The 65611-nt window shown below is 33.7% G+C and overlaps 3 protein-coding genes across 3 annotated transcripts; 1 reads left to right on the top strand and 2 right to left on the bottom strand.

The window, feature by feature from the left end:
• Positions 1–37967: 37967 nt before the first annotated feature.
• LOC139869402 (uncharacterized) lies at positions 37968–40983 on the top strand. Its single transcript, XM_071857719.1, has 6 exons — positions 37968–38053; positions 38153–38267; positions 39596–39962; positions 40046–40472; positions 40563–40621; positions 40728–40983. Exons 1-6 carry the CDS (start codon positions 38017–38019, stop codon positions 40764–40766), a joined length of 1044 nt encoding a protein of 347 aa, XP_071713820.1. The 5' UTR covers positions 37968–38016; the 3' UTR covers positions 40767–40983.
• Positions 40984–42667: 1684 nt separating this feature from the next.
• Positions 42668–47909, bottom strand: LOC139868083 (probable aldehyde dehydrogenase). Its single transcript, XM_071856421.1, has 16 exons — positions 47836–47909; positions 46783–46865; positions 46582–46685; positions 46419–46486; positions 46115–46172; positions 45880–45993; positions 45694–45777; positions 45489–45593; positions 45071–45184; positions 44822–44953; positions 44642–44731; positions 44085–44174; positions 43800–44009; positions 43456–43566; positions 43289–43368; positions 42668–42806 (listed from the first exon to the last, which is right to left on the bottom strand). The coding sequence occupies exons 1-16, from the start codon at positions 47907–47909 to the stop codon at positions 42668–42670; spliced, it is 1656 nt and encodes a 551-aa protein (XP_071712522.1).
• Positions 47910–48818: 909 nt separating this feature from the next.
• LOC139869397 (tRNase Z TRZ1-like) lies at positions 48819–64881 on the bottom strand. The gene is made up of 8 exons (XM_071857715.1): positions 64855–64881; positions 64453–64603; positions 64303–64373; positions 64102–64197; positions 49968–50081; positions 49170–49238; positions 48994–49068; positions 48819–48893 (listed from the first exon to the last, which is right to left on the bottom strand). The coding sequence occupies exons 1-8, from the start codon at positions 64879–64881 to the stop codon at positions 48819–48821; spliced, it is 678 nt and encodes a 225-aa protein (XP_071713816.1).
• Between the last annotated feature and the right edge of the window lie 730 nt (positions 64882–65611).

The following is a 65611-nucleotide window of genomic DNA, read 5'->3' as shown; positions in this document are numbered from 1 at the left end:
CACCGGTAGAAACCAGTGATTACAGTTACCAGACTAGGGAATATTTTTGTTCAACTCACAATGAATAATTTAAACCAACTTCCACATGTGTCCAAAATATAAAATAAATTGCATGTATTCTCATCCCAAAAGATTTAAAATAGAAAGATGGGACTATAACTCACCTTAAATAGCAAACAAAGTAACCACACAAATATGCGAACAGCAAATGAAGTAAAGTGATCAGGAATGATCACAACGCCGACCTATAAATAAAGCAGGTCGATATAAATAACTAACTTAGGTCAAGTCTTAATATGATAGCTATTGTACATGTTGCAAGTAGACATAGAACAACACTCAACATGCATCGATTTGATCGGAACAGCGTACGGACACACAATTTCTATTTTTAGAAAGTTTCTATTTTTAGCAGGTTTCCATTTTTGAAAAGTTTCTATTTTAGGAAAGTTTCTATTTTTGGAAAGTTTCTATTTTTGGAAAGTTTCCAAATTTAGAAAGTTGATATTTTAGGAAAGTTTATAAGTTAGGAAAGTTTCCTTAATTAGAAAGTCAATAAAAGTCAATTGAAAGTCAAAGTCAACCGAAAGTCAACTCAAAAGTCAACCTTGGTCAAACATAGTCAACGTTAATTTTAAAAGTGTAAGTTATAATAATAATGTAAGTTATAATGTTTATTAAAGTTAAATATGTCTAATTATGTCATAACATAAGTTTAATGAAATTAAAATGAATTATTAAAGTTAATATAAGTTTAAATGATATAATTAATATAACATAAGTATTTAATTAATTAATTAAATATTAGTCATAATATAAATATTATTAATTAATAATAAATTTTAAATCATATCATAAGTATTATTAATTAATAATGAATTATTAATCATATCATAAGTTTCTAATTATAATTATTAAATCATAAGTATTTAATAATTAAATTATAATTAAATAATAACCAAGTCTTATAATAATTAAATAATTATTTAATCCTTATTATAAGTCTTATTATAATAATCTCATAATATAAGTTTAATACTTATCATAAGTATTTCTCATTAATAATAAAAGTATTATTAATCATATGTTTAATTAAAAGGTTAATTAAATCATAGGTAATAATTAATTGATATAATAAATATATATCATAAGTCTTAAATAATAATAATTACTTTTTATATCATAAGTAATTAGATGATAATGAATTTCATTATTTATATCATAAGTTTAATAATTAATCATAAGTTTAAAATCAAAAGTTCATCGGGTCGTATCTTGAGCCCCGGGTGTCGGTTTTCGGCGAGCCTTACATATATCTCCGCCTAATCAAACCACCCGACACTTTGGTACACTCAAGAACACACCAATAACAGGCCACAAGTTGTGGTGATCAGCCATGACACCACTTGAAACTTTAATTCAATTAAAATCGTGTTTTAGACGTAACGGGTGATTCGTGGCTCGGATTTAGATGACCCGAACATGAGAGTTCGTCCCATAATTGATCCTAACACACTAACATACCCTAAAGTCACCAAACATGGTCACAAAGTCGGACCAAATATGGTTCATACCAATATCACACTTCAATCTTAACAAAATATCATTTTGATCATATATAGGGCTCCGGAAATCGAAACGACATGAATTCGGAGTCTAAAATTAATGTCTTGATGAGAGGAACTCATATAACTACTTTATTTTAACTTTTATATCAGTCACAATATCATAAGTACACGAAATAGCTGCTGTCCCAATTTTATCAAACCGAAAACATGTGTTTACGAGTAATTCTATGCATACAAACACCATCACAACAACAAGTAATCATCATCATACTATTAAAATAGACATCAAATACAGAAAAATAAAGAAAAATTAAAAGTTTTAGGGTTAGGGTTTATACCCTAATCAAGAATTGATTTATATGAAAGCGTAGAGAAGAACGGGAGCAATCCGATTATGTAAAAAGCCCTGTGATCCAAGCTTGATTTGATGATGAATGATGGTGATGTTGGTGCTGTAGGTGACGGCCAAAGAAGCAAGGAGGAGGAGAAAAAAATAAAATGGTTGTTAGGTTAGAATGAGATGGATTTTGTGGTTTTGATCAAAATAATCACAAGTTACAAGGAATGGAAAAACCAACCCCTCCCTTAGGAGGTCTGGACGAAAATGGTATGGGGCGGGCCCCATATGGCCCAAATTTGATAAATGAAGGAACTCTTGTGGCCCAAATGCCTGAACGAAACCCGAAACGCGAAAACACCGCTACGCGATTAAATAATCGGAGAGATAACGCACACGCGACAAATAAAATATATATAAATGCTATATATAATCATATGACATTAAAATATCATATTTAAAATAATTAGGATTTAAAAATCCCAAAAGCTCGACCGTTGGTTTGAAAACCGAAAAGATTCGCCGAATAGAAATCCGCGACACGTAGAAACGTACGATTTAGAATATGAATACAAATATTCATTTAACACATAATAATTAATATATTATTACAAAAATAATAATATAGGTCATAGAAATGACGTGGCACGAATAACAGTTAACAGTCGTTAAATAATTAACGATAAAAGATAACGGAAAAAGTAGGGTCGTTACAGTACCTTCCCGTTACGGAAATTTCGTCCCGAAATTTAAGCAGGTGCAGGGGTTTCCTCATCATTTGGAAACAAATGCGGGTACTTCTGCCTCATCTGACCTTCACGCTCCCAAGTGAACTAGGGATCGCGTCTGACGTTCCATCTAACTCGAACAATAGGAATTCTACTCTGCTTAAGAGTCTTAACCTCTCGATCCATAATCTCGACAGGTTCCTCAATAAAATGGAGTTGTTTATCAACATGAAGTTCCTCCAGAGGAATAGTCTTATAGGCCTCGACCAAACACTTCTTTAAATTCAATACATGAAAAACGTCATGAACAGCACTGAGTTCTTGTGGCAATTTCAAACGATAAGCCACGGGTCTAACTCTCTCAATAATCTCAAACGGTCCAACAAAATGAGGACTCAACTTTCCCCTTTTACCAAAACGTATTACGCCCTTTCAAGGTGATACTTTCAACATGATAAGATCACCAACTTGAAATTCTAAATCTTTTCTTCTAACATCGGCATAACTCTTTTGCCGACTCCTGGCGATTCTTAACCTTTCTTTGATCTGTACGATATTCTTGGTAGTCTCATGAATAATCTCTGGGCCTGTGAGTTGAGCATTCCCAACTTCATTCCAGCAGACATGAGACCTACACTTTCTACCATACAGAGCTTCAAACAGTGCGGCTTTAATACTTGCATGATAACTGTTGTTATAAGAAAATTCAGCTAGCGGCAAATATCTATCCCACCCATTACCAAAATCAATAACACACGCTCGTAACATATCTTCTAACGTTTGAATGGTCCTTTCATTCTGACCATCCGTCTGAGGATGATAAGCGGTGCTCATATCTAACTTAGTTCCCAAGGCTTCCTGTAAGGACTGCCAAAACCTCTATGTAAATCAACTGTCTTGGTCCAAAATAATCGATACGGGAACACCATGTCTCGAAACAATCTCCTTCAAATACAAACGAGTAAGCCTCTTCATTGAATCTGTTTCCTTAATTAGCAAGAAATGAGTTGACTTAGTGAGTCGGTCAACAATCACCCAAATGGTATCATAACCACCCACAACTCTCGGTAACTTCGTAATAAAATCCATCGTAATACCTTCCCACTTCCACTCGGGAATCTCAGGTTGCACCAAAAGTCCAGACGGTTTCTGATGTTCAGCTTTAACCTTAGCACAGGTCAAACACTTAGCCACATACGTAGCCACATCAGCCTTCAAATGAGGCCGCCAATACAACTCCTTAAGATCATGATACATCTTTCCTGAACCAGGAATGAATAGAGTACGTAGACTTATGAGCCTCATCTAAAACAAGTTGTCGCAGATCACCAAACTTCGGAACCCAAAGGCGTCCCGTAAAATATCGAGTACCATCGGTCCGTACCTCTAACTGTTTACTCAAGCCTCGTACCTTCCCGTTACAAAATTCTCCTCCTTCAAAGCTTCTTGTTGTGCCTCAAGAATCTGCCTTGAGAGGTTTGTTCGAATTGTCATATTCAAGGCTCTAAACCTGCCAGGTTCAGCCATTTCTTTACGACTTAACGCATCGGCCACAACGTTGGCCTTTCTCGGATGATATAAAAGTTCACAATCATAATCATTCAACGTCTCAATCCATCTTTGTTGCCTCATATTCAACTGTTTCTGATCAAGGATATGTTGAAGACTTTTGTGATCAGTGTACACAGTACTTTTGACCCCATATAAGTAATGTCTCCAATTCTTGAGTGCAAACACAATAGCTCCCAATTCTACATCATGGATTGTATAATTCTGTTCATGAATCTTCAACTGACGTGACGCGTAAGCAATGACTTTCTTTCGTTGCATCAAAACACAACCAAAGTCTTGACACGAAGCATCACAATAGATAACAAAATCATCATTACCCTCAGGTAGTGATAATATCGGTGCAGAAGTTAACTTCTTCTTTAGAGTTTGGAAAGCAGACTCTTGTTCACTCTTCCACTCGTACTTCTTCCCCTTATGCGTTAAAGCAGTTAGAGGTTTCGCTACTCATGAAAAATCTTGAATGAACCTTCTATAATAGCCTGCTAATCCTAGAAACTTGCGAATTTGAGTAGGAGTTTTTGGAATTCCCCACTTTTCAATTGCCCCAATCTTGGCAGGATCAACTTGTATTTCCTGTTTACTAACAATATGTCCAAGGAATTGAACTTCTCTTAACCAGAAAGCACACTTAGAGAACTTAGCGTACAACTCTTCTTTTCTCAATAAATCAAGCACTAACTTCAAATTTTCCTCGTGCTCTTCATCACTCTTGAAATAAATAAGGATGTCGTTGATGAAAACAATAACGAATTTGTCCAGATAGGGTATACACACATGGTTCATGAGGTCCATGAACACAGCAGGTGCATTGGTTAATCCGAACGACATAACAAGAAATTCATAGTGACCATAACGGGTACGGAAAGCGGCTTTCGAAATATCAGTTTCTTTAGCCCGCAGTTAGTGATAACCGGAACGAAGATCAATCTTAGAATAAACGGACAAACCTTGAAGTTGATCGAACAGATCATCAATTCTCAGAAGAGGGTAACGATTCTTAACCGTAAGCTTGTTCAATTCACGATAATCAATACACCATCGGAACGAACCACCTTTCTTCTTAAACAACAAAACAGGAGCTCCCCAAGGGGATGAACTGGGACGAATGAAATGTAGTTGCAACATTGAAGGAAGAAATATATGGAGTAGTCACATCGGTGGCATAGATATATAAGGCAATTCTCTCAAAGGAAATAACGAAGATCATGGACTTCAAGGTAAATTTTCATTACATTTCCGAAAGGAAGACGTACGAAAGGTGTGATAATTCAACGACAGTGAACTTCATTGTACAATGTGTGAGGAAATCTAGGATTCATCCATATTTTTAAATTTATGTGCGGATGAAAAGAACGCGAATCATGGGTTATAAAGAATGGCCGACTCCAGGTGAGATGAATCTCCAAAAATAATTTCGTGCACCTCAAAGTATTGAATCCTAAAATTGATGTTTACGAGGGTGTTGCGGTTGACAGCGAATATTGAGAGTAGAAACTCTTTAAACGGTCTAGTGTAATATATCCATGATACCCACTATAACAATAGTTGGGGTAGAAACCCACCTAGCACCTTTTCTACAATAGGGTGAGCACCGAGTGTATCCTAGAAAATTGATTTATCGGTCCGCGTTTCGGCCATGTCCAACCATAAGAGGGAAAATTTTATGAACGCGAAGACTCTCGCACAAATTTTATAAAACCGGCATCCAAAGTGGTGTAAGAGTTTTTATCAATGAACTTAATGGTAAGTTTCATCCTTAAACGGAGGATGAGAAGAACTGTGATCCAAACACTCTGTAGAGTAATGCGAAAATTTGATAAAATAAATCAAAGGAGTTTTGAAAAAGCTTTAAATGTTTGATGTGAAAACATAAACGGAACGAAGTTCTTAGTAAATTTAGAAGTATGTACATCGTGTACCATTTTATATAAAACAAATTGACTTAGTCAAACAGCTCAATAAATGAGTGGTTTTAAAATGATTTTGAAGGTATGATTTAGTGTATACTAGCCAAAATAGGTAAGGGTAAATTTATTCATTTGAATCCATACGTACATATTTCCTTACAATTTTTAATTGTTTTTTTTCATATTATTTAATTCCTTTTTAACTAATTAACTAATTAATATAAAATTAATATTATGTTTTTTTTATCTTTTATTGAATAAAATTAATAATTAACTAAATATTAATAAAATATTACATTAATTTAATCAAACATTAAATTAGTAATTAAAATTATAATTATAGTATAGTAATTAAAATTAAAACGTCATAATAAATCAAAATTTAAAATGATTTAAAGCCCTTGATGTTTTAGCAGAGGTATACGAAATAGTTTATATTTTACTAGGAAAAACTATTAAATACGATACAATTTTATACAAGATATTTATTTATTTATAGAATGGATATACTTAAACCTTGCTACAACACTTATAGGCAGTGTACCTAATCGTACAGTAGTGTAGTTTTTAGTAAGTCCGGTTCGTTCCACAGGGAAATCTTTAAACAAAGCTCAACGCTATATTAGTTTACTTTTATAAAAATACAAATATATATATAAGTAATATTATTATTATAAAGGGGGTTTTTACCGTTTAATGACCGGTTTGTCGATTTTAAAACTTTAGTCGCAGTTAAAACCTAATGTAAAATATTAAATAAATAAAAGACTTAATTTAAAACTTAAAGTAAATAACGATAATGAAATTGCGAATAATAAAAGTGCGATAAAATAAACTTGCGATAATTAAAAAGTACGATAATTAAAAGTGCGATTAAATAACAATAAATAAAAATGCGATAATTAGAAGTGCAATTAAATATAAAATAAAGGAAATTAAATATGAAATAAAAGAATTATGCTTATTTAAACTTCCGTAATCATGATGTTTGACGTGTTGATTTTAGTTTTATGCCCATGGGTTAATTGTCCTTTGTCCTGGATTATTTAATATGTCCGTCTGGTTTTTGTCCATAACAGTCCATCAGTCATAAATATAAAGTGCGAGTGTCCTCATCGAATTATTCTTATACCTGAAGTTAAATATTCCAACTAATTGGGGATTCGAATTGTAACAAGGTTTTAATACTTTGTTTAATGAATACACCAGGTTATCGACTGCGTGTAAACCAAGGTTTTACTACTTTGTTAACAATTACACCAATTACCCTTGAATGTAATTTCACCCCTGTTTTAATTATTCTAGTGGCTATTAATCCATTCCTGTGTCCGGTTAAATGAACGATTATTCGTACATATAAATACCCCGCCCATCGTGTCCGATCGAGTGTATATGGTAATTTATAAGGACGCCCAATTGTAAATCTTTATATTAACATTAACAAACTTTCATTTAGTTAAACAAATATAAAGCCCATTAATAGCCCATAGTCTAATTTCTACAAGTGTCGTTCTTTTGTCCAAACCCCAATTATGGTACAAAGCCCAATTACCCAATTTTAGTAATTAGCCCAACATCATGATTACTTCGTTTTAAATAAGCATAATAATAACTTAGCTACGAGACATTAATGTAAAAAGGTTGAACATAACTTACAATGATTAAAAATAGCGTAGCGTTACACGGACAGAATTTCGACTTACACCTTTACAACATTCGCTAACATACCCTTATTATTAGAATTATAATTAAAATTAAAATTAAAATATAAATTATATATATATATTTTACGTATATATGAGAGAAGAGAGAAAAAGATTATGAAAAATGATCAGAATTCGGTTTGCTTTATAGGCAGAGTCGATTTTTGGGGCTCCGCGACTCGCGGTGAAATCCTCTTCAAACTCCGCGAGTCGCGGAGAATGAATTTACAGCTCAGTCCTTGGAGTCTTTCTCTGCCGACGGTTTTTTTTATTTATAAATATAATATATATATAATTAATATAATTAATTATATATTATATTATATTTATATACATAGTTAACTTGTAATTTTTAGTCCGTTGCGTCGAGCGTTAAGAGTTGACTCTGGTCCCGGTTCCGGATTTTCGAACGTCCTTGCGTACAATTTAATATCTTGTACTTTGCGTTTTGAATCTTGTACTCTTGTAATTTCGAGACGTTTCTTATCAATAATTGGAACCTTTTAGATTGTCTTTTGTACTTTTGAGCTTTTTGGTCGTTTGCGTCTTCAATTCGTCGAATCTGTCTTTTGTCTTCACCTTTTATTATTTAAACGAATATCACTTGTAAATAGAATAATTGCAACTAAAAGCTTGTCTTTCTTGAGGAATAATGCTATGAAATATATGTTCGTTTTTAGCATTATCAAATATTCCCACACTTGAGCGTTGCTTGTCCTCAAACAATATTGTCTTGAAATACTAGAATCACTTCTTTATTCTTCACACTTTGTACATCAGTGATTTCTCTACGGCGGTATAAACAATGGTAGTAACGATATGGTTTACAGTCCCACGTGACTATAAAAATTTAGATCCATTAAGGAAATTGGATCTTTATGAAAACATTTGATCTTTTGAAATCTAGTTTTTACCCTAGATAAGTTTTCCGGAATAACCCTTTACCGGTGTTTGCAAAATATTTTTGTGGGTTTGGTGGGTTTCAGATTTGAAAATTTTAGCTCAAAACTTGCGGTTTTGTGTCACCCACTTGCTAACCTTGTATTTGGAAAGCAACACGTCCAGTTTACTTGTCCCGTATATTACCTTTCGGTAAACTACCGTCCGGTTGTAAAGGAAAGCGTTGAACAAGCAACTGTTAAGGCAATGTCCCGTGACATGCTTTTGATTATGGTCTATAACGTGTCGGATGCAATTACTATCCTTGGTAGGAGCAATAGTAAAGCTCACCCTTATAATTTTTCGGTCTGGCACAAGGTCCTGTCTTTGACCACTATGCAACCACCGTTCTTACGATTGACACCCGAATTAGTTCAGGTGACCTAATGAATTCCAGGTGAATTCCTAGGATTTTACGTTCAATGGTAATGAACGCATTGAAAATAGGGTTTTCAGAAAACAAATCGGTTTGTAATTTTGATCAAAATATTTTCTCGTTCAAGCTCGAGTTTAGATATCATTGAATTCCATGAGTTTGTAATTCTCAATCTTTAAGGTCAATCTCTAGGATTGAGTAATATCAGTCTTAAAAGCTGATTTTTAATCTTTAAGGAGATTATCCTTTCTGGGGATCTGATTCATTAGTCTTATCCAGCTAATTTGCATGGTGCCCCCCCATTGTACGAGATAAATCCTTCTCATGGTTAGGATAAATCTGACCACTTGGCGACCCTGTTTAATGCTGAGGTCCGTGGATTTCCTGCTGATTTTAGTGATGACTTTTCTAGATTTTTCGTCAACCTACAGCTGGTCTGGACGACAACTTCATGACCTAAATCAAGAAGCGCGTGTCTTTTTCGGAAGACTTTACTTCCTTTTAATGATGGAATTGATTCATCTTGTAGATCCATCTCTTCTTTTCTTTCATCGGGTAAAAACAGTTTAGTTTAGTCCAAAGCAAAAGTATTTTCAGTTATTTGTTACAGATATATGTGACATATGTTTAAGATAACTTGGTAAATTTTCCCACACTTGGCTTTTATTTTCCTTTTTATCGTCCTCTATTCCATCTTAAATGAATTTTAACATTTTGGTTTGTTTCTCAATTTATGTCCTTTCCGAGGTTACAATAATTTCGGTGTTAAAACCTAGTTTTATCGTTCATAAATATGTATAAACATGATTTTGAGTTCATTTAATTGAAAATTTTGAAAAATTTTACTAGAATTGGGTAGTCAGTATATAAGACTAGGGCTGTTCTTTTTTATCAGAGAGCACTAGATTCTAATACAACTACTGCTTTACTAGTATTTTTAATGGTAACCAAGTGTTTAAGATAAAAATTTTAAAATCCAAAAGAATTTAACCCCTTCCCACACTTAAGATCTTGCAATGCCCTCATTTGCAAGAAATCAGTAACAATTTAAATTATTGAGGGTGATTTGTGTGAAAATGATTAAATTTTTACCAAAGTTTCCAAATATATTGGCGTTTGTTTGCTGAATGATAAATGGTGCACATCATTTGTTCATTCCGTCTTGTTGTTATTTCACATATATTTTGCATCTTGTCGTCAAAATTAGTTGCTTTTGCTGAACTTAATGCCAGTCTTTGAAAATGCGTTGTTTTACCCTGTTGTGTACATAAGATAAACTGCAAACATATATACATATTTTTGAAGTTTGGTATATTACCCCACATTCAAAAATTATTAAAATCTAAGGATAAAAGTTAGATAATTATAAAAATGATTACAATATTAACAAAAGTATTAAACGTATCAATAATTACAAATTACAAAATAAAAAAAAATAATAAGTAAACTAAGGATGATATTGGTACCAATAGGGGTTCCAGGCATAACCATAAGTGCTATAGAATGCTTCGGCAGGGTCATACGTAGGATATGGTGGCTGCATCTCTATAGACCAAGGAGGGAAGATGGGTTTCGGTGTAGGAATATAGTTTCTACCTATATGTTGGCAATGAGCTATGATTTGGTTCTGATGAACTTGCCAATCTTCAAATGCTCTCTGTCTAGCATTTTCGTATTCCTGAGAAGCTATAAACCTATGCATTTCTTGCATCTCATTCCCCCCTCCTACATTACCTTGCTGCTGGTTTCTCTCCACCTGTGGATGTCTACCATGGTATCGTACTGCGGCGTTATTTCGCCTCTTCAAAACTTTCGCACCATGGTATACATTTAAACCTATAGTATCGCGGGGTTCCGGTTCTTCTACTAATAATCCCCCCCGACTTATATCCACACCGAGATATTCACCAATCAAAGTAATAAAAATACCACCTCCTATTATGCTATGTGGTCGCATCCCCCGAACCATAGCTGATAAATAATAACCCACACAATATGGTATACTTACAGCGCTTTGTGGGTCTCGAATACACATATGGTAAAACAAATCCTGTTCATTTACTTTTTCTTTGTTCTTACCCCTTTGTGTAATCGAATTAGCTAAAAACCTATGTATCACTCTTAATTCGGCTCTATCTATATCCAAATAAGAGTAATTTCCCCCTTTGAAACGGTGATGGCTTGTCATTTGACTCCACACACCGTGTGTATCAAAATTCTCATCTATCTTTCTACCGTTTAGTATCAATCCTCTACAATCGGCAGACGCTAACTCCTCAGGCGTATATATACGTAAATCCTGAGCCATGTCCAGTAAAGACATGTGGCGCATCGAACCGCCTAACAAAAATCTAATAAAAGAACGATCGGTTAAACTAGCTACCCGATCATTCAACTCTATACTACATAACAATTCTTCACACCATACTTTATATACAGGTCTACGTATGGTGAATAAACATACCCAGTCATTAAAAGAAGAATTACCATACCTCTGTACAAGTAATTCCCTAATTGGCCCGGCCAATTCTACAGCTTCTAAGGGTCCCCATTCTATGACCCTCGGTACCTCAACAACTTTAGAATGAAGAGTATGCAAACCCCTTTGATATTTTGGATAATCTATCCAAAGTCTGTCAAATCTCAGGTTCGGGTGCAACTCTTCCAAGTGCATATTGGAAAAGGTCATGACTGGATGAGGTATATCCTGCTTGTAGTAGTTATCCACCTCCTGTTGTTCCAAATTCTCAGCAGGAGCATTGCGGGCTTGGGATGAAGATTCACCCCTTTCATTCTGCAAAACACATCAAACACAATTTTTGTGCATCCAAATATGCATTAGTGTCAGCAAAATCATCAATCAAAATAATTACAATGACATTATCAATTTATATCAAACTTAAGCTTATTTTCACATTTTTATCAAATCTACACTTTTTCAAATAAGCATATACGAAAATTTTCGCCAAGTTCATAAGCATTCAACTCAAATAACATGTCAAAATAATCATTACTAGCAATTAAACAAGTCTCAAATGGCATTATCTTTCAAAAATCAAGTTCATGAATTTTAGACTTGAAAAAGTCCACTTTAATTCTCAAAATCATGTTTAGGCTCAAAGTTTGGATCATTTAACTACCTAGACATGTTACACTACTCAATTTAGCAACAATTCATGACAAAAATCGGCCATAACCTGTTTATATCAAAAAGCCCCAAATTTGCTCAAGAACACAAACCCTAGATTACTCAAAATTTGAAGTTTAAGGCTTCTAATCATGTTAAACAGCATCAATCTAGGTTATACAAGCATAATACATAAACAATTTAAGTCTAATTACACTAAAAAGCATCAAAATCAATTTGGGGAAAAAATAGCTCAAGAACACCAAATTTCGGATTAAATGGTGTTTAGGTGTAGAAATTTACCGTTTTTCTTGAGTAATTCTTAGATAGCATCCTTCTCAACATGATTTTAGCAAAAGATTTGGTGATTAACGGTTAAAAATTGTGATTTTGGGGTGTATTTTGCGGGGTTTTTCGTGGGTTTTCGCAGTTTGTTTTTGAGTTTTTGGGTTGGGGACTGAAACTGATCGTTCAGCTCTTTTTATTTTTTTCTGTAATCCGGCCCCTCCGCGAGTCGCGGCGAAATGCACTTCAAACTCCGCAACTCGCGGAGTTTGTTTTTTTTTTTTTTTTTTTTTATAATCATTAACTTTTGGAAACAATTAAGAAATTAATTTTAAAATTTTGTTTCCCTTATTATTTAGGACGAGGTCGTTTCGGATCGATGTCCTAGTCCGTCTCTCGACAAAATTTTAAAATTTGTCTTTTTGTAGCGATTGTTTTAAAAGCTAAGATTTTTGGGTTTTTTAATGTTTTTGACATACTTTAAATCAATAAGATTAAAAATAATGATAATAAAAGTTCTCGTCCCTCCCTTGGGTAAAGTAATTTCGGTTCAAAGACCTAGTCTTCAACTTACGACGAATTTTAAAAATCATATTCTTAACTTAATGAGATAAAGTAAATTTTTGTTTTTAAATTCACACAACTTAAATATGAAATTCAAAATTAATATTAAAAATTCACACCAAACTTAAAATTTGAAATGCATAAAATTAAAAATTTATATTTTAAAAATTAAAAATTCACACCAAACTTAATTTAAAAATTTATAAATTCATATCAAACTTATATTAATTTTTCAAATATTTACAATTTTAAATATATTGTTTTTACAAAGTTTACAATATTAATTTAAGATTTAAATATTAATTTTAAAAATATGGTAAAAATAAAATTAAAAATCTTTTTGTCTTTTTATCCCCACTTTAATCAATCAAATATTATCAAAAATATGCGCCCCTCTTTTCGGTAAAGTAATTTCGGTTCCAAGACCTAATTTAACTCATGACGAATTTTTGAAATATTTTGGGTTGATTGATTAAAGATATTTATACCTTAAGAATAAACGTTAAATTTCGCAGTGATGTAATAAATTTTTGAATGATATCAATAATTTCGGTCGCCAAACCTAATTTTATTCAATACCAATTTAATACTTTTTAGCGAACAAATTAGCGTTTATTATCAAAAGGTTAAAAATAAAAATAAAAATAAAAACTGTACAGACATACCTGTGAAATAGATTTCTTAGTTATATGATCTATCCCATTCATAAGATAGTCGGTTTAATTGATTTTCCATGGCTACATAGGCGTAACCTCGAGCATTCAGTGTCTTTTCTTCTAAACATATGAACGGTCCGTCTCTGCATAAAGTAACAAATTCGGTATTTGAATAGGTTTGATTATTTGAACATTTACCTCCATGTGACCATTTTCCGCATTTGTGACATCGTTCTAGGTGTCGTGCTCTTCTTTTCGCTGCAGATTTTGATTTTCCTTTACCAAATTGTAACTTATTATCTTCGCATCTGGATTCTTTTCTAACTCCGTCCATTCTTTCTCTGATTACTGATACTATTTCACTCGGGAGTATGTCATTATTACGTTTAGTGATCAAAGCGTGTAGCATTAGACCATGGTTTAGTTCACAGGCAGTCTTCATTTCGTAAAAACCTAAAAAAAAATAAAAATTCAGAATGGGGGGAGAAGACTAGTTCTTTAGGGTCTGCTAGGGAAAGACCATTCGGGTTCCATTTTCGAGAACTATACGAAAACAGACAATCTAACTCTAACAGAAATACATATTATCCTTTAAAGACTTGATTCTCCCCACACTTAGTTAGCTGTGGTGTCGAAATTGTGATTAACTTCGTTGTCGACTTCCATCGGACCATGTATGTATTGTTTAACTCTGTGACCATTAACTTTAAATTCAATCCCATTTGAATTTATTAATTCTATCGTTCCGTATGGGAAAACTCTTTTGACTATGAATGGTCCAGACCATCTTGATTTCAATTTTCCAGGAAATAGCTTGAATCGTGAATTGAAAAGAAGAACTCTGTCTCCTTCTTTAAATTCTTTTGAACTTCTGATTCCTTTATCATGCCATTTCTTCGTTCTTTCCTTATAGATTAACGAATTTTCGTATGCTTTATGTCTTAATTCTTCTAATTCATTTAGTTGACTTAATCGTAGACGTCCGGCTTCATGTAAATCAAGATTACATGTCTTCAAAGCCCAAAATGCTTTGTGTTCAATTTCTACTGGAAGATGACATGCTTTTCCATAAACAAGTCTAAAAGGTGTGGTTCCAATTGGAGTTTTGTAGGCTGTTCTAAAAGCCCAGAGTGCATCCTCCAATTTAATGGACCATTCCTTCGGATTTGATCCTACGGTTTTCTCTAGAATACGTTTTAAAGCTCGGTTTGTATTTTCAACTTGTCCACTTGTTTGTGGATGATATGCGGTGGAGATTTTATGAGTTACTCCATATCTTTTAAGAACTTTCTCAAGTTGATTATTACAGAAATGAGTACCCCGATCACTTATTAAAGCTTTCGGTGTTCCAAACCTTGCAAAAAGACGTTTTAAAAAGTTGACTACAACTCGTGCATCGTTAGTTGGGAGAGCTTGTGCTTCCGCCCATTTAGATACATAATCAATGGCTATGAGTATATATAGATTATTATGAGACTTTGGAAATGGACCCATAAAGTCAATACCTCAAATGTCAAATACTTCACATACTTGGATGACATTTTGTGGCATTTCATCACGTTGACTTATTTTTCCGGCCCTTTGACATGCATTACAGGATTTGCAAAGAAGGTGTGCGTCTTTGTAAATTGTAGGCCAATAGAATCCAGCTTCATAAACTTTTCTTGCTGTTAGTTGAGGCCCATAATGCCCTCCTGTTGGTCCTGTGTGACAATGGTTTAAAATTTTACTAGCTTCATCTCCAAATACACATCGGCGTATTATTCCATCGGGACAACTTTTAAACAGGTGTGGATCTTCCCAAAAATAGTGTTTTATATCACTGAAGAATTTCTTTCGTCTTTGGTACGATAATCCTTTTTCAAGGAATCTACAAACTAAGTAGTTTGCATAGTCTGCAAACCATGGGATTTCTTTATAATCTATCTTCAATAGATATTCATCAGGAAAGTTGTCTTGTATGGCTGATTCATTTATAACTTCTAATTCGGGATTTTCAAGACGAGAAAGATGATCAGCGGCGAGATTTTCTGCTCCTCTTTTATCTCGGATTTCAATATCAAACTCTTGTAAGAGTAAGATCCAACGGATTAATCTTGGTTTAGCATCTTGTTTTGAAAATAGGTATCTAAGAGCAGAATGGTCGGTATAGACCACCGTTTTTGCTAGAACGAGATATGATCGAAATTTGTCAAAAGCAAAGACAATAGCAAGGAGTTCTTTTTCAGTAGTTGTATAGTTTGTTTGTGCTCCTTGTAACGTCTTACTAGCATAATATATAGGTTGAAATTGTTTTTCAATCCTTTGTCCTAAAACGGCTCCCATTGCAAAATCACTTGCATCGCACATTAGTTCAAATGGTAGATTCCAATTTGGTGTTATCATGATCGGTGCATTAGTGAGTTTTTCTTTAAGAATATTAAAAGATTTGATACATTCATCTGAAAAGATGAATGGCGCATCCTTTTCTAGGAGTTTATTCATAGGAGTGACAATTTTAGAAAAATCTTTTATGAAACGTCGGTAAAAACCGGCATGCCCTAGAAAACTCCTAACTCCTCTAACATTGGTGGGATGTGGAAGTTTAGCAATTACATCTACTTTAGCTCTATCCACTTCAATTCCTTCTTTTGAAATTTTATGTCCAAGAACGATGCCTTCTTTAACCATGAAATGGCATTTCTCCCAATTAAGTACTAGATTTGATTTTTCGCATCTAATTAGCATTCGTTCCAGATTAACTAGACATGATTTAAATGTATCACCGAAGACTGAAAAGTCATCCATGAATACTTCCATGCATTCTTCTATCATGTCGTGAAAAATCGCCATCATACACCTTTGAAAGGTTGCAGGGGCGTTGCAAAGTCCAAATGGCATGCGTTTGTAAGCAAAAGTACCATAAGGGCACGTGAATGTGGTTTTCTCTTGATCTTCGGGTGCTATTGGAATTTGAAAATATCCGGAAAATCCATCTAGAAAACAATAGTAACTATTTCCAGCTAATCTTTCCAACATTTGATCTATGAAAGGTAAGGGAAAGTGATCTTTTCTGGTGGCGTCATTTAATTTTCTATAATCAATACATACACGCCATCCTGTTACAGTCCTAGTAGGAATAAGCTCATTTTTCTCATTTGTAATGACAGTCATGCCACCCTTCTTAGGTACGCATTGAACTGGGCTTACCCATGGACTATCAGAAATTGGATATATCAAACCTGCATCTAGCAGTTTAATAATCTCTTTCTTAACTACATCTTGCATATTAGGATTTAGTCTTCGTTGGCGTTGCACATACGTTTTATGACCTTCTTCCATAAGGATTTTATGTGTGCAATACGAAGGACTTATTCCTTTATTATCATGAATCTTCCATGCAATGGCTGGTTTATGAGCTTTTAACACAGAAATGAGTTGTGATTTTTCATTTTCAGTAAGAGAAGACGATATTATTACAGGTAATTCAGATTCACCATGTAAATAAGCGTATTCCAAATGGTTTGGAAGTGGCTTTAACTCTAATTTCGGAGGTTCTTCTATCGATGATTTATATCGATATCTGTCTTCTTCTTTTAGCATTTGAATTTCTTCTGTTGTTGGTTCATATCCATTAGCTATAAGTGTAGCTAACATTTCAGCTTCATCAATTGGTTCATTACCTTCTCCTAAAGAACATTCTCCTGTTCCTTGTAATTCTGGAAATTCTTCTAATAATTCTGCATGTGCATCTATAGTTTGAATATAATAACATGTATCATCTGCAGATTGTGGTTGTTGCATTGCTCTATCAACTGAAAAGGTAACACTCTCATCCTCTATACTTAGGGTCAGTTTCTTACCGAACACGTCTATCATTGCTTTAGCCGTGTTTAAGAATGGTCTTCCTAATATGAGAGGAACTTGAGAATCTTCTTCCATGTCCAAAACAACAAAATCTACTGGAAATACTAAATTACCAACTTTAACTAGCATGTTCTCCATTATCCCTCTAGGATATTTTATTGATCTATCGGCTAGTTGTATGCTTATTCTGGTTGGTTTTAATTCTCCAAGGTCTAGTTTAGTGTATAGTGAATACGGCATTAGATTTATACTAGCACCTAAGTCTGCCAATGCTTCTATTGAACTAAGACTACCCAGAAAACATGGAATTGTGAAACTTCCTGGATCAGATAATTTTTCTGGTATCTTATTCAACAGCACTGCTGAACAATTAGCATTCATAGTAACAGCCGAGAGTTCTTCCATTTTCTTTCTATTTGAGATTAGATCTTTCAAGAATTTAGCATATCTTGGCATTCCTGAAATCACATCAATGAAAGGAAGATTTACATTTATCTGTTTAAACATATCCAAGAATTTGGATTGCTCGGCTTCAAGTTTCTCTTTCTTCATTTTACTCGGGTAAGGAAGTGGTGGTTGGTATGGTTTAACATAAGGTTTATCCTTAACTGTGTTATTTTCATTAACCTTTTCAACTACCGGTTCTTTTTCCTTATCTTGATCAGGTTGTGTTTCTTGTGGAGTAGGAATGGCTTCATCAGAAGTTACAGGTATTTCAGGTGATTTAAGTGTTGTACCACTTCTTGTGGTAATAGCTTTAGCTGTTTCATTTCGGGGGTTAGCGTTTGTATCGCTTGGTAAACTTCCCGGTTTTCTTTCACCTATTAACCTTGCTAGGTTACTTACTTCTTGTTCTAGATTTTGAATAGAAGCTTGTTGATTTCTAAATGCTTGAGCATTTTGTTCATTAGTTTGTTTTTGAGATGTGAAAAACTGCGTTTGAGTTTCAACTAGCTTCGTCATCATATCTTCTAAATTCGGCTTTTTATCATCGGTTTGTTGTGGTGGTTTGTTTTGAAAATTAGGTCTTTGCTGATTGTAAGTATTATTAGATACTTGTTGATTGCTAGGACCTTGTTGGTTGTTGTATGGAATATTTCGGTTATAATTCTGGTTTTGATTGTAAATCGGTCTTGGCGGTTGATAATTATTCTGATAATTATTTCCAGGCCTTTAGTTTATGTATGAAATATTCTCTCTTTGTTCCATTGTTAATTCAATACTGAGACAATCTTTTGTCAAATGTGGTCCTCCACACTGCTCACAACTAATTCGTATTGAGTGAATATCCTTAGTCATCTTTTCCATTCGTCTCTCCACAGCATCTATCTTTGCGGAAATGGAATCTAAGTCATGGCTAGAATCGGCTCTAGCTGCTTTAGATGATCTAATGATATCTTTTTCTTGGTGCCACTCATGTTAGTGGGAAGCAGTGTTATCAATAATTTTGTAAGCATCAGTTTCGGTTTTCTTCATAATAGAACCACCAACTGCTATATCTATGTCTTTCCTTGTAGTGATGTCGCATCCTTGGTAGAATATTTGTACTATTTGACAGGTGTCTAAACCATGTTGCGGACATCCTCTTAACAACTTTCCATATCTTGTCCACGCCTCATATAGAGTTTCATTTGGTTTATGTGTAAACGTAACAATTTCTGCTTGAAGTCTTACGGCTTTAGATGCAAGAAAGAATTGTTTAAGAAATTTGTCAACTAAAACGTCCCATGTATCAATCGCCCCTTCAGGTAACGATTCCAACCAATCTTTGGCTTCTCCCTTTAAAGTCCAGGGAAATAACATGAGATATATGAAATGTCCCGTTCTTATTGATTAAAAACGTTCCATATTAATTGATTTCGTTGCGAGGTTTTGACCTCTATATGAGACATTTTTCAAAGACTGCATTCATTTTTAAAACAAACCATAACCTTTATTTCATAAATAAAGGTTTAAAAAACTTTACGTAGATTATCAAATAATGATAATCTAAAATATCCTGTTTACACACGACCTTTACATAATGGTTTACAATACAAATATGTTACATCAAAATCAGTTTCTTGAATGCAGTTTTTACACAATATCATACAAACATGGACTCCAAATCTTGTCCTTATTTTAGTATGCAACAGCGGAAGCTCTTAGTATTCACCTGAGAATAAACATGCTTTAAACGTCAACAAAAATGTTGGTGAGTTATAGGTTTAACCTATATATATCAAATCGTAACAATAGACCACAAGATTTCATATTTCAATACACATCCCATACATAGAGATAAAAATCATTCATATGGTGAACACCTGGTAACCGACATTAACAAGATGCATATATAAGAATATCCCCATCATTCCGGGACACCCTTCGGATATGATATAAATTTCGAAGTACTAAAGCATCCGGTACTTTGGATGGGGTTTGTTAGGCCCAATAGATCTATCTTTAGGATTCGCGTCAATTAGGGTGTCTGTTCCCTAATTCATAGATTACCAGACTTAATAAAAAGGGGCATATTCGATTTCGATAATTCAACCATAGAATGTAGTTTCACGTACTTGTGTCTATTTTGTAAATCATTTATAAAACCTGCATGTATTCTCATCCCAAAAATATTAGATTTTAAAAGTGGGACTATAACTCACTTTCACAGATTTTTACTTCGTCGGGAAGTAAGACTTGGCCACTGGTTGATTCACGAACCTATAACAATATATACATATATATCAAAGTATGTTCAAAATATATTTACAACACTTTTAATATATTTTGATGTTTTAAGTTTATTAAGTCAGCTGTCCTCGTTAGTAACCTACAACTAGTTGTCCACAGTTAGATGTACAGAAATAAATCGATAAATATTATCTTGAATCAATCCACGACCCAGTGTATACGTATCTCAGTATTGATCACAACTCAAACTATATATATTTTGGAATCAACCTCAACCCTGTATAGCTAACTCCAACATTCACATATAGAGTGTCTATGGTTGTTCCGAAATATATATAGATGTGTCGACATGATAGGTCGAAACATTGTATACGTGTCTATGGTATCTCAAGATTACATAATATACAATAAAAGTTGATTAAGTTATGGTTGGAATAGATTTGTTACAAATTTTCACGTAGCTAAAATGAGAAAAATTATCCAATCTTGTTTTACCCATAACTTCTTCATTTTAAATCCGTTTTGAGTGAATCGAATTGCTATGGTTTCATATTGAACTCTATTTTATGAATCTAAACAGAAAAAGTATAGGTTTATAGTCGGAAAAATAAGTTACAAGTCGTTTTTGTAAAGGTAGTCATTTCAGTCGAAAGAACGACGTCTAGATGACCATTTTAGAAAACATACTTCCACTTTGAGTTTAACCATAATTTTTGGATATAGTTTCATGTTCATAATAAAAATCATTTTCTCAGAATAACAACTTTTAAATCAAAGTTTATCATAGTTTTTAATTAACTAACCCAAAACAGCCCGCGGTGTTACTACGACGGCGTAAATCCGGTTTTACGGTGTTTTTCGTGTTTCCAGGTTTTAAATCATTAAGTTAGTATATCATATAGATATAGAACATGTGTTTAGTTGATTTTAAAAGTCAAGTTAGAAGGATTAACTTTTGTTTGCGAACAAGTTTAGAATTAACTAAACTATGTTCTAGTGATTACAAGTTTAAACCTTCGAATAAGATAGCTTTATATGTATGAATCGAATGATGTTATGAACATCATTACTACCTTAAGTTCCTTGGATAAACCTACTGGAAAAGAGAAAAATGGATCTAGCTTCAATGGATCCTTGGATGGCTCGAAGTTCTTGAAGCAGAATCATGACACGAAAACAAGTTCAAGTAAGATCATCACTTGAAATAAGATTGTTATAGTTATAGAAATTGAACCAAAGTTTGAATATGATTATTACCTTGTATTAGAATGATAACCTACTGTAAGAAACAAAGATTTCTTGAGGTTGGATGATCACCTTACAAGATTGGAATTGAGCTAGCAAACTTGAAAGTATTCTTGATTTTATGAAGCTAGAACTTTTGGAATTTATGAAGAACACTTAGAACTTGAAGATAGAACTTGAGAGAGATCAATTAGATGAAGAAAATTGAAGAATTAAAGTGTTTGTAGGTGTTTTTGGTCGTTGGTGTATGGATTAGATATAAAGGATATGTAATTTTGTTTTCATGTAAATAAGTCATGAATGATTACTCATATTTTTGTAATTTTATGAGATATTTCATGCTAGTTGCCAAATGATGGTTCCCACATGTGTTAGGTGACTCACATGGGCTGCTAAGAGCTGATCATTGGAGTGTATATACCAATAGTACATACATCTAAAAGCTGTGTATTGTACGAGTACGAATACGGGTGCATACGAGTAGAATTGTTGATGAAACTGAACGAGGATGTAATTGTAAGCATTTTTGTTAAGTAGAAGTATTTTGATAAGTGTATTGAAGTCTTTCAAAAGTGTATAAATACATATTAAAACACTACATGTATATACATTTTAACTGAGTCGTTAAGTCATCGTTAGTCGTTACATGTAAGTGTTGTTTTGAAACCTTTAGGTTAACGATCTTGTTAAATGTTGTTAACCCAATGTTTATAATATCAAATGAGATTTTAAATTATTATATTATCATGATATTATCATGTATGAATATCTCTTAATATGATATATATACATTAAATGTCTTTACAACGATAATCGTTACATATATGTCTCGTTTAAAAATCATTAAGTTAGTAGTCTTGTTTTTACATATGTAGTTCATTGTTAATATACTTAATGATATGTTTACTTATCATAGTATCATGTTAACTATATATATATCCATATATATGTCATCATATAGTTTTTACAAGTTTTAACGTTCGTGAATCACCGGTCAACTTGGGTGGTCAATTGTCTATATGAAACATATTTCAATTAATCAAGTCTTAACAAGTTTGATTGCTTAACATGTTGGAAACATTTAATCATGTAAATATCAATCTCAATTAATATATATAAACATGGAAAAGTTCGGGTCACTACAGTACCTACCCGTTAAATAAATTTCGTCCCGAAATTTTAAGCTGTTGAAGGTGTTGACGAATCTTCTGGAAATAGATGCGGGTATTTCTTCTTCATCTGATCTTCACGCTCCCAGGTGAACTCGGGTCCTCTACGAGCATTCCATCGAACCTTAACAATTGGTATCTTGTTTTGTTTAAGTCTTTTAACCTCACGATCCATTATTTCGACGGGTTCTTCGATGAATTGAAGTTTTTCGTTGATTTGGATTTCATCTAACGGAATAGTGAGATCTTCTTTAGCAAAACATTTCTTCAAATTCGAGACGTGGAAAGTTTTATGTACAGCCGCGAGTTGTTGAGGTAACTCAAGTCTGTAAGCTACTGGTCCGACACGATCAATAATCTTGAATGGTCCAATATACCTTGGATTTAATTTCCCTCGTTTACCAAATCGAACAACGCCTTTCCAAGGTGCAACTTTAAGCATGACCATCTCTCCAATTTCAAATTCTATATCTTTTCTTTTAATGTCAGCGTAGCTCTTTTGTCGACTTTGGGCGGTTTTCAACCGTTGTTGAATTTGGATGATCTTCTCGGTAGTTTCTTGTATAATCTCCGGACCCGTAATCTGTCTATCCCCCACTTCACTCCAACAAATCGGAGACCTGCACTTTCTACCATAAAGTGCTTCAAACGGCGTCATCTCAATGCTTGAATGGTAGCTGTTGTTGTAGGAAAATTCTGCTAACGGTAGATGTCGATCCCAACTGTTTCCGAAATCAATAACACATGCTCGTAGCATGTCTTCAAGCGTTTGTATCGTCCTTTCGCTCTGCCCATCAGTTTGTGGATGATAGGCAGTACTCATGTCTAGACGAGTTCCTAATGCTTGCTGTAATGTCTGCCAGAATCTTGAAATAAATCTGCCATCCCTATCAGAGATAATAGAGATTGGTATTCCATGTCTGGAGACGACTTCCTTCAAATACAGTCGTGCTAACTTCTCCATCTTATCATCTTCTCTTATTGGCAGGAAGTGTGCTGATTTGGTGAGACGATCAACTATTACCCAAATAGTATCAAAACCACTTGCAGTCCTTGGCAATTTAGTGATGAAATCCATGGTAATGTTTTCCCATTTCCATTCTGGGATTTCGGGTTGTTGAAGTAGACCTGATGGTTTCTGATGCTCAGCTTTGACCTTAGAACACGTCAAACATTCTCCTACGTATTTAGCAACATCGGCTTTCATACCCGGCCACCAAAAATGTTTCTTGAGATCCTTGTACATCTTCCCCGTTCCAGGATGTATTGAGTATCTGGTTTTATGAGCTTCTCTAAGTACCATTTCTCTCATATCTCCAAATTTTGGTACCCAAATCCTTTCAGCCCTATACCGGGTTCCGTCTTCCCGAATATTAAGATGCTTCTCCGATCCTTTGGGTATTTCATCCTTTAAATTTCCCTCTTTTAAAACTCCTTGTTGCGCCTCCTTTATTTGAGTAGTAAGGTTATTATGAATCATTATATTCATAGATTTTACTCGAATGGGTTCTCTGTCCTTCCTGCTCAAGGCATCGGCTACCACATTTGCCTTCCCCGGGTGGTAACGAATCTCAAAGTCGTAATCATTCAATAATTCAATCCACCTACGCTGCCTCATATTCAGTTGTTTCTGATTAAATATGTGTTGAAGACTTTTGTGGTCGGTATATATAATACTTTTGACCCCATATAAGTAGTGCCTCCAAGTCTTTAATGCAAAAACAACCGCGCCTAATTCCAAATCATGCGTCGTATAATTTTGTTCGTGAATCTTCAATTGTCTAGACGCATAAGCAATCACCTTCGTTCGTTGCATTAATACACAACCGAGACCTTGCTTTGATGCGTCACAATAAATCACAAAATCATCATTCCCTTCAGGCAATGACAATATAGGTGCCGTAGTTAGCTTTTTCTTCAATAACTGAAACGCTTTCTCTTGTTCATCATTCCATTCAAATTTCTTCCCTTTATGCGTTAATGCAGTCAAGGGTTTTGCTATTCTGGAAAAGTCTTGGATGAACCTTCTGTAGTAACCAGCTAGTCCTAAAAACTGGCGTATGTGTTTCGGAGTTTTCGGGGTTTCCCACTTTTCAACAGTTTCTATCTTTGCCGGATCCACCTTAATACCTTCTTTGTTCACTATGTGACCGAGGAATTGAACTTCTTCCAACCAAAATGCACACTTTGAAAACTTAGCGTACAATTCTTCCTTCCTCAATACTTCTAACACCTTTCTCAAATGTTCACCGTGTTCTTGGTCATTCTTTGAGTAAATAAGTATGTCATCAATGAAAACAATGACAAACTTGTCAAGGTATGGTCCACACACTCGGTTCATAAGGTCCATGAACACAGCTGGTGCATTAGTTAAACCAAACGGCATGACCATAAACTCGTAATGACCGTAACGTGTTCTGAAAGCAGTCTTTGGAATATCATCTTCTTTCACCCGCATTTGATGATACCCGGAACGTAAGTCAATCTTTGAATAAACAGACGAGCCTTGTAGTTGATCAAATAAGTCATCGATTCTCGGTAGTGGGTAGCGGTTCTTGATGGTAAGTTTGTTCAACTCTCGGTAGTCGATACACAACCTGAATGTACCATCTTTCTTCTTGACAAACAAAACAGGAGCTCCCCACGGTGATGTGCTTGGTCGAATGAAACCACGCTCTAAAAGTTCTTGTAATTGGCTTTGTAGTTCTTTCATCTCGCTGGGTGCGAGTCTGTAAGGAGCACGAGCTATTGGTGCAGCTCCTGGTACAAGATCTATTTGAAATTCAACGGATCGATGTGGGGGTAATCCCGGTAATTCTTTCAGAAATACATCAGGAAATTCTTTTGCGACGGGAACATCATTGATGCTCTTTTCTTCAGTTTGTACTTTCTCGACGTGTGCTAGAACAGCATAGCAACCTTTTCTTATTAGTTTTTGTGCCTTCAAATTACTAATAAGATGTAGCTTCGTGTTGCCCTTTTCTCCGTACACCATTAAGGGTTTTCCTTTTTCTCGTATAATGCGAATTGCATTTTTGTAACAAACGATCTCCGCTTTCACTTCTTTCAACCAGTCCATACCGATTATCACATCAAAACTCCCTAACTCTACTGGTATCAAATCAATCTTAAATGTTTCGCTAACCAGTTTAATTTCTCGATTCCGACATATATTATCTGCTGAAATTAATTTACCATTTGCTAATTCGAGTAAAAATTTACTATCCAAAGGCGTCAATGGACAACTTAATTTAGCACAAAAATCTCTACTCATATAGCTTCTATCCGCACCCGAATCAAATAAAACGTAAGCAGATTTATTGTCAATAAGAAACGTACCCGTAACAAGCTCCGGGTCTTCCTGTGCCTCTGCCGCATTAATATTGAAAACTCTTCCACGGCCTTGTCCATTCGTGTTCTCCTGGTTCGGGCAATTTCTAATAATGTGGCCTGGTTTTCCACATTTATAACAAACTACATTGGCATAACTTGCTCCGACACTACTTGCTCCGCCATTACTCGTTCCGACACCATTTGTTCCTTTCATTCTATTAACCCCTGGTCCGTAGACCTCACACTTCGCCGCGCTATGACCATTTCTTTTACACTTGTTGCAAAATTTGGTGCAGAACCCCGAGTGATTCTTTTCACACCTTTGGCATAGCTGCTTCTGATTGTTGTTGTTGTTGCGGTTATTATTGTTGTTGGGATGATTGTTGTAGTTGCTGTTGTTGTTGTTGTTGTTGTTGTTGTTGGACCGTTTGTTGTAGTTGCGATTGATGTTGCGATTGTTGGGATAATTGTTGCGATTATTGTTGTAATTGCTGTTGTTGTTGTATTGGTGATTCTTATCACCGTTTTCCTCCCACTTTCTTTTGACTTGCTTCACATTGGCCTCTTCAGCAGTCTGTTCTTTAATTCTTTCTTCAATTTGGTTCACGAGTTTGTGAGCCATTCTACATGCCTGTTGTATGGAGGCGGGCTCGTGTGAACTTATATCTTCTTGGATTCTTTCCGGTAATCCTTTCACAAACGCGTCGATCTTCTCTTCCTCATCTTCGAATGCTCCCGGACACAATAGGCACAATTCTGTGAATCGTCTTTCGTACGTGGTAATATCAAATCCTTGGGTTCGTAACCCTCTAAGTTCTGTCTTGAGCTTATTGACCTCGGTTCTGGGACGGTACTTCTCGTTCATCAAGTGCTTGAATGCTGACCACGGTAGTGCGTACGCATCGTCTTGTCCCACTTGCTCTAGATAGGTATTCCACCATGTTAACGCAGAACCTGTGAAGGTATGCGTAGCGTACTTCACTTTGTCCTCTTCAGTACACTTACTTATGGCAAACACCGATTCAACCTTCTCGGTCCACCGTTTCAATCCGATCGGTCCTTCGGTTCCATCAAATTTCAAAGGTTTGCAGGCAGTGAATTCTTTGTAGGTGCATCCTACACGATTTCCTGTACTGCTAGATCCAAGGTTATTGTTGGTATGTAGCGCAGCCTGTACTGCGGCTATGTTTGAAGCTAGAAAAGTACGGAATTCCTCTTCATTCATATTCACGGTGTGTCGAGTAGTCGGTGCCATTTCCTTCAAAATAGTTAAATGGAACAAGTTAATCATACAGAATATTAAGAGTAGTTAATAGTATTTCGTAGCATAATATGAACTCATTTATAAAAGCTTTTTCTTCATATTAGCGTTTTATAAGTTTAAATTCGGGTAGTACCTACCCGTTAAGTTCATACTTATTAGCTAATATACAATTCAACTACTACAATTCTATATGAAAAACTGATTATAATAATATTTCGCGTTCAAACTTTTATACAATATTTTACAAACTTACAATACCGCTTATTTTACATAAAGCATGAAATATAGCACACAATAACTTTGATACAAGATAGTTGTGAAGACAATTCTAGCTAGTACACAAGTCGTTCAGCAAAGGCAATAAAGACACGTAATTCATACGTCCAGAAACAAGTCATGCATTCTGGTTTTACTAGGACTACTTCCCATCCTTGGTCTTGTGCAACATAACCGTTATGGCCGTTGATAAGACAGCGTGTTGTAACGTCGTCAAAGGGACGAGGGTTACGTAATGTCCAACAGTCCCGTAATAATCTAAAAACCTCATTTCTTACCCCAATTACCGACTCCGTCACTTGTGGAAACGTTTTGTTTAATAGTTGTAGCCCGATGTTCTTGTTCTCACTTTGGTGAGAAGCGAACATTACTAATCCGTAAGCATAACATGCTTCTTTATGTTGTATGTTAGCCGCTTTTTCTAAATCACGAAGTCCAATATTCGGATATATTGAGTCAAAATAATTTCTTAACCCGTTGCGTAAAATAGCATTTGGGTTCCCCGCAATATATGCGTCAAAGTAAACACATCGTAACTTATGGGTTTCCCAATGTGATATCCCCCATCTTTCAAACGAAAGTCTCTTATAAACCAAGACATTCTTGGAACGTTCTTCGAATGTCTTACAAACTGATCTCGCCTTAAATAGTTGTGCCGAGGAATTCTGGCCGACTCTAGACAAGATTTCATCAATCATGTCTCCGGGTAGGTCTCTTAAAATATTGGGTTGTCTATCCATTTTGTGTTTTTAAACTGTAAAATAGACAAGAGTTAGATTCATAAAAAAAAATACTTATTAATACAAGCAATTTTTACATATATCATAAAGCATAAGAACACTATATTACATATATTACACCACACAAATACAACTATCTTATTCCAACTCGCTCGTTTCTTCTTCTTCGGTTTTGGTTCGTTTTGCCAAGTTTCTAGGGATATATGATGTTCCCCTAATACGAGCCGTCGTTGTCCACATTGGTTTAGAAAAACCCGGTGGTTTAGAGGTTCCCGGGTCATTGTTACAACTTAAGGACTTCGGGCGTTGACGATACATATAAAGTTCATCGGGGTTGGAATTAGATTTCTCTATTTTTATGCCCTTTCCCTTATTATTTTCTTTTGCCTTTTTAAATTCAGTTGGGGTAATTTCTATTACATCATCGGAATTCTCGTCGGAATCCGATTCATCGGAGAATTGGTAATCCTCCCAATATTTTGCTTCCTTGGCGGAAACACCATTGACCATAATTAACCTTGGTCGGTTGGTTGAGGATTTTCTTTTACTTAACCGTTTTATTATTTCTCCCACCGGTTCTATTTCTTCATCCGGTTCCGATTCTTCTTCCGGTTCCGATTCTTCTTCCGGTTCCGATTCTTCTTCCGGTTCCGACTCTTCTTCCGGTTCCTCTTCGGGAACTTGTGAATCAGTCCACGAATCATTCCAATTTACATTTGACTCTTCATTATTATTAGGTGAGTCAGTGGGACTTGTTCTAGAGGTAGACATCTATCACATAATATCAAACGCGTTAAGAGATTAATATATCACATAATATTCACATGTTAAAAATATATAGTTTCCAACAAAATTTGTTAAGCAATCATTTTTCAAGTAAACACGGTCGAAGTCCAGACTCACTAATGCATCCTAACAAACTCGATAAAACACACTAATGCAAAATTCTGGTTCTCTAAGACCAACGCTCTGATACCAACTGAAATGTCCCGTTCTTATTGATTAAAAACGTTCCATATTAATTGATTTCGTTGCGAGGTTTTGACCTCTATATGAGACATTTTTCAAAGACTGCATTCATTTTTAAAACAAACCATAACCTTTATTTCATAAATAAAGGTTTAAAAAACTTTACGTAGATTATCAAATAATGATAATCTAAAATATCCTGTTTACACACGACCTTTACATAATGGTTTACAATACAAATATGTTACATCAAAATCAGTTTCTTGAATGCAGTTTTTACACAATATCATACAAACATGGACTCCAAATCTTGTCCTTATTTTAGTATGCAACAGCGGAAGCTCTTAGTATTCACCTGAGAATAAACATGCTTTAAACGTCAACAAAAATGTTGGTGAGTTATAGGTTTAACCTATATATATCAAATCGTAACAATAGACCACAAGATTTCATATTTCAATACACATCCCATACATAGAGATAAAAATCATTCATATGGTGAACACCTGGTAACCGACATTAACAAGATGCATATATAAGAATATCCCCATCATTCCGGGACACCCTTCGGATATGATATAAATTTCGAAGTACTAAAGCATCCGGTACTTTGGATGGGGTTTGTTAGGCCCAATAGATCTATCTTTAGGATTCGCGTCAATTAGGGTGTCTGTTCCCTAATTCATAGATTACCAGACTTAATAAAAAGGGGCATATTCGATTTCGATAATTCAACCATAGAATGTAGTTTCACGTACTTGTGTCTATTTTGTAAATCATTTATAAAACCTGCATGTATTCTCATCCCAAAAATATTAGATTTTAAAAGTGGGACTATAACTCACTTTCACAGATTTTTACTTCGTCGGGAAGTAAGACTTGGCCACTGGTTGATTCACGAACCTATAACAATATATACATATATATCAAAGTATGTTCAAAATATATTTACAACACTTTTAATATATTTTGATGTTTTAAGTTTATTAAGTCAGCTGTCCTCGTTAGTAACCTACAACTAGTTGTCCACAGTTAGATGTACAGAAATAAATCGATAAATATTATCTTGAATCAATCCACGACCCAGTGTATACGTATCTCAGTATTGATCACAACTCAAACTATATATATTTTGGAATCAACCTCAACCCTGTATAGCTAACTCCAACATTCACATATAGAGTGTCTATGGTTGTTCCGAAATATATATAGATGTGTCGACATGATAGGTCGAAACATTGTATACGTGTCTATGGTATCTCAAGATTACATAATATACAATAAAAGTTGATTAAGTTATGGTTGGAATAGATTTGTTACAAATTTTCACGTAGCTAAAATGAGAAAAATTATCCAATCTTGTTTTACCCATAACTTCTTCATTTTAAATCCGTTTTGAGTGAATCGAATTGCTATGGTTTCATATTGAACTCTATTTTATGAATCTAAACAGAAAAAGTATAGGTTTATAGTCGGAAAAATAAGTTACAAGTCGTTTTTGTAAAGGTAGTCATTTCAGTCGAAAGAACGACGTCTAGATGACCATTTTAGAAAACATACTTCCACTTTGAGTTTAACCATAATTTTTGGATATAGTTTCATGTTCATAATAAAAATCATTTTCTCAGAATAACAACTTTTAAATCAAAGTTTATCATAGTTTTTAATTAACTAACCCAAAACAGCCCGCGGTGTTACTACGACGGCGTAAATCCGGTTTTACGGTGTTTTTCGTGTTTCCAGGTTTTAAATCATTAAGTTAGTATATCATATAGATATAGAACATGTGTTTAGTTGATTTTAAAAGTCAAGTTAGAAGGATTAACTTTTGTTTGCGAACAAGTTTAGAATTAACTAAACTATGTTCTAGTGATTACAAGTTTAAACCTTCGAATAAGATAGCTTTATATGTATGAATCGAATGATGTTATGAACATCATTACTACCTTAAGTTCCTTGGATAAACCTACTGGAAAAGAGAAAAATGGATCTAGCTTCAATGGATCCTTGGATGGCTCGAAGTTCTTGAAGCAGAATCATGACACGAAAACAAGTTCAAGTAAGATCATCACTTGAAATAAGATTGTTATAGTTATAGAAATTGAACCAAAGTTTGAATATGATTATTACCTTGTATTAGAATGATAACCTACTGTAAGAAACAAAGATTTCTTGAGGTTGGATGATCACCTTACAAGATTGGAATTGAGCTAGCAAACTTGAAAGTATTCTTGATTTTATGAAGCTAGAACTTTTGGAATTTATGAAGAACACTTAGAACTTGAAGATAGAACATGAGAGAGATCAATTAGATGAAGAAAATTGAAGAATTAAAGTGTTTGTAGGTGTTTTTGGTCGTTGGTGTATGGATTAGATATAAAGGATATGTAATTTTGTTTTCATGTAAATAAGTCATGAATGATTACTCATATTTTTGTAATTTTATGAGATATTTCATGCTAGTTGCCAAATGATGGTTCCCACATGTGTTAGGTGACTCACATGGGCTGCTAAGAGCTGATCATTGGAGTGTATATACCAATAGTACATACATCTAAAAGCTGTGTATTGTACGAGTACGAATACGGGTGCATACGAGTAGAATTGTTGATGAAACTGAACGAGGATGTAATTGTAAGCATTTTTGTTAAGTAGAAGTATTTTGATAAGTGTATTGAAGTCTTTCAAAAGTGTATAAATACATATTAAAACACTACATGTATATACATTTTAACTGAGTCGTTAAGTCATCGTTAGTCGTTACATGTAAGTGTTGTTTTGAAACCTTTAGGTTAACGATCTTGTTAAATGTTGTTAACCCAATGTTTATAATATCAAATGAGATTTTAAATTATTATATTATCATGATATTATCATGTATGAATATCTCTTAATATGATATATATACATTAAATGTCTTTACAACGATAATCGTTACATATATGTCTCGTTTAAAAATCATTAAGTTAGTAGTCTTGTTTTTACATATGTAGTTCATTGTTAATATACTTAATGATATGTTTACTTATCATAGTATCATGTTAACTATATATATATCCATATATATGTCATCATATAGTTTTTACAAGTTTTAACGTTCGTGAATCACCGGTCAACTTGGGTGGTCAATTGTCTATATGAAACATATTTCAATTAATCAAGTCTTAACAAGTTTGATTGCTTAACATGTTGGAAACATTTAATCATGTAAATATCAATCTCAATTAATATATATAAACATGGAAAAGTTCGGGTCACTACAATATATCTGTTCATCCTCCACTTCTCGGATTTTAAATAGTGTGCAGATCCTATTAAAGGTACGTAGATGTTCATTTGGATCTTCCTTCGGCGCACCACTAAATTGGCATTGATTAGTCACCATGTGTAGAATTTGTCCTTTGATTTCATAATCTGGCGCATTAATGTCAGGATGAGTAATTGCGTGACCTTGGCCAGTGCGTTTAGCTCTCATTCGGTCTTCCATACTTAAAGGTTCCAGATTCTTCATAATTGAATTTGTTGAATCGGTATCACTAGATGATTCTGATTTAATAGTTCGTTCCTCAACAATCTCTGTTTGAATGATTGGTGGCTCCGGAGGAAAGTTTAATGGTTCAGGATCTACGAACCGTTCCTGAATATTCTCCGGATTCTCAATTGTGAGGTCGGGTTCAAAAAATGGATTATCGGAAATTTGAACTGAAGTACTTGGTCGACTGGATGACGATTCTAAAGAAAAATCAACTGCGGTAATATTTGCTAAATGTCTTGATCTAGTTACAGGTGGTGAACGTACAAAAGGTGATGAACGTCTTGCTCGGTGCATTCACTGAATATCCTATTAGTTTTAAAAAGGAAAGAAAAATTATAATAAGTTATCCAATCAATAGACTTTTCTGATTTTGCCCACGTTTCGAATAGCCAAAAGATGCAGCAGAGGGGCAGGATTCGTTTGGTCTCAATATAATTGAGGACTGTTTGGCTCCAATAACCCGGTCCACGTACAAATCCAACTATTACTACGAACCAGAAAATTTTGATGTCTATCAATTTAACCACTCAAAATAAATTTTCGTAATTTTAAGAAATTTAGATAAGAAGTAGAATAAAAATCTATGTCCTAAAAACTAGAATAGCGAGAAATAAGAGAGAAAAAGAGTTCGTCGAAAAAGGTCGAAAAACGAAAAATGGTTGAAAAATAAAAGGTGACGGAAAAATAAAAGAAACTTATAAAAACTTAAAAATACTTGACTAACCTAACCTTATTACTACAACTAACTTAAAATTATAATCGCAAATTGAGATTACTAATTGGAATGATAATTGATACATAGTAAAAGGTCTAAAAATATTAAAGCTTACAGGAAAAACTAAATACCAAATGGAAATAACTTAAAAAGAAACTAAAACTTAAAAAGGCGTCGCAAAATTCTAAAGCACATAAATCTTAGTCTAAAGAAAAAGCACTTAAGGAATTCTACGGCAAAGCCTAAAAATCTAGGAGTAAAAATGACTATGGCAAAAACTAAGTTTAAAATTAAATATGAGCTAAAAATACAAATATTACGCTACAATGATTAAAAAGGGACAAAATATAAAAATATATAAAAAGTTGTAAAAAGTACAATTTTTATAAAAATATTATTTTTATATTATTTTTTTAATAAAACTACTAATTTTACAATTTAATAAAACTAATTTAAACAAAATAAAACAAATTAAATAAAAAGAAATTTTAAAATAAAACTTAATTATAATAATAATACATAATTAGGGTTTATATTAATAATAATTAATAATAATCCGTAATAAATGCTGAATTAGGGCTTCTGTCGGCGTGTCAGAAAGTCTCCGCGAGTCGCGGTAATTAATGAAGAAAACCCCGCGAGTCACGGGGTTCAGAAATTCAATTCTGGCACAGTTTGAATCGACGCGTTTTTTCTTTATTTATTTTTTTTTATTTTCTGTTTTCTGTTTTTTCTATATATAAAAGATATTTAATAAAACTTATATTTTTATAAATTAAAATAAGAATAAAGAAACTTATAAAACTTAAATATTTAAAAAAAATACTTATATTTTTGTTTTTCTTTTTATATTTTTGAATAATTAACACGTATTTTTACAAAAACGAATTTTTAATAGAATTAAGCTAAAAATCTTTTTTTTTTTTTTTATTATTAGCGTTGCGCTTCCGGCGTTTAGAAATTTCCCCGGCAGCGGCGCCAAAAATACTTGATGTTTTAGCAGAGGTATACGAAATAGTTTATATTTTACTAGGAAAAACTATTAAATACGATACAATTTTATACAAGATATTTATTTATTTATAGAATGGATATACTTAAACCTTGCTACAACACTTATAGGCAGTGTACCTAATCGTACAGTAGTGTAGTTTTTAGTAAGTCCGGTTCGTTCCACAGGGAAATCTTTAAACAAAGCTCAACGCTATATTAGTTTACTTTTATAAAAATACAAATATATATATAAGTAATATTATTATTATAAAGGGGGTTTTTACCGTTTAATGACCGGTTTGTCGATTTTAAAACTTTAGTCGCAGTTAAAACCTAATGTAAAATATTAAATAAATACAAGACTTAATTTAAAACTTAAAGTAAATAACGATAATGAAATTGCGAATAATAAAAGTGTGATAAAATAAACTTGCGATAATTAAAAAGTACGATAATTAAAAGTGCGATTAAATAACAATAAATAAAAATGCGATAATTAGAAGTGCAATTAAATATAAAATAAAGGAAATTAAATATGAAATAAAAGAATTATGCTTATTTAAACTTCCGTAATCATGATGTTTGACGTGTTGATTTTAGTTTTATGCCCATGGGTTAATTGTCCTTTGTCCTGGATTATTTAATATGTCCGTCTGGTTTTTGTCCATAACAGTCCATCAGTCATAAATATAAAGTGCGAGTGTCCTCTTCGAATTATTCTTATACCCGAAGTTAAATATTCCAACTAATTGGGGATTCGAATTGTAACAAGGTTTTAATACTTTGTTTAATGAATACACCAGGTTATCGACTGCGTGTAAACCAAGGTTTTACTACTTTGTTAACAATTACACCAATTACCCTTGAATGTAATTTCACCCCTGTTTTAATTATTCTAGTGGCTATTAATCCATTCCTGTGTCCGGTTAAATGAACGATTATTCGTACATATAAATACCCCGCCCATCGTGTCCGATCGAGTGTATATGGTAATTTATAAGGACGCCCAATTGTAAATCTTTATATTAACATTAACAAACTTTCATTTAGTTAAACAAATATAAAGCCCATTAATAGCCCATAGTCTAATTTCTACAAGTGTCGTTCTTTTGTCCAAACCCCAATTATGGTACAAAGCCCAATTACCCAATTTTAGTAATTAGCCCAACATCATGATTACTTCGTTTTAAATAAGCATAATAATAACTTAGCTACGAGACATTAATGTAAAAAGGTTGAACATAACTTACAATGATTAAAAATAGCGTAGCGTTACACGGACAGAATTTCGACTTACACCTTTACAACATTCGCTAACATACCCTTATTATTAGAATTATAATTAAAATTAAAATTAAAATATAAATTATATATATATATTTTACGTATATATGAGAGAAGAGAGAAAAAGATTATGAAAAATGATCAGAATTCGGTTTGCTTTATAGGCAGAGTCGATTTTTGGGGCTCCGCGACTCGCGGTGAAATCCTCTTCAAACTCCGCGAGTCGCGGAGAATGAATTTACAGCTCAGTCCTTGGAGTCTTTCTCTGCCGACGGTTTTTTTATTTATAAATATAATATATATATAATTAATATAATTAATTATATATTATATTATATTTATATACATAGTTAACTTGTAATTTTTAGTCCGTTGCGTCGAGCGTTAAGAGTTGACTCTGGTCCCGGTTCCGGATTTTCGAACGTCCTTGCGTACAATTTAATATCTTGTACTTTGCGTTTTGAATCTTGTACTCTTGTAATTTCGAGACGTTTCTTATCAATAATTGGAACCTTTTAGATTGTCTTTTGTACTTTTGAGCTTTTTGGTCGTTTGCGTCTTCAATTCGTCGAATCTGTCTTTTGTCTTCACCTTTTATTATTTAAACGAATATCACTTGTAAATAAAACAATTGCAACTAAAAGCTTGTCTTTCTTGAGGAATAATGCTATGAAATATATGTTCGTTTTTAGCATTATCAGCCCTTAAAAAAATTCAATAATTTTAAACGTCCTAAAAGTTAATAATACGTTTATATAAACAATTAATATTCCGAGTCTTGACTCACGTATCATGACTCATTAATACTCTCGTAATTGAATTTAGGTTGGGTAAATATTGTATAGATACATCTCAATTCGTTCCAAGCGTATCTTTGCTTTCCGGACTATTTCATACCATCTTTTGGTTCATAATAGACTTGAGTTTTTCCGAGTCTTCATCATAACATGCAAAATTCGAGCTATAGATATCAACATTTTCGCTTAAAACACGAGCAAGCGCGTTAAATCAAAGCCGATTACATAAATATCTTCCAACGTTTGTTTCAAACAACCGTAGTATGTTTTATGGTCATCACTAAAATCCTAACCATAAAAAACGTTGAATTAAACGATTCACGGAGCCACGAAAATAATTGATAATTTGTTGTATAAAATTTAATTAAATGGGAATGAGAGATTTTTTAGAATTTGTGTGAAAATAGGATGAATGTGGTTATATTTATGGTAGGAAATAGGTTTAATTTAATTAAAAAAGTATCCGGTGAATGGCATAAAAACTGCTCGTTACATTTCAAATCTCTCGTGCTCAAACGTTTTAAAATGAGACAGATTGCAGGGTGGTGGTGGGGAGGGCAACGAGGTCGGTGCCAAACATATCGATGCCCTTATGAGCGATGGCCTAGGCGGTGAGGGTAGACTGTCCGTTGAGAGTGGTCTTAGCAAATGAGTGTAATATTTAATTAATTTGCAAATATCACCAAAGAGTCAATGGCTTGGCGTTATCGACGTCACCCTTACAACTTTGAGGTTGAGGGTTCGAGTCCTGCTTAGGACAATTCGTGGTGTATATATTGGACTTAGATTTAGGTGGGTGTGTGAGTTTGCCTTTAAAAAAAAAAAATTTGCAAATATCTTATAATTTTAAAATCATAATCACATTAGTATATTCAAAGTTTTCTAAGAGGGTAAAACGATTATTTATTCTTACTAATATTAAATTAAATACATAAATAAAACAACATTTAACATACAATATTAAATTACAATTTACAATTTTCAATATAAAATATACAAAATTCATTTCAAATAAACATCATATAATATTATAATATTATTATTATTATTATCAAACATTAAAAATGAACATAAACATAAACATCACTTAACAAATAAAATTGCAAATAATCCTTAATCCTTAAAAGTAATATAACTGAATAATGAAAATATATGTAACTTTTTCTAAAGTGTAGGGACTATTTGTGTAAAAAGAATTCACACTGACTTACGAGCGTACGACACAACGTTAATTTTTTTGAGTTTTGAACAAAAGAGATCTCAAATTCCATTTCCCGCCCATCACAACCCCGCCCCCCACCTGCTTTATCCCCAAATAAAAACCCTAAATTAATTTTACTTCATACATCATCAATTCATTGTCTCCTTTCTCAATTCATCTCCCAATTCTTAATTTTCCCTGCAATCAAACATCAATGGAAGACTCTGTAAAGGAACAATCATCCGTCTCCGGTATTCAATTTTACTCAATTTCGTTTTCTATCATCATTTTATCACACTGATTTTAATACTAATACACACACGTCACTTTTATTATATATGTTGTTGCAGGAAACAAAGGGGGGAAATCGGCGAAGCTTCTTCGATATCCTCTGCGATCATCATCCAAACCGAAAGACGATAAGCTTCCGGCTTCTTCTCCTTCAATTGTGTCCGCTTCTCGAAGGTTTCATTTTCAATTACTTTCTATTTTTGTCCTTATACAATTGTAATATGTATATGTATGTATCGATGTTTAATTTCTACTATTTATGTGTGTGTTGAAACCTATTTGTAGAGGTTACATGACAACAACAACAACAACAACGAAACCCAATACCACATAAGTGGTGTATGGGAAGGTGAAATGTAGACAATCTTTCCCCTATCCGATAATAAAGACAATTCATTTCCCTAACCAGAGTGAAAACACTCTCAAAAGTAGAGAAAGAGATTGATTCCGAGTGTACCTCCCAATAAGTATGAAAAAGTTTTTAAAAAAATTAAATTAAATTAAAATTAAAATTGAGACGCCATGAAAATGGTAAAATCAAATTTCCATGAGTTTTAATACTGCATGAAATTTAATTTTGGCTTTAAGAGTCAGTCAAGTCGCCAATAAATCGACGCTTGATGTCGACTCAATAACTAGAGCCGGGTAGAGGTTACATGAATTGAGTAAATAAAAAGAGAATTATAACTATTTGATTTTTTAAAATTTAGGCAATATCGACGGATCAGTATTGTATTCAGTTAATTTTTTTGTTGATTTTAGTAGACTACTACTTTGAATTGGCCTTTCTAAACGCGTCGGACTTGCAATATAAGCTGATTTTGACTATTAGGATGTTTGGATTTGTGTGTTTAAAGTGCTTATAAATTGTTATGTTTGTTTAAAGTAAAGGACACTCAAAGTTTTTGATTCTTTATTATGCAAACTTGCCTAACACATTCACAATAGTGGAACAATGATATAACAATTTGAGACAAATGATGTTCTATGTGTTTCGGAACAAGTGAACAACCTTACTTACGTCCACCCCAAGAGTTTGCTTTAATCTTATAAACGATCCTACCTTTTTTTCGTGATATGTTTTCAAGGTTACACAACCACATGTTTTTCTTGACTACACACTTGCATAAGTCCATTTTCTTCATTGGTTGGCAAGTCCCGTTGATGAATAGTCTTCTATAAACCATGAGCCTATAAACTTGTAAATGTGAGTTCAATTTTAGACTATTGTCCAACAAATGATGCTGCCCTTTTTTTTTTTTTTTTTATTTTAATCTTATGTTATGGGAATTTTTTTTTTTTTTTTAGCTGATGCAGTGGTGCCTTATCTGAATTATACTTAATTAAGCCACAAGCTTTAAAAGTTAAGCATTTCAAAATACACTGTTCACATGTACAATATAGTAATAGTAATCATATTTTCTATAATCAACTTATCAACTTATATTACAATACTAGAATGTAACCTAATGGTGGTGTTTCATGTTTTATTATACATTCAGGGGAAAAGCTACATCTAGTGTGAGTCAAAGTGTTAGTGTTCTTAATATATCTGCTGCTAAGGAGAAATTATCTGCTAAGCCACCTAGGAGGATGTCTATCCCAAACAAGCTAACTGCCAGCCCTGCAGCTAATTCCACCGGCTACAACACTCCTATATCTGAAGCAAGAGTTGCAAATCGAGCTGCAAATGTTAAGGGTAAAACTGACATACCAAATTCTGAGGTTTCAAGATCATTGACTCGAAAGAAGTTCACTGTTCTATCTTCAGCTTCATACTGGCTTTCTCATATTAAGCTAGCTGAAGCTTCTGGAAAACATCAACTGTCACTTGGGTTTTTTAAACTTGCTCTGGAGGCCGGGTGCGAGGTAATCATACAATATTTAATGATAAAAAGTTGTAACCTTTTAACATTTTGGCTATGTTTTATGGTGTAATTCTTGTAATGTAGAATGTTCAGCTATTGAAAGAAGAGCTAAAGTTGTATGCTTGTCGCCACAACCTTGTTGATCTTGGAGAATATGCGAAAGAAGTGTTTCAGGGATATGAGATAACTGAAACCATTGAGCAGCTGCAAGTTTCTGAAACGTGTTCGCATGTGCCTGAAGATGGTGATGATACAAACAGCTTGTCTTCTGCTACTGGAGGTTCAAAGCTAAAGCCAAGATCCTTGAACAGCAGTGGTGCCACCTCAACTGCAAAAGAATCAGTTAAAGAAACTACCCATAAGTCTAATTTTGTATCCAGAATCAAAGCTCCAGTAAACAAGAAAACCAATAACCAGAACACTGCTTCTGACACTAAGAGGATAAATAAACAAGATTTTAAGAAAGAGAAACTGAAGGTTGAGACTGAAGGAATGAAACCTGCTAATGACGGTATAGTAAATTATTCATGTAGTTGGAGTTGCTGAATAATATTAGTATCATAAAGGCATTTTGATTTTTAATGGGGTCTTTTGTTTGCAGCTCAAGTGGTGGATACCGATGCCAAGGACACAGTGGTAGAAGAAAACAAAGAGAACATGGTATGTGTTTGTGTTGTAATGTGTTGCGTCAATTGAATTACTCCGTAAAAATTAAATATTTTTTATATATACTGATATAGTGATATGTATATGTATCATGTGGTAGGATGCTCCTTTGGTGGAAGAGATTAGCTTGGAAGCTTAAGGAACGATGTAGGTATCAAGCTTGCTGGAACATATATTATACTACTACATATTTGCATTTTTCTCCTTGTTTGGTCATGTCTTCAATGTTTTACTGGAGGCTTTTCCTTAGAATGATACTAATTGTTTGTGGTGTGCAAATTCGTAAATTTGGATCTATGTTTTTTCTTATTTTTGTTGTGGTTTGATAAAAAATTTATTACTGGTTGGCTGCATTTGTTGGAATCATGGAATTTATACTTATATCTAGTTATATTTCTCTTTATTTAGTAGTTACCAACTTGATTTTCTCTATGAATGGATTGTTTGCTTGAAACTCCATAAGTATGCTTAGTTTGTGTTTTTTTTTTTTTTTTTTTTTTTTCTATTCCTTGTTTGCTGTTATGATCAGAGCTTTCATGTTGGTTTTGTGTCGAAGAAGCTGTATGTATAGTTTGGCTTTAAAGAAGAGATACCAATACCAACAACTTTATATAAAGCACTAATTATAATTTGCCTGGTTGTGAATGTGATTAACCCCTTCACCACCATTTGATGTTGATATAAAAACGATAATAAAGTATTTATGAGCTCCAGAAGTAGTCAAAGTTTCCTTCTTCTACCACTCCGGTCCGGCGCTTCGTCTTGGTGTTCCCTCTCAAAGTTTCAAAATGTATTTTGTGTTTTCAAAGTTTCAGTCTATTTGTTTAAGAAAAATATTCCATTTTTTTCCTTCTTTTTGGTCCATAGATACTTTTTACACTTAACTTGAATATTGAATCACTTCTCCACTTTTAACCTTCAAAGCTCCCAAAAAAACATTAAATTCAACACAGAATTTAATGTGTCACCACTCCTACCGCTCAAGCAATGAAGCAATTGCAGTACTGTGTTAACTATAAAATTATAACCCTTAAAAACATTAATTTTGAATGGGTCTACCCACATTGTTTCCACTTTGCCAGTACATGTAAATTGATTAATACTTGAGTTATTGAAAGGATAAAAAGCTATAACGAAGAAAATCTAACGTTCGTGGTAGGATTGGTGTGATTGAAGGAGGAGAAGAGAAAGAAAGAATAATTGTTGGCTACACGAAAGAAGGAATCAAATGAGGATAGGCCATTACTTGTGTGTGTTGGTCGTAGTGGTAGAAAATATTGCGATTGTGAAGGTTCTTGTTAATCGTGGTACATCTTTGAATATAGATGTTTCAAGAAGTCTAATTGTGAAGTTGTTTCGAGATCAAGAAAGAAGGTGAACGAGGCGTCCACTTCAGGTTCTTATAAGCTCAAATATAACATTGAAGATTTGGATTATAGGGAAGCTATTCAAAATTTATTTTTGGGAGTTATAGACGTCAAGAAGGGCGATTCAACGGATGCGGTTACCAAAGGCGGTTCTTTGGCAAGTGGGAATGTGTCTATCGTTTTTGAGTTTGGTGTCTTTGTTAGTTTATTAGTTGGTTTATAGCGTTGATTTCAATTCGGTTTGTAGTTATCCCAATTTGTTTCGGATTTTGGTTAGGTTCGGTCAAGATGAGGCTTGGTATAGATAGTTAGTAAGGTTGTCGCTTTCTCTGGATGCGAGCTTCTCGTTGTATCCTTTGTTGAAGACATTTTTCATTCGAAACGTTTTCATTTTTATATAAGTTTTCGTTATTTTGCCAAAAGAAAGAAAGAAAAAGAAAGCTATAACTAGCAAATAGTGCAGGTAAATTGAAACCCAAGTAAAACATTCAAAGTATTAAAATCTGTCATCTTCGCAAGATGGCCGGAGCCAAACCACTATTTGGTTCTACAATTGGCTCAAACTACATACATCGAAATAAGAAAAACACCGATGGCCAAACATTCTTGTAAAAGTAAATTAAAGATCAAAACTTTGTCGAACAGATGGTCATATTCGATCAGCACAGGTCACTTAAGTAGGAGGAGGAATTTGCCATTTGTTTGGTACCGGACCAAAATCGTATATAACTTCTCTATGACAAGACCACACAAGTTTTATTGCTTCAGGAGTCCCTATTCCTGCCCCTCTTGGATCTCCAGCAGGTCCAAACCTAAAAGACATTCATTTTCGTAACATGTTCATAATTTTAGGCACGTGACTTCAAATTTCAGGAAGAAATTTAGAAATAGACAAAATTATGTGGATAGTTCCTGTGGTTTACTTAAGTTTTCACACGTAGTCCCAGAACTTTTTTTTTTTTGCATTAGTAATTCTTTGAATTGTAATTTTTTGCGTAAATCGTCTATCTGTCAATTGACCGTTAAATTTATCATAAAGTCCATTCACGTGCAACTCACATGAATGGACTTAATGAAGAAAATTAACATTCAATTGACAGAATGGACTTAATGAAGAAAATTAACATTCAATTGACAGAAGGATGATCCAAGCTAAAAATTACTACAACTCAAACAACTATCAATGCATAACCAAATAGTTTATGGACTACACGTGACGATTTAGGCAAACCACAGGGACTTATCACGTAATTTTGTCTATGGAAAAATTAAAATGTAACTTGTTTGTACCCACCAATGATTCTGTGGTGCACCAGTAGTTCTTGCTCTGAGTCCAGCATATGTCGTTCCATTAACCGTTTTCCCCACAATATCCTGAAAATGGTGGTTCGTATTATAAGCCAAGTTGATATATTACATAAAAAGGGTCCAGCGTTATACAATGAGAAACCGGTTTAATACCTGAACAAACAACGGATCGTTAGAGACAACGGCAGCAGTTAAATGTGCATGCATCTTTTCAAGGACCTCTAATACCATAGGGATTTGGTTGTCTTTGTACTCGGTAATAATCTAAACAACAAAGATAATGCATATAATTATAAATAAATATTTTCTTTCAAATGACAACCCAAGGGTTGTAGTTAAGGTGCATAAAAGTCGTGTACGTAGCGGTTATTTATTTTATTTAAAGTGACGATTATAGAATTGTATAAGACTTCAATGCACCTCTGTCGTTCTAAAAATCATAAATATATTTAAATCAAAATAAAATTCTTCAAAAATAGGACTTGCAGTCGAGTTACCTGGAATGGGCCAAATATTTCTCTTGTAACAAGATCATAATATTCAGGTTTCAGTATTTGTTCAATTGGAACAAAAACGGCTGTCGGTTTTATAGCCCCGTATATTTTAGGAATAGAATGATTTTCCAACTCTTCACCGCCCCAAAGTAGCTTTGATCCTGGAATTTTAAGTAACTGGTTCTTGTGGTCTAGCATATCTTTTGTTGTCAACTGCAAAGTTGAAACTATCAGAACAGAAATCTAAAAATAGAATCTTAATGTCGAAAATCGTTGGTAAGTACTTACTGTAAGAACCGGACCAATAGTTAAATTATCAAGCGTCCTTCTACCGGCAAGGTCGCGCAATTTACTCACGAGTGAGGCTTTACTCCAGTTCTGCAAATAACATTGGGAAGAAAAAGGTTGTAAAAGTCACGAGTCGGGGATGAGTCGGTCGGGATCTTGGAGGGATGAGTTGGTCGGGACCTTGTAGGGTCGAGTCGGAGACAAGAAGGAACGAGTCGGGTGCTGACCAACATTGACTGTTAGTATTAAATATATCAAACATAAATATTTCAAATATAGATATAGGGCACAAAATATAGTTTTATAAAATATTAAAATTTTGCATAACTTTGACTTTGATCGACTCAGACCCGACAACCCGACTTTGATCTGTCTTTTTAGCATTGACCGACTTTTTATGAGTTTTCGAGTGAAACGGGACGGGTTAGTCCCCAAACCGGCGCATCGGCCGACTTATACAACAGTGAAAAGGTGAAATACTAGTAAAAAATATGTTACTCCGTATGATAAAATATTAATGACAAACGCTAGAATGTACGATAACAAAAGTAGCGAACCTCATGCATGAATAACAATGATTGTGCTGAGCACTTTTGGCCACTACACGCATATGCATCTTGATCGCAGACCCATGAAACGTAATCCACCTGTCAGTAATAATATATCTCTACAAATGAATTCAAATCAAACATGCAAAATATTCCCGATTTTATATTTCAAATCATAAACAAGTGAACCTCATGAACGTCAGGACCAAGAATCTTCCAGTCAAATCCTGCATCTTCCAATTTAACTCGACCGTTTAAGTCATAAGCCAACTTATCTGCTACCCGTGAGCTCCCCGTAAATAATGTCATTCGTGGATTAGCCTGATAAATTGAGTCTCAAACTCACAATAGTTAAAAAGTACGCAAACAGATACTTCATTACATGTAATGCTCTGAAGCACATTTTACGTAAATAATAAAAAACGTGAAAAATTCAACCTCTAACAGTAGCTTGTTCATCGTTTTGCCATCAGAATTGATAAAGTCAACATCTTCTGCTGGCATCCCACAAACATGGAGCAACCGAAGCATTTGCTCCATAACAATGCAAACCTGTAAAGATATTATATTTTATTTATAGACACTAAACCGATTGCAATGACACATTAAATTCTTGTTTTGAAAAAATAAATGACTATCTAAAAACAAGAAGGATGTAAGAAAGAAATACCAACAAGGATGGAAAAAAAGTCGACTTTTGACCGGCTTTGACCTGACTTTTTAGCGTTGACTGACTAATTAGACGTTTTTGGGCAATACGGGACGGGCTAGTCGTCCAACTGCCGCAACGACTGCCGCAACCCCCGTTTGCAACCATGAGTTACTTCAACAAATTTTATAATAAAAGAAGACTCACCTTGCTATCAACTTTAAGGACAGGTTTGTTGCCCATGTAAAGCGCTCCCATCAGTTGGAGTACCGGAATCTCAAGAGGAAAATTGAATGGTGTAATTAACGCTACCTATAATAATAATAAATAAATATGATTCGCAAACGTAAATATAAAGATAATGATTACTAAATTAAAACGTATAAAAATAATATCAAAAGGATTGTCTTACAGGGCCGTACGGCCAGCGGAAACCATGACTTTGCTGGCCAAGATGATTCCCAGGTACTCCGAACGACCTTGCCAGGAACCGTACCTATTTGACATGCAACAAAAACATATATAACTTATATCTTATATCTTTTAGTGACTAAAAAATAATTGTAATTATCGATGAAACTAATTAATTGTAGAGTACCTGATCACCAGAAAAGTTTTCTAGAAACTTTGCGGTAACAAACACTTCAGCAAAAGCCTGCTGATAACTCTTTGGTGAAACCCTTTGTATTAACTTAGCAAAAAAATCAGAAACCTGAAACAGTAAAAAAAAAAAAAAAAAAAAAAAAAAAAAAAAGAGTTACAGTTACAACCGTCATAAGTTTAAAGTAATGTAGATTTCAGATTATATAAGCAACAACACGAACAAAAGGTACCTCGGGCAGGTTAAGCATATGCCCTGCTTTTGCAGATACATCTCCATATAAAAGGTACCTATAATAAACAACATTAAAACGTTAGCGGTTAGTAGTTAATAACAGTTTAGCATCACTAAATAATCATTCATAATCATAATTATTGTATTACTATTATTATTATTATTATTATTATTATTATTATTATTATTATTATTATTATTATTATTATTATTATTATTATTATTATTATTATTATTATTATTATTATTATTATTATTATTATTATTATTATTGAGAATAGATAGATGCACAGTACACGCACCTCTCTGGGGATTTGAATGGATTGTGCAGGCCATGTTTGGGACACTTAGATAAGCTATCTACAAAAGGCTGCATATATAAAATGTGAAAAAAGATATAAGGATTATACATAAACGTTGTGTTCTATTTGTGATTTGATCAATGATAAGTATGAAAGTAAGTACCTTGATTCCGTTTTCTGGTATTTCAGAAACTTTAATGAATGGTTCACCATTGATAGGATCAACAATCGTGTTCCAATCGCCAGATTTGATCCAATTTCCCTGGACTGGAAAACATTATGAACCATGATTATAAATAAAAGTTAACTAAATATTTGTTACTCTGTTAGTTAATTGACAGGTTTATTATGTATCAGGACTTACCCAAGTTTTGAACTTCAGCAGGATTAGAGCCTGATATATTTTCAGCTTTAACAGTCGCAAATTGGAGTGAATGAATGAGCCTCCTGCATACCAATACCAATACCAACATAATAAGGCATGTTTAACCTTTTTTTTTGTCAGAGTGATTTTTAAGGATAGTAAAGATCAGTAGTGTTGTAAACGACGTCCGTCGCGTCCGTTGTGACGCCCGTTGCAGCGTTTTGGTTACTAGCTCTTCTTGACCCTGTTCCGTCTTCTAATAAGTCGGCCAACGATCAACAGTCGGGTCAAATGAGGGAAAGGTCGGGTCAACGCCGGTCAAAAATTAAAAATTCGGTTAAAATCGGTCAAAAGTCGGTCAAATCGACCAAAATTGACGTAATTTAGTGTTACTTTTCTTTATTATATTAACGATAATAACATAGGTACAAACTGGTCAACGAAGATTTTTTGGCTTTAAAATATGTGTATATATATTTATATATATAAAAGTCAACGTTAGTCAACGTCAATCAACATCCGTCTCGCCCCCCGTCTCGACGTTTTAAGGACCGACCATCTCGACCCTGTCTCGCGTCGATTTCAACCTTGGTAAAGATAAAAAGAAAAAAGATCACTTTTTTACAACCGAAAATCTTAAAACCTTCATATTCCAATTAGATGAAACACGGTCCTTTGTTATTGAGATATAAAAAAAAGCATAGATAACTTAAATTGATAAAAAAATATTGAGTACATCCAAATTGAAAATGTTAGACTGTTGGAACTATGTTAAACAATTAACCCTAAATATGAAAACTGGGATTATTTTCACCACCACATACAATTGACATAGTAAATATTTAACCAATAGTTACATACAGACATACAGTATATGTTTGATGTGCCCAATATTTTCGCATTAATATATATTTAGTTTATTATGTCATTTCCTAATTACATATTGTCATGCATGCTAATAATGTTTACATAATTACACCCAGGATAGGATTAATCAACAAATGAAGATTATAATTATTAGAGATGTGTTAGATAGATCAAAATGAATCATACCTAGAGGCGGAGAATGTTGAGGAAGGAGAAACAATATTTTTGGTAATTCGATTGCAGAGTCGAAGCATCGACATTTTTTAATTTGTTTGTTTATAATAATTAATTTAATTTAAATTATGAAAAATGTGATTGTTGCAAGGATGGGTGAAATTATGGGGTTGGAGTTGTGTTTGTTTTTACAGAAAATGTGCGATTAATAAGGAGCGTGTGTCATGGAACCCAAAGGACTACCGCTTTTTCCTCATTTGAGGGCATAGCAAATGGAAATGGAAAAAACTATTTAAAAAAAAAAAAAAAACTAAAGAAAAAAAAAATTAATTACTCCTACTTCTAAATCTTTTTTTTATTTGGTCAATTCTTGTGTTTGCAAAACTCTGTGGCTTACCAACATTAAAACCGTAAAAATTCGCTCATGGACACATGAGGGTATTTTTATCAATTCACATATCATTTGTTAGGGGTGTGGACTGGATGGTACAAAACCGGACCAAACTAGTTCGGTTCGGTTCAGTTATGTACAGAGTTTCAAATTGTAAAAGAAAGTTGGAATAAGGATTGGACCATATACTATCGGTTCGATTCGGTACAGTTCGGTTATTTTGGTGCTATTTTCGGGTTTGGTTCTGTTCAGACCGCCGAAGACTGAAAATTCGTAAAACTATGGACAAGACCAGATGAAAAAGCTTTGTTCGGTTCAGTCCGCTATGGTCTTCGTGTTTTTTTCAGTTTTTCTGTACCATACGCACCAATGATTGGTTGAATTGTTACCAACACAATTTATGTTTTATTTACTCATAATAACACTGTTTAAAGAAAACCATGACTTCAAAATTCTACTGTATTATAGAGGATATATACGGCAGTATGAAGAAAGTAAAACAAAATTAGCTAAACTACTAGAAAACAAGACATATAGTCAATTTAATTCAGTTCAAATTCATCTCTTCCTCTTCATATGCAAATACGAATGTCGTATAAACCATCTAGAATCCCTCTTTTAGTGCGAAAACTCGACCCACCAAAGGTGGAGGCAATGCCAAAATAGCTTCTTCAATTACCTGATTCACGCCAAACAAATATCACACGTCAGCTAAAAATTAAACTGCTAGTAATAAGTAAATAACTGCTTCAATTCAGGTGTTCATCAACATTACATACATCCAATTGATACCGAGCTGAAAAGTGTATCAACAGAATTGCTTTATTCTCAAATCTGCTTGCATAACTGATTATCTGTATATCACCAAAACAAGACACCACAAATATGTTATCAACACAAACAATGATGACGAGTGTCTATCATGTGCATATCATATACAAGATGATGATTTTACCTCAGACAAATGTGTGTGTCCATACTCTCTTGCATGCTCCACAGTCATCGTATTATCCACGTACGTGCTCTACACGAACCAAATAATCATGGATTTTAAAGCTTAAAATAAACGCGCGCACGGAGGAGTTTTGGTAAAAACATGTTCTTGTTAACTTGAAGGTAATTTGGTTTCCATGTTTGATTTATCATAGTTTGCTTTGATTTATTTTATGATAGCATAAAAAAATTGGAAAACATATATTGATATTTTACGACTGTTTAAATATTGAGACGTTTGGTATCGTATGGAGTATTTAGTTTGTAATCTAAAGATAATAGGGCATCTAGAGCATTGCTAAATATATAAATATAGATTTATAACCATCTGTAAGTAGATTCTAAAACTTAAATATGTTTCAATGAAATTTAAAAAATAGAAAGAATAAACTTACACAATTTATTTATTGAAACGTGCATATAAATAAATAAGTATAAAATTGATAAATAAAAAAAAACAAATATCATAATCGAATAACGAATATAACTTAATTATATTTAGATAAAAGATTTTTCATTCTTTTTTCTAATATTATCTTTTTATAAATATCATAATCGAATAACGGATATAACTTAATTAGATTTAGATAAAAGACTTTTCATTTTTTTTCCTAATATTATCTTTTTAGAAGCAGCATCCATGTTTCTCTATGTGCAGAATTGCAATCAGTTGTTTTACGTCTGCTAATTTTGTCGTCTCTAGTTATTAAAATATATAATACAAAAAATATTAACGGAAACAATGAATAACAGATATTACCTCCATAATAAGAATCTTTGCTTTTAATACATCAGCGTTATCATTGTCAACAATGAACTCGGACGTTGTATCTCCAGTAAAAGCTACTTCAGGTGATGTTGCCATACTTGTTATCTGCCAATTTACAAATAAAACCTTCTGAGTTTCTTCTTTTTCAGTTTTTTTTTTTTATAATATATATACAAATACAAACTGTAATAGAAACTGTATATAAAAGTACACAATAGCTAAAATTAGGAACACAAACTGTTGGGTTTTTTATTTAAGTTTACAAATATGAGGAAAGCTTAGCCCAAGCCCAACAAAATAGGCCCAAGATGCTTGTTGACTTAGTCAAGTGTCTTAGGTATTATTTGAATCAATTGTGCAGCTGTATTCAAGAGTGAGAGATTACAGAGAGTTGAGAGATCAAGAAAAAGAGTCAAAAAACTCCATTTCCGTCTACAGTGACAGCAGGATAGAAAAGAGACGATCCCCGGAGATCTAACCGTTGGATCTTCATCAAATTTGGGCTGTGTCTTCCTGACATCAGTGCCAAGGTTTTCAACCGTTGAATTCGTCTAAAGAGGTCTGTAGCTCAAGTTACAGCAGGTCGAACAGTAGCAGAATTTTGGGTGATGTTATTACTCTTTTGTCTTTAATTTCTTCATATACTTGTTGATTATTGTTGTTCAAGAGTATGATTATGTTGTATACCTCTAGTTGATCTAGAGAAGGATTATTGTATTGCTCTCCTTGTTGATGATAGTGGAATTTAAGTGGCTTACGAGTCCCTCAAAGTGTGGGGGTGCCTAGTAAAGGTAAACTACCCAAGGCATAAAAGATAGGATCAAACACTGTTGACTGCATATTTATCGAATGTGCTAAAACTGTAGTGTTTATCGCTTCCTTGTGCATGAATCCAAGATTTTGGATATACAATCGAGAAACGATTCATTCTTTGGAAATGTATTTCCATACATAATGAACGTGAAAGTTCGTCTAGGATAGACGAGAATGTAACGACCCGTAAATTTCCGACCAAATTTAAACCCTAAACTCTATATGGTTCCGACACGATAAGCAAAAACCCTAAAGTTGAGTCTAGAAAGTTTGAAATTGTTATTCGGATGATTAGTTACCCTTTGACCATCTATTTGTCCGACGATTCACGAACATCATAACTTGTATTAATTATATACTTATGTATATATACGGATATATATGGATTATATCTATCTTGAATATATGATAATTAAGTATCTCATTAAATATATTAACAATGGATTATATACATAAAATTGGACTACTAACTTAAGGACTTCGAAACGATATATATATATATATATAAAGCTTAACGACGTTATAACTTCTAAGTTAAAATAAATATATATGTATTGTATTAAGATGTATTTACTATTGGAATATACTAGTAGGAAAACATCATTTTCAACCTTTTATCATGGAAAATGACATCTTTGTCATTATATATGATTCATGAAACATCTTTATATATTTTATACCCGTATTATACTCGTACTATACACAGCTTCTAGAAGTATTTACTATTGGTATATACTAATAGAAATCTTCAATTATTGGTGTAATATGTCATTCATGACATAATATATTTTAACTTATCTTAGATATTTTCACTAAAAACCAAATTTTCAAGCCTATAAATAAGCACCATTTTTAACTCATTTTTACACATTCATTTTCCAAATTTTACTTTCAATTTTCACACACACTTGCAAGAACTCTCTCAAATTTATTTTACTACTTCTTTCCAGCAACTTTACATTTTAAACTTAAGGTAAAAACTCTACTTCAACTCTTGTTCAATTCATATGTTTATAGTTATCTATATAAGAATTTATAAACTAGAACATAGTTTGAATGATTTCAAACTTATTCGCAAACTAAATAGATCCTTCTAACTTAACTTTTAAAACACTTCAAGACCTGTAATATATCATAATGATATGCTAACTTAACAAGATACAACTTGTTTTTACAAAGAACACCTTAAAACTGAATCTACGGCGTCGGAGTGTAACCGGGGGCTGTTTTGGGTTGGATAATTAAAAACCATCTTGAACTTTGATTTAGAAGTTCATGTTCTGGAAAAATGATATTTCTTATGAATATGTTAACACATAAAAATTTCATGGTTTAATTCAAAGTATAAGTATTTTTAGAAAAATGACCATTAAATGTTGTTTTTATGACAAAAATGATTACTTTCATAAGATTCACCTAGAGTATGGACTATAACCTGTGATCACGAATATAAACCATGGTATTTACAGTTCATATTCTTAAATTTTGACTCGATCCAAGGAGATGGCAAGTTGAATCAACAAAAACGGAGTTGTAACGAAGAAACTACGACTAAAATAAGATCGGGTGTCCAAAGCTTGTTTAACAACGAAAATAATTGGAGAAAAATTAAATAAATCATATCTTTCCTAATTAATATGATATTTCATATATATTTACTCATGATTTAATTTTATATATTTCAGGACCACCCGTAAACAACACGAGAAGATTAATCATAAGACCTCATGAACGTACGCAACACGTCATTTGACAACACCGGTACTTTATGTACGCAATACGTCATTTGACAACATGGTACCATGGGTCAAGATTAATCTCGACCAATACATATACGATGGGGGTTTTATTTATTTCATTGGGGGTTTATTAAACAACTAAATATGAACCATTAAAATTGAATTACTAACATCGGACTGCTAACTACGGACTAAGGAATTATTAAAAGTATTATAAGTATATATATGTGACGATTGTTTAAAAAGAAAAGGTATTGATATATTATATATGGATAGGTTCGTGATATCAATCGGAGACCAAGTCGAAATTACATATCTTCAAGACAAAAGTGAGTATATAGTCCCACTTTTAAACTCTAAATATTTCGGGATGAGAATACATGTATTTTATGTTTTACGCTATGGACACAAGTAACTGAAAAATATATTCTACGTTGAGTTGTACCACTGGCATACTTCCCTGTAGCTTGGTAACTAATATTTACAGCGGTATTGTAAACGCGAATCCTGTTGATAGATCTATCGGGCCTGACAACCCCAACCGGACTGGACGACCAGTATTCAACGGTTGCACAGTACTTCGTTTCGTGACTACACCTTGGTACGGTGTAGTAAGATTTCATAATAAAGGGAATATGCGACGTGATTAAATGTTAAGTATGGTTACCAAGTGCTCAACCACTTAGAATATTTTTATTAAAATGTTTATATATGAAATCTTGTGTTCCATTGTTATAACGCTGCTAGCATCAAACCTATATATCTCACCAACTTTATGTTGACGTTTTAAAGCATGTTATTCTCAGGTATGAATTAAGTCTTCCGCTGTGCATTAGCTCATGTTAAGGATACTACTTGGGACCTTTTTAAGCCATGATACAAAGACGTTGCATTCGAGTCATTGGAGTTCAATAGAGAATATAATTAAGTAAATGACAGATTAGGTCATTTGGATATTATGAAATGTTAGACGAAAATGTCAAATATTGATGTAATGATAGTTTGCCTTTTAAGAATAAATGCAACGTTTGTAAAATGTATCATATAGAGGTCAAGTACCTAGCAATGTTATCATATGTTATTGTATTCGTCCCTATGGATTGGGTCGGGTCGTCTCATGTGGTATCAGAGCGTTGGTCTTAGCGAACCAGGCCTTGCATTAGTGTGTCTAACTGGTAGTTGTTAGGATGCATTAGTGAGTCTGGACTTTGACCGTGTCTACATGTCAAAAGTTTTGCTTATCATATCTAGTCGAAAATCATCTGCTTATCATCCTTAAGAATTGCCTGCTTAGTATTCTTAAGTCTAGACACGTCTTACTGCATTTGGTGCATCGATAGTGTATAGACAAAATTCGTATCCTAGCGTATCTGTTGCTATAGACATTGCCTGACGAATTTCAAAGATTCTCCGTAATTCACGGGATTTTGAGTATTATAAATACATATGTAAATTATGTATTGAAGAATACCAAACCCAACTCCTATAATCTATACCAAACTAAAAATTCATTTCCCCGACTGTACAAGATGAACTCCGCGTCCAGTTCGAATTCCTCCAACTCCGACAGCTACGCTGATATGGATTTCCATTCGGGCTCCGAAGGCAGCGTCACTGGAATGGATCAACCAATTTCTCATCATCTATTCTGGATGAATTGGGGATGGGTTCGTAGTATACTAAATTATTGGAGACAAGAAGAAGGTGATCCCTTTCACCCACCGAATTGCCCCATTGGCGACGAACCTGAAGCACTTACCGGCGAACCTGTTCGAGAAACCATTTTCTCTCTCATTTCTCGAGTATCTCGTCACGATTATATCCTATCCCATATTTCGGATCTTGTTCATTCGCTCACTCCAACCGCCAATCATCCTGGTGTACTAGCAGAAATTAACGAACTTCGCGCTCGTGTGACGGCTTTGGAGAACACGGTGCGAAGGTTACAAACACCAGCAGCAGCACCAGCAGCATAACCAGTACCGTTAACAACATCAACCTCGCAATCTTCAGTACCAGTAGCATCATCGACGTCAACGACATCATCAGCATCAACACCAACCGTATCATTACCACCACCAACAATCACATCCGCACCACGTACCTCAACATCATCATCTGAACTTCGAATATGATCTTTGTTCTACATATCATTCTACACCGATTACCTCTTCTTTACGTATCGTTCTTCGTTCGACATGACGATTATGTAATCTCTAATGTTTTGGAGATTATGTAATCTAGTAATAACGATAAATCAAATGAGTTGAATATTTTATTGACTCATTAAATTCATAGTTACCTCCGAAGAAAATATATATGCAAATATATTTTCATAAAGATTGTAATTAAAAATTTCATTCGTACAAACTGTTAATGATGAAAATATTTTAACGGGTGGGTAGTACCCAAGGAATATTTAGAACTCACATTAACAAGTTACACTGCACATTCTTCGAATCTGATTCAACGATCATTTATTATCCTACTTACAATTACCGATATACGTATCCGTTCACCCCAGATTAACCATTTCCATTTAAATTTCATATTTGGATTTTTACCTATCCGAATCCAACAAGTGGCATAATGAAGAAACATTGGCAAAATAAAAATTGTTAGAAACAGATGAATTAATTAATTGAAATTGTGATAGGATTACACGCTAACTGTTCCGGCTAACTGTTCCCAGCTAACTGATTATATTTAATTTATCGCAATTTACATTCTTGCAATTTTAATTTCTGTACTTTACATACCGTCGGGACACATGTACAACAACACGTCGGATTAATTCTGAGACAACACGTTGTATAATGGGTCATGATATATATTTATTTATTTTACGCATTTTAAATAACGGGACACGTATACAAGGTTTCGACTTATCATATTGATCCATCTATATATATATTTCGGAACAACCATAGACACTCTATATGTGAAGGTGGGAGTTGGCTATACAGGGTCCGAGTTGATTCCAAAATATATATATACTTTGAGTTGTGATCGACACCGAGACCAGTACACGGGTCACGATACGTATTAAGTAATTCGAATATTATATATTTAGTTCATATATGAATTTATTGAACCATTGGACAATCGGACTATTGGACTGCTAACTTTAGACAATTAAAAATGAGTTAAAATGATGATTATTACATATGAAACTAAACAATCCTTCAAGTTTGCCACTTGATTCTATTTTAAACCTCATTTGTATCTTGACGATTACAATTCGCATTCACAACTTTTCATGATTCTTGAAAACATCTCGATCGAGAAGTTCAACCAGCCGCACCTCGTCTACGGAATAAAGATTTATGCATACAGTTATGCACCTAAAAATTTTTGAACTCGAAGTTATAGTTAAAACGTATCCGCATCGAATTCCTTATCATCCATTAGCAAAAACAATCACGCGATTCCTTTTCAATTAACTAATTTTGTCACAGCTCCACTTCGATATCTCAGTAAGACTACTCTTATTACAATCTCGATATATATATGTACGTTGTTCTTTCGCCATCGTTACCGGAGAACCTTTTATATTCCATCATATTACCATCAGCGTTTAATCATCTAAAAATACAATTCTCCTTAAACCATCTTGGTTTGATAACCAATGACCCAGATCCGATAACTTTGAAAATACTGACGAAGCAGCATGTTGTAGAAGGTCTTAATGACCAAATGTTGATGATAAAAGAAGGAAGTGTTAGGAACGCTCGATAGAAAATTGGTACTGAAAACTGGATTGAACAAACCATGAAGGAGACTCTGAACAAGTTACAAGGACTAAACTTGTACATAAAGAATTATGACGATTCTGTAGCAAACACCTTGCTTCTGAATCTAAACCCTTACGGGTCAATCTTCATCATCATCCTTCGACATTAGAAATTCCAAGATATTATCATATCTTTCATTATAAATATCCTCAATATTTCTGAAGATATTTTCACCACTATCCTTATCTGAAATCATTTATCTCTCTGTAATATCTGCGTTACAATATAAAGGAAACTGTGTTAGTTTCTAAATCCTTCAAGTTTAAAATAGGAATGTTCTGAAGCAGTGTTGGGAACTGATGCATGAACTAGTATAATATAATGAAACTTGATCAACTTCATTATATTACAGTAAGTCATGTTAAGTTTCTAATGGAATATGATGATTCACAGTACCGTCATCATGTGCCATGTTACACGACTTTTACATTCTATCCAATTCCGAAACATATTAAGAACAAATCATCTTGATAGTTCTATTTTCCTGGATATTCTGGTAATTTGACAAATCAAAATCGTGCCATTACCATTCCTTTCTTAGAGCATTAGCTATGTTCATTCCGAATTTTATACCTACAAATTTCGAACTATTGATCGCTTGACTCAAGGACGGGAAGAAGAAACGAAGGGACAAAGTCCCAAAATAGAAATTGGGTTATAGATTACAGCAAATAGGAGAGAGTATTAACTATGGATGACAATGATTATGGAAAACAGAAGCAGGAGCATCGAAATATAAGGAAAGATATCAAACCCAATAACCACCCAGAAACTACAAACCGTGTGTATCAATACGTATGGCGACGTAAAGACACGGGAGAATTAGAAACATTATAATTCCAAGAAAATCATAAAAGTGAATAGATTCTTCTAGCGGTAGATGAAAGAGAAGAATGAAAGATATGAAAGTTAGAAGTATAACAAAAATCAGAACGGGATGAAGCATTTTAAAGGATACCTTAAGGTATGAATTAGAGGAGGAAGAGTAAGAGATGTGACGTATGGAAGTAAGAAAGGGAAGGAGGTGGATTTATAGTGAAATATCCGACAAAGAAATCGAAACAGATTATCGCATTAAATCAAAGGAGATCCTGTTTTCTAAATCATCGAAGAACCAAATCTTATTACATAAGATTTTCTTTAAATCCCTTAAATCCCGGAAATCAATTCTAAACCACGTCATCAGTTAAAACGATATCATATTACTCATTCCACTCTCTTTTATGATAGCTTCGCTCGTACGCTTTACATGATCGAAATATTTTATCTATATCTATCAATAAAGATAAAACTTCATTATCACCTCATAATTGTCATGAAAACATTCCTATTGTTATTTATGACAACCTCTACCAAATTTCGAGGACGAAATTTCTTTAACGGGTGGGTACTGTAACGACCCGTAAATTTCCGACCAAATTTAAACCCTAAACTCTATATGGTTCCGACACGATAAGCAAAAACCCTAAAGTTGAGTCTAGAAAGTTTGAAATTGTTATTCGGATGATTAGTTACCCTTTGACCATCTATTTGTCCGACGATTCACGAACATCATAACTTGTATTAATTATATACTTATGTATATATACGGATATATATGGATTATATCTATCTTGAATATATGATAATTAAGTATCTCATTAAATATATTAACAATGGATTATATACATAAAATTGGACTACTAACTTAAGGACTTCGAAACGATATATATATATATATATAAAGCTTAACGACGTTATAACTTCTAAGTTAAAATAAATATATATGTATTGTATTAAGATGTATTTACTATTGGAATATACTAGTAGGAAAACATCATTTTCAACCTTTTATCATGGAAAATGACATCTTTGTCATTATATATGATTCATGAAACATCTTTATATATTTTATACCCGTATTATACTCGTACTATACACAGCTTCTAGAAGTATTTACTATTGGTATATACTAATAGAAATCTTCAATTATTGGTGTAATATGTCATTCATGACATAATATATTTTAACTTATCTTAGATATTTTCACTAAAAACCAAATTTTCAAGCCTATAAATAAGCACCATTTTTAACTCATTTTTACACATTCATTTTCCAAATTTTACTTTCAATTTTCACACACACTTGCAAGAACTCTCTCAAATTTATTTTACTACTTCTTTCCAGCAACTTTACATTTTAAACTTAAGGTAAAAACTCTACTTCAACTCTTGTTCAATTCATATGTTTATAGTTATCTATATAAGAATTTATAAACTAGAACATAGTTTGAATGATTTCAAACTTATTCGCAAACTAAATAGATCCTTCTAACTTAACTTTTAAAACACTTCAAGACCTGTAATATATCATAATGATATGCTAACTTAACAAGATACAACTTGTTTTTACAAAGAACACCTTAAAACTGAATCTACGGCGTCGGAGTGTAACCGGGGGCTGTTTTGGGTTGGATAATTAAAAACCATCTTGAACTTTGATTTAGAAGTTCATGTTCTGGAAAAATGATATTTCTTATGAATATGTTAACACATAAAAATTTCATGGTTTAATTCAAAGTATAAGTATTTTTAGAAAAATGACCATTAAATGTTGTTTTTATGACAAAAATGATTACTTTCATAAGATTCACCTAGAGTATGGACTATAACCTGTGATCACGAATATAAACCATGGTATTTACAGTTCATATTCTTAAATTTTGACTCGATCCAAGGAGATGGCAAGTTGAATCAACAAAAACGGAGTTGTAACGAAGAAACTACGACTAAAATAAGATCGGGTGTCCAAAGCTTGTTTAACAACGAAAATAATTGGAGAAAAATTAAATAAATCATATCTTTCCTAATTAATATGATATTTCATATATATTTACTCATGATTTAATTTTATATATTTCAGGACCACCCGTAAACAACACGAGAAGATTAATCATAAGACCTCATGAACGTACGCAACACGTCATTTGACAACACCGGTACTTTATGTACGCAATACGTCATTTGACAACATGGTACCATGGGTCAAGATTAATCTCGACCAATACATATACGATGGGGGTTTTATTTATTTCATTGGGGGTTTATTAAACAACTAAATATGAACCATTAAAATTGAATTACTAACATCGGACTGCTAACTACGGACTAAGGAATTATTAAAAGTATTATAAGTATATATATGTGACGATTGTTTAAAAAGAAAAGGTATTGATATATTATATATGGATAGGTTCGTGATATCAATCGGAGACCAAGTCGAAATTACATATCTTCAAGACAAAAGTGAGTATATAGTCCCACTTTTAAACTCTAAATATTTCGGGATGAGAATACATGTATTTTATGTTTTACGCTATGGACACAAGTAACTGAAAAATATATTCTACGTTGAGTTGTACCACTGGCATACTTCCCTGTAGCTTGGTAACTAATATTTACAGCGGTATTGTAAACGCGAATCCTGTTGATAGATCTATCGGGCCTGACAACCCCAACCGGACTGGACGACCAGTATTCAACGGTTGCACAGTACTTCGTTTCGTGACTACACCTTGGTACGGTGTAGTAAGATTTCATAATAAAGGGAATATGCGACGTGATTAAATGTTAAGTATGGTTACCAAGTGCTCAACCACTTAGAATATTTTTATTAAAATGTTTATATATGAAATCTTGTGTTCCATTGTTATAACGCTGCTAGCATCAAACCTATATATCTCACCAACTTTATGTTGACGTTTTAAAGCATGTTATTCTCAGGTATGAATTAAGTCTTCCGCTGTGCATTAGCTCATGTTAAGGATACTACTTGGGACCTTTTTAAGCCATGATACAAAGACGTTGCATTCGAGTCATTGGAGTTCAATAGAGAATATAATTAAGTAAATGACAGATTAGGTCATTTGGATATTATGAAATGTTAGACGAAAATGTCAAATATTGATGTAATGATAGTTTGCCTTTTAAGAATAAATGCAACGTTTGTAAAATGTATCATATAGAGGTCAAGTACCTAGCAATGTTATCATATGTTATTGTATTCGTCCCTATGGATTGGGTCGGGTCGTCTCAGAGAAGGTGTTCAAGATGAGACCTAATGAGCTAGTTCAAGAGGAACTAGTAGAATTAAAGGAACATCCTCGATAAATTGCATACGCTTATCGAGGAATTAATACTGAATGTATAACAAGATATACATGATATTCAGAACCCTCTTAAATGGTATATTTAAGGCGGTGTTTAAGTATATGAAGTGATTTTGTCATGATACAAGGGATATGGTATGACATTTCTTGAGAGAAAAGCTATGGAGAATATGAATGATGCGTCTTCTATTCTAATGCTTACACATAAAGTCTATGGAATATTAGACTTGGACTCGTTAATGACGATCATCTGCAGAGATCAATTAACAAATAATATTTCATTGTATTGAATATATTTATAGACAAAATCGCTTTCATTCAGTAATAGAAGGATTTGGTATATTTTGAAACCAGATTTGTGAATATCATTGATGATGTGAATTATTCACATGTTATGTGATTTATGATATTGAAAATAATTATAAATATAAAGATGTCAATCTTTATTATATTATTATCTTGATGTTTTGAATTACCTAATCAATATTCAGATGCAAATATAATTTGAGTTAGGAACTTTTGTTAAGTTTCTAAATTCTACGTCCCTGGGTCAAACCTAGAATATGACAAAGAATTGCTCAAATGTGTAAATCTTATGTGGGGGCATTTGAACGATTCATTGATTAGAATCATATTAGATATATATGATTATGATATCAAGTTGCAAGACATGTGGGGGAAGCTTTGAAACGATAAGCAGTAACCCTAGTTAGTTGTGTAAAATGAACACAATAGCTTGAAAATGTGGGGGTGTCTTGCATTTTGATATAAAGAACATGATACATGATAATGCATTCTAATGTATCTAATGAGTTGTACTCGATCCGACTTAGCATATGCTGTAAGCAAGCTAAATAGATACACGAATAATCTAAGTATATCTCATTAGAGTTGTATGATTAGGTTACTTCGGTACTTGGGATTACGGGTAGCATTATAACAGATATCTTGCAGTGATCAACGGTCACTTTGATGCGAACTGGATATCTGATACAAATGATTCCAAAGCGACAAGTGGATATGTATTCACACTTGGAGGTGATGGTATATCGTGAAAATCGTTTAAACAAACAGTTATTGCTAGATTCATGATGGAATCGTAATTCATTGCTTTAGATAAAGTCGATGAAGAGGAAGAATGTCTACGTCAATTAGTTGAGGATATACCAAGATGGAATAAGCCGGTGTTGGCCATATGTATACATTGTGATAGCCAATCGGTGGTTGGTAGAGCTCATATCACAATGTAAATGTATAATGGTAAGACTGATGTAGACATAATAAAGTACGACAACTAATCTCTAGAGAAATTATCACTATTGTGTAACAACCCAAACCAACCCTCGACCAAACCACGCGAAAATACAAAATAAAAAAAAAATTCTGTGCAGCATACTCGCGCGGTGCGCCAAAGTGGACTGTCCGGAAAGTTTTTAAATGCGAAAAAGATTGACTAGTTCCCGACACTTTTAGACGAAACGCTTTTTACCATACATCCAAATATGTAAAACTAACCTGTTTCAAACATAAAATCAATGTTTTACAAGCGGGGCCCACACGACCCAAATTACAAGTTTAATACAAGTTAAGAGTTTCGACCACCAAAAAGTTTAAGTTCCAAACTACACAATGAGCATGGCGTTTGGGATTAAACTACCTAACTATCGGTCAAACTCCAAGAGCTACTAAAGCCAAAAGCGTCCCCTAGCATCAAGCGGGATCTCTAGTCCAAAACGATGCCCTTACCCTTGTCCAAAACCGAACCTATAAAAATGGTAAACAACGAGAGGGTAAGCAAAGCTTAGTGAATGCAATAATTATACGAATACATATATAATTATACCTACTTGCATACACTTACACACCAACCCGCAAACACGCTAGCATACACATTTAGCTTATCGTCACAATAACAAGCTATAAATCTCCAATACCACAAGCTAGCATAACAACTGTATATGAATATAACTCGAATAATATAATATGCTTACAACACAAGAGCAATACATTGAAAAGGTGCTAAGACGTTACATATATCACAAGAGCAATACATTGAAAAGGTGCTTAGTAGATTCAACATGGAGAATGCTAAAGTGGTTAGTTCTCCTCTTACTAACAACTTTAAGCTAACAGATAGAGATTGCCCTTCTTCAAAGGAGGATGTTGAGGAGATGGATAAAGTTCCATATGCTTCGGCGGTTGGTAGCTTGATGTATGCTATGGTGTGTACTAGGCCTGATATAGCTCATGCGGTAGGTGTTGTTAGTCGGTTTATGTCAAATCCGGGTAAGAAGCATTGGGAAGCAGTTAAATGGATTATGAGATACTTACGAGGTACTTCAAAGTTGGGTATCACATTTGGAAATGGAGAGCCGATGCTTGTTGGTTATACAGACTCAGATATGGCAGGAAACAAAGATAACATGAAATCCACTTCTGGGTATTTGATGACTTTCGCAGGGGGAGCAGTTTCATGGCAATCAAGATTACAAAAGTGTGTTGCATTGTCTACAACCGAGGCTGAGTATATGGCAGCAACAGAAGCGTGCAAAGAACTATTGTGGATGAAAAGGTTTCTACAAGACCTTGGGTTTAAGCAATCACGATATGTGGTTCTTTGTGATAATGAGAGTGCGATTCATTTGGCTAGAAATTCTATGTATCATAAGCGGACAAAACATATAGATGTGCGGTATCATTGGATTAGAGAACGTCTTGAAGATGGTTCGTTTGAACTTGATAAAGTTCACACCGTTGATAATGGTTCCGATATGTTTACAAAGGCTTTAGCAAGTGAGAAGCTTAAGGTATGTTGCTCGATCGCCGGGATGGCGATTCCTTCCTCATAATTGGAAAGGGGGAGATTTGTTGGGTTTTTTATTTAAGTTTCCAAATATGAGGAAAGCTTAGCCCAAGCCCAACAAAATAGGCCCAAGATGCTTGTTGACTTGGTCAAGTGTCTTAGGCATTATTTGAATCAATTGTGCAGCTGTATTCAAGAGTGAGAGATTACAGAGAGTTGAGAGATCAAGAAAAAGAGTCAAAAAACTCCATTTCCGTCTACAGTGACAGCAGGACAGAAAAGAGACGATCCCCGGAGATCTAACCGTTGGATCTTCATCAAATTTGGGCTGTGTCTTCCTGACATCACTGCCAAGGTTTTCAACCGTTGAATTCGTCTAAAGAGGTGTGTAGCTCAAGTTACAGCAGGTCGAACAGTAGCAGAATTTTGGGTGATGTTATTACTCTTTTGTCTTTAATTTCTTCATATACTTGTTGATTATTGTTGTTCAAGAGTATGATGATGTTGTATACCTCTAGTTGATCTAGAGAAGGATTATTGTATTGCTCTCCTTGTTGATGATAGTGGAATTTAAGTGGCTTACGAGTCCCGTGGTTTTTACTCTCGATTTTGAGGGGTTTTCCACGTAAAAAGTCTCGCGTGTATTGTGTGTGCTTGATTATTCGTTATTAGTTGATTTGCTACTGATTTGGGGACTGATTTGGGTTGGATTTGGTATAGCTTATTTGTTAGCATCCTCACGGTTTCATACGGGTCGGGAAAGTGTTGGTCAAACGGGTTTGTTTCCGCTTTGTTGATTATCCGTTGTGATTATTTTCCCATCACAAACCTCAACACCTGAGAATTTCAACTTCTTAATTTCATCACCTGGAAGACCAACATACTCGGGCTTAAGCTTTTGTTTCACAGAATAGACTACATACCCCTGCAACCAATAAAAAAAAAACTGATATCACTCTAGTTTTAAATATTAATGCATTTTTAGTTTTTTCTTTTTATAAATGTTGAGTGACGAATAATGTCTACTAGCCTGACTTGGTATACAGTGATACGTCTTAAATGCTTTTACTTTTAGATCTTTTCTCAAGTAGAATTCTTCACCTGCAGATGTATTGATTTATCAATGTAATATTGAGTAGTTCATCAGCTTCTAAACTATGTAAAGAAAAAAAATTATTACCAATATCCAACCCGATCAACGTATGTTTCAGCTCTGATTGGGTAAGCGCCCTATATAATTCAAAAAGCTTTTCAACACTTTCTTTAATGACAGTTGGTACAATAATTGTTGGAGGACACATTCTGTTCTCAACATTCATAGGCAATCCTCCCAAAAAAAAAAAACATTTCATCATTAGTATCTTGTCTCACATTTGACAAAATTTTAAAAAGTTGAGAACAGAGTTGTTATGAGTTAAAATCTTAAGGACACTATCGAAACACAATTGGGTTTATTAAACAAACCATCTTCACATGCACAAAAGTGTGGGATTAAAAAGTTCTAATTCTTAAAGTAGAAATTAAGAAGATTATACGAAAAATTATCAATAGAGAAAATAATGAGGGTGGCAGAAAGGTTTACAATGTGATCCATGTGGCCATGAGACATGTGGGGGAAGCTTTGAAACGATAAGCAGTAACCCTAGTTAGTTGTGTAAAATGAACACAATAGCTTGAAAATGTGGGGGTGTCTTGCATTTTGATATAAAGAACATGATACATGATAATGCATTCTAATGTATCTAATGAGTTGTACTCGATCCGACTTAGCATATGCTGTAAGCAAGCTAAATAGATACACGAATAATCTAAGTATATCTCATTAGAGTTGTATGATTAGGTTACTTCGGTACTTGGGATTACGGGTAGCATTATAACAGATATCTTGCAGTGATCAACGGTTACTTTGATGCGAACTGGATATCTGATACAAATGATTCCAAAGCGACAAGTGGATATGTATTCACACTTGGAGGTGATGGTATATCGTGAAAATCGTTTAAACAAACAGTTATTGCTAGATCCATGATGGAATCGTAATTCATTGCTTTAGATAAAGTCGATGAAGAGGAAGAATGTCTACGTCAATTAGTTGAGGATATACCAAGATGGAATAAGCCGGTGTTGGCCATATGTATACATTGTGATAGTCAATCGGTGGTTGGTAGAGCTCATATCACAATGTAAATGTATAATGGTAAGACTGATGTAGACATAATAAAGTACGACAACTAATCTCTAGAGAAATTATCACTATTGTGTAACAACCCAAACCAACCCTCGACCAAACCACGCGAAAATACAAAATAAAAAAAAAATTCTGTGCAGCATACTCGCGC

The sequence above is a fragment of the Rutidosis leptorrhynchoides genome, chromosome 9 (assembly GCF_046630445.1).
Source record: "Rutidosis leptorrhynchoides isolate AG116_Rl617_1_P2 chromosome 9, CSIRO_AGI_Rlap_v1, whole genome shotgun sequence".
Taxonomy (NCBI): domain Eukaryota; kingdom Viridiplantae; phylum Streptophyta; class Magnoliopsida; order Asterales; family Asteraceae; genus Rutidosis; species Rutidosis leptorrhynchoides.
The sequence above is the reverse complement of the archived record's forward strand: the minus strand, read 5'-3'. Positions and strand labels throughout refer to the sequence as shown.

What these genes read in the sequence shown, in the direction of transcription:
- LOC139869397 (XM_071857715.1), bottom strand. Translation starts at nt 64,881, where the DNA reads ATGTCTCATGGCCACATGGATCACATT. An exon ending in ATCACTGTATACCAAGTCAG is followed by an intron (nt 64,198 to 64,302) that starts GCTAGTAGACAT and finishes TATTGGTTGCAG; the next exon opens with GGGTATGTAGTCTATTCTGT. An exon ending in TGAAATTCTCAGGTGTTGAG is followed by an intron (nt 50,082 to 64,101) that starts GTTTGTGATGGG and finishes GTAAATTGGCAG; the next exon opens with ATAACAAGTATGGCAACATC.
- LOC139868083 (XM_071856421.1), bottom strand. Translation starts at nt 47,909, where the DNA reads ATGTCGATGCTTCGACTCTGCAATCGAATTACCAAAAATATTGTTTCT. An exon ending in TCCTTAAAGTTGATAGCAAG is followed by an intron (nt 45,185 to 45,488) that starts GTGAGTCTTCTT and finishes ATATCTTTACAG; the next exon opens with GTTTGCATTGTTATGGAGCA. An exon ending in GGTGCACCACAGAATCATTG is followed by an intron (nt 42,807 to 43,288) that starts GTGGGTACAAAC and finishes AATGTCTTTTAG; the next exon opens with GTTTGGACCTGCTGGAGATC.
- LOC139869402 (XM_071857719.1), top strand. Translation starts at nt 38,017, where the DNA reads ATGGAAGACTCTGTAAAGGAACAATCATCCGTCTCCG. An exon ending in GGAACAATCATCCGTCTCCG is followed by an intron (nt 38,054 to 38,152) that starts GTATTCAATTTT and finishes ATGTTGTTGCAG; the next exon opens with GAAACAAAGGGGGGAAATCG. An exon ending in AAGAAAACAAAGAGAACATG is followed by an intron (nt 40,622 to 40,727) that starts GTATGTGTTTGT and finishes ATCATGTGGTAG; the next exon opens with GATGCTCCTTTGGTGGAAGA.